The sequence below is a fragment of the Arachis stenosperma genome, chromosome 9 (assembly GCF_014773155.1).
Source record: "Arachis stenosperma cultivar V10309 chromosome 9, arast.V10309.gnm1.PFL2, whole genome shotgun sequence".
Lineage (NCBI taxonomy): Eukaryota > Viridiplantae > Streptophyta > Magnoliopsida > Fabales > Fabaceae > Arachis > Arachis stenosperma.
Window position 1 is genome coordinate 157,401,315 of NC_080385.1, and position 72,089 is coordinate 157,473,403.

The following is a 72,089-nucleotide window of genomic DNA, read 5'->3' on the forward strand; positions in this document are numbered from 1 at the left end:
TATTAGGTCAAAGTAAAATGCTGATTCCCCTAGTAAAAGAGTCTAACTCCACTAGCCTTTACAATAGATAAACTTTTAAAACGACTCTTTCTCGTCCCTTTCTCGTGTTTTTTTTAGCTTTCAAAGATCTCCATATATGTTTTCAGATATTATGATTTGTGTTATTTTTTAATTATCTGTGACCATTAAAATGTTAATTAAGTTGTAGATTTTAAAGAAAAAGAGTATTCAGTTTTAACTTCCGAGAGAGAGAGAGAGAGAGAGAGAGAGAGAGAGAGAGAGAGAGAGAGAGAGAGAGAGAATGAATAATGGGAGAAGTGATCTAAGCCTAAGGTTGGCAATAGTGAGATATGTGGTCAGTGAAATAGTAGAGTTTTAAGTTTTAACTGTGCAGGCACTGAAAGTCACGACGCTGTGCTATGTCTAATCACATATATATTTAATTGGAAATGACGGATCCTATTCAGCCATGGCCATGCTCAACTATTCCCTTCGATACAATCAAGTCATATATCAATGCATCATTCTCATCTACTTTGATTTAAACCACGCATCCAATCTGCCAGTGGACGATGTTTCATGGAATGGAATCAGTGCCCAAATATAAAGACCTTTCTAGGTACAATTCTTATGAGAAACAAACTACTATAGTTTGTTCTATGGATATCACAAAACAAAACGTTAAAACTCAGGTGAAGTCATTTTTTCATGTGAAGTTGATATTTGAGAGTCATTAAATAATTTAATTAATTTGATTAAATTTTTATCTAATGATTTTCAAATATCAATTTCACCTGTGAATTTTCACTGCTACAAAATATTTGAAAAAAAAATATGATAATGGTAATTTATTATGATCTAAAAATTGGGCCCACGCAACATACTGCATTCATGTCTTCTATGTATTATTTTAGGTATTAAAAATAATAAATATAAAAAATATAAAAAAATTAATTTTAATATATTATTAATATAAATTTTACACATGCATACTATTTTAAAAAATAGATGTGATTATACAATTATTATTAAACTAAAAAAATAATGGTGTTATTATTACCCGAATTGCAAGGACATGCAATTTAATTGATTCGAAGTGGAAAAGCAAGAGCAAAGTGTTATGTAATGAGTTATGGGTGCGTGATGTATGTATCTTGTTACGTACGTCAAAGGTCGACACCAACACTACACTACACAAGACAGTGACACAGTGCCGCGAATCGCGCCCCACCCCCGTTTTCCCTCTCTTCAATTCCTTCTTCTTTTTGTTTTTCTTCCTTTATTTCCAATCTTCTCCTTTCTTTACTAATTATATATATCTACATACATACCACTAATTTAATTTAATTTTTATATATATATAGTCCACCTTTTCAACTACTACTCTTCCTCGCTCGCAAACAAAAAGAATCTATCCTTTGTTTACCAAATCCAGTCAATCACTACTAGCTATGTTCAAACCTACCCAATTCCAAACTATCTTGCTAGCTACTACATCCAACATGTTATTATCATTGTTTCCTATGTTTCCAGCTTTTCATAGAATAATATCAACCAGCATTCATGCATGTACTATGCCACCGTATGGATTCAACTGCTTCTCACACAAGACAGTTTTTCAGTTGGTTTTCAACTAAATCAATTGTAAAATTTTATGGTTTGAACACACTAGACATTCTATATGTATATCTTAGCTTTTTCTTTAAGAAAAAAGAGAGTTAAAATTAGAAATTGACAAGCACGAAAACAGTTTCTTCATTTACATATATATACTAGCTACTAGTATCTTTTAAATGGTTAAGATCCTCTATTAATTGATGAATTGATTGAGGAGGTTCTCTTTTCATTTTATTTAAAATGTACTACTGTTGTCATACGTAGGATCGGAGCATTTTATCGTGTGTTGACTACTTCATACTTCTTTAAAGAAATAACATTACAAGGAGAAGTATTTTGTAATATTTATCATTTTGGAATCAGAAATAATTTCATGCATCTATAGTCTATTATACATGTAGTACGTAGCAGTATTAATGCTACACCTTTAATTTTAAATTGGAGGCCATATCCCCATTATTGATATCAATCGTATATATATATAATAATTAAAATGCTACAAAAGTCGGTGTATAAGATCGACATTATGTTTGATATTAAAATTAGCTATATTTTATGTCCACTAAAATCAGTTATTAAAATTAGTTATCAATATAAAATATATGTTAAAATATAAATATATTAGTAGTTGATTTTAGTAATTAATTTTAATATACAAATAATGTTTTTATATTAAAATTACTTTATAGAACAATATTAGTCCAGTTATAGATTGTGTAATTGAGCTAATATTATGAACCAGTGAATTAATACAGATCGCATATTGTGACCCATATTTTATTTTCTTAGCTTGTTTATTATAATAGTAATAAGTTGACTGTTGGCATGTGGATGTGATACGCCTAAGCTACAACTTAGATTTGATTTGTAAAATATAGTACTACTACTTATATATATCAATTACTATAAATAAATTTGAATTGACAATAAGGTGTCCTTTTATCATAAGTTGGTCAGTATTAAAACAACCAGTCACGGATTTCACAAATTCAATGCACACTCTGCAGAGTCGCGTCCTCCCTCCCTAAGTAACTGTCTCTCACCGACATGCACATTCCAAAATCAAATTGAGATTTACAATTAATTTAAAATTATTAGATAAAAATTTAGTTAAATATATCAAATTATTTAAAAAAAATTTAACTAATAACTACACGTAAAGTTACCTTTAAGTAATAGTTTAGTCTTCTGTAGACATTACAATTTATGGTAACTAAGGTTATTAGATCTCTATAAATCTTTCGCTCATCACATTATTCTTTATTGTACTTAAAAATTAAATTATATAATGGGAAATTATATTTAAGAAGATTTATTAAAAAACTTCAATTCTTTCGCAACATCTTATTATCCCTATAATAAGTTGCATATTTTCTAAGGGGTCAGATCTAATTGATGAGTTATGGGGAAATTATCATTGTCGCGTCCTGACACACATATAAATGCTAGTTAAATTGTGTTCCATACTATAATATGGTGAAGAAAAATCAAGGGGACCCAAAAACTACCGAAGATCTGCCTTTAATTTATAAATATAAATAGAAGTATAGAACAAATATGTCAACATCCCATCTTCTTTTTTATTTTCTTTTATTTTTTTTCCTTGGTGAACCAACATCCCATTCCCATCTCACTTTTTTCTAATGTTTACTACAATATACTCTATTTTCTAATGGAAATAAAAGTCAAACGTTGAATTGTGAATACAGTAGAAGACGAGGTCTTTGTATGTGTATACATCTAATGAGTTTGAACCCTAATGAAGATTGTAAGAATAATGTAGTGATAGACAGAGTAGTTAACGTATAAATAAAATGCTAATAATTGGGAGATGAATTATTTATAAGTGAAGAGATGAATGAAACAAAGGGCGTTGGAGCATGTGGCGAAGTAGTACAAGTAATGAGGAAAACGAATAATATAAGTGGGGATTAGCGGGCAGTGCGGGTTTATGTTTCACGTGGGACTGGCCAAGACGTGACATGGACTTATTATTCTATTTCATTTTCATTTTCTCTATTAAACAAATTCAACCCCATTTGGAGGACCAAAATATATACATTTTACTAACATTGCTTTTACTATATATAATGTAAATGTAAAAAAATATTATTTTTATATCAAAATCAATTATCATCTATTTATATAAATATATATTATTTAATTAATTTTAAATATATATTTTATATTTTAATATATATTTTAAAAAATTATTAAAAATTTATTAAAATTTAAAAATATTATTAATATACTAAAATTATTTACTAAGATCAATTATTATAAATACATGTATTATTTTATTTATTTTTTTTTGTGTATTTATATTCTAACAAATATTTTATATTAATTACTAATTTTAGTATATATATAATATAGTCAATTATAATTTATTATTTTTTGTTATTAATTAATCATTAATATTTAAAAATATGAGATAAAATATATTATTTAATTATTAGACTAAAAAATTAAATTAATAACTAAATGATAATAAAAAATAATAAATTTTAATAAATTTTTAATATTTTTTATATTCCATGTTCAAGACCTATAAAGCATTGACATTTTGTTGAATTGCTGTGTCTACGTGTTAGACATATTTTGGACACACGTTTTAATAAAACACACTTAAATACTATCACGTGTAGTGTATTAGGTCTTATTCTTAATATATATTTTTGAAATAAATTTAGATATAATATATATTATTATTTATTAAAATAAAAAATATTTTAAATATTTAATATAATTAAAATAAAATATTAAAAATAAATAAAAATTTAATTTTTATTTTAATATTAATAAAAATATTAAAATATTATTACGATTTATTTAAAAAATATTATATATATATATATTTCTGTATTTTATAAAGTTTTAAAATTTATTTGTCTTATATTATATCGTATCCTATATTCTTATTAGTATTTATGCATCATGGGTCATCAAGACTCATTTTAATTTTAGAAGGAAGAGGAATTAAAGATAGAGATAAGATGTGATTTCCGTAAAATAAGAGGATGAAATCTCCCGTCCAAAAAAAAAAAAAAAAGAGGATGAAATCTTAAATATAGGTAGAGCCGTCAATTGACTACACTCCATTGATTTTTGGTCTGAATTAAGTCACAGTCTTACGTGAAATCCCATCACATATATATACACACACACACAGTCTCAGACACGCCCCACTGCCAACATAACCAAACTCCAAGTTCCATTATTTTTCTCTCTCTTCTATTTTTTGTCCTCCATTCTCAACACGGCAATTTCATTCATTATGGTTTGAGTCTTTAATTTATCATAGCAGTGTATGCTTTGGGGGGTTGGAGATCACAAAGGCTCAAAATTTATGTGGCCATCGATATGTGGTTGCTAGGAATCAGAAGCAACAAGAGACTCCTCTGTGTTCCCATGGTGGTAGTGATTCTTGTCACCCTTTTCTTGCACATGTGGCAGTGCCGCCAGGTTGCTGCTATTCGAGTATTCCCCCGAGGAGATGCCCCGCCCAACGTCGAATTCAGCAGCCACCGCATTACGGCGGTGGCTACCAAGATCGCCAACAGAGATCTAATCAATAAGTACTTCAATGGAAGAACAGCAGCAGCAGCAGCAACAACTCAAAAGGGCTTTGATGAAAGCAAAAGAAGAGTGCCCAGTTGCCCAGATCCTCTTCACAATTAACAAGTAGACAATTCCCATCCAAAATTTTTCATCTTCTCTCTTTTTCTATTTTTGTTCCAGTTTATTTATCCAAAATACCCACGTTTTTCTCATCATTTTCTCTATGGTATAACAATATGTATGTTTCTTTCTTGTAGAATATGAGGGAAAACCGGGGGTATTTTGGTATTATTATTAAATTTAGAACAACAAAGGTATTTTCTTCTTGATTAATTTCTCTCTCGTTCCCTTCCTCCTCCATATGAAATGATTAATTATCAATGGTATTATGCTTGTATATAGAATTATTTGCTGAGGGACAATGTTCAATTTCACAGTAGCTACCTAGTCTTTCTTTTTGTTCCATATACTTTGTTAATGGTGCCTAGAATTTCTGTAATTGTGGTACTTGAAAGTTGGAGCCTTTCTTTTACTATTTAGCCGTTTCCACCGAGTGTCTGAGAAGATATGTATATACCTATATATGTGTATAGCTAGAAGTCTAGATCAATAAGAAAGCAATTATGTTCTCCCAATGAAGAAACATTAGTACTGCTTTCCCCCACTGTCAAGTGTCAAGGACAAAAAGAAAAAAAAAAAGTGTTGGATTGTTCGGTAAAAGTAGTAAAAGCTAATCTCCTTTATGGTAGAAGATTTGATCGAATGCACAGTAGTGTATATATATATATATATATATATATATATATATATATTATTCTGGGTCTATGATCCATTTAGCTGCATTTGGTAAGCTTTTCACACTTTCCTGTTGTTTCTCTCTCACTTCCTTAGCAGTTAGCACATTGGGGTATCCTTCATTTCTCTTCTCACCTTTCGAAATATTTTGACAAAAGATCTGATCCGGAACTAACTTGCATCAGAAAATCATAGCCGTTGGTTTTCACGGACTTATACAACTAGCTAGCCATATTTATTCGCATTTATACCGAACGTGTTGTCCATTTATATTGGCAGCTTGGTCTGGAAAATTAGGCCTTCTTTTATTTCTTCATAGTTGGTTGGAAAAGTAGTAAAGAGCTGGCATAAAATAAACTTGAAAATTAAAATTCAATCCATCCACCCCAGCAACTGTCTCCAAGCTAAGTCAGGTGAATTATTACTTTTGTTTCGTATGGAATTGAACCACCGATATTAGAATAGAAGGGTTCAATAATTTAGTCTTAGCAGATGGAAGGAGTTAACTAAATACTTTTAAAGGATATCTAAATTTTGTTTCTAGCTATGATTTAAGAATACATCACCACTTTGATTCTATTTTTGTTATTTAACATTTGAAAATACAGCTTGTAAAATTATTGGATATATATGTACCTAATTAATAATGGTCCCATAACAATGATGGAGTAAACTCTAAGACCCACATATTTAATAAAATGAGTCAATCCTATCTCAATGAAAAAACCAAAATTTGAAGTTTGAGTCTAATATTTTTAGTGAATCGGAAGATCCATTTTAGATTGAGCGTTACAATTTACAGCTATGCTCTTTGCAATTGCATAGGTTTCCTATATTGGAATTGCTTGCACTCATGTGCATGTGCATGTGCTTCTGTGCATGCATTAGGTTCAAAGCTAGTGTTCATTTTTGGTATTATTTGAGGGGCATTCCATATGCGGTATTGTGATTTTTAGGATTCGGCATTCCTTTGATTTTGATATATCAAAATTCTAATCTCCCGGACCCCCCCCTTTTTTTTTTCTATTTCTGCTGAAATATTCTTTCTTCTCATTTCTTTTTAGTAAGAAGTTTTTGTATATATCTATTTTTTCTTCATTGTCTTGAATATAAAATGATGTGGAAAATATATAGAGGGTATTATACAACTAACAATTGACCTAAAGGTAAGTGAGAAATAAAAACGCCGTACATCTATATACAAACAAATATATGAACATCACGCTTGAATAAATTATTATGAGAAATTTAACACAAGCTAAGTGAATTATTGTTGGCGAGCATCTTTTCTCATGTTGAATTATTGGTGATGTGTGGGTTCTGGTATTGCTTAATATGTGCATACACGATAGCAACATTATTTGGATAGAGTATTGATTAATTTGGTAACATGATTAATAATTTAATCAACTCATGGTCGTCTTGTGCCCGATCAAGAAAATGACCCAAATGAAAACAAAGAAACATAATCCCCATATATGTTTAGACAAGTAAAATTCATTGACAAGAGGAAAAGAGGAAAAAGAGCACACAATAAAGGATAATATAGTAATTTTCTTAGGTTGAAAATGTGGAGTTTAGCATCGATACTTAATTACATATATTGTTTGGTGAAAACTCAGGTGCTTCTGACTTTATGTAAAGTTGATAGTTGAGAGCCGTTAGATGAAAATTTAGTCAAATTAGTCAAATCATTTAACGACCTTCAATTATCAACTTCACGTGAACTGCACTGAATTTCCACCATATTGTTTAGAATAATTATTTATTTAACTAATATAAAAAGTAGTTATTTTTATTAGTAATTAATTGTTTAATTGAATACACATATAAAATTATTGTTAATAACTGTGCATTAAGATTGAATTATAAAAAATTGACTTTTCGTTGTAAATAAGAAGGGGTTTGAAACGTGGAGTTCGTGTAAAAAGATAATTAATTAAAGTTGGCATAATAGGATTGCAAATAAAAAATTGGAATTAGGTGGAGTTGTTGTCCTTAGAAAGCTTGGTTTGTTTTTTGTAATTGCCTTAGTGTCTGGTTGTAGGAAAATAGATGGATGCATTATTGAAAAGGCCAACATAGAGAGAAAAAGTGTGATTTGGTTGAATTCAAGGGAATTGATTAGTTTTTTGCTCTATGGTGTGAAGTTTTGATTTATGTGTTGGAGGGTACGTTAGAGAAAAGGCAAAGGGCAGAGAAGAGAACAAAGGGGGTCTCGTCTCGTATTCTGGTATTTTGGGTGCTTATGAGAGGGACTAGAGCAAGAAACTGAATTGGCAGGGAAACCGATGTAGCAAACCGCCACGTATTATGCGGCGAAGAAGATGTTTTAGTTTTAATAAAAAAGCTGCCACTGATTCGTAGTCTGCTAATTTGTCTTCTTGTATTTTGGATCTGGAATCAAATTCACTCTCTCTCTCTCGTATATGCATGCTATTTATCTCTTCGATGCATTCCTTGCCCAGTTGCATTTCTCTCAATCTTATACTTCTTTTTAATTTCCATCATTTTGTGTTGGCGTTTACCATTTGCTTCTCTAGTCATTAATTATTGTGAGACCAATATTCCCATATAGATACGGACCCTTGCCATTAATTTCTATGTCATGCTATTTTTAACCACTTTTCAGTTTTCAACATTCACATGGGTTCCTGCCTGGATATGCAAATATGCATACCCTAGCTAGTAGATGTGTAGATTTGGGCTACCAAAGAGACAATAACATGATTTTGATGTATGTATGTATGGGGTAAGCCTTTCATATACATTTATACTTCCATACGTATAATGTGTTGTGTGATAGAGTAGTTGTGACCACTATCACCAAAATCTACCATGTGTGTATGTGTAGTTGCCAGCCAAGGGACACATATTTATGTGCCAAAACCAAATCTGCAGCCTTTTATATATCCTTTTGGAGATTGTCATTTTTTTTTATATTTATTGTTTTATAAAAATATTACCCATACACTAAATTCAGTCACCATTGTATTTGTACGTGTAATTTAATTTATTTTTAATATGTATTTATATTTCAAACATGTATTTTATACGTTGATTTCGGGATAAATATAACATAATTTATTGTTTTAATTCATTCTTACTGCAAGCTATAAATAAAGAAGTTCAACAATGAGGTATCTCTTCTTCAGATTTTGGAGTGCAAACTACCAATGAAAAACACCAGTAAATTTTAGCTTACAAAATTAAATTAAAACAGCTTAGTCTAAATATAATTTGACTCGATCAATTATACTTTAGTATAAATCTAACAATAATCTTATTATCAAACATTAATTAGTAGATACACTTCATGAAATATATAATATCAGAATTAAAGAGAATATAAGAAAAATCTGAAGAAGAGAACACAAATTTTGATATATGGTGGATCAACTTTGAAAATCAGCCATAAATTTAATTGCTGTAAGTTTTCATGTCTTTTAGGTAGCAACAAACAGAAAAAAACAGAAGTAGAGAACGTAAACCATCCTAGCAAGGTACCAAAGGCCGCTTATTGTTCTATACTTAGTTAAAGACTTAAAAGGAGGTTTAGCGAATCCCCAGAACTACCTACGCCAACATATCATTCTAGCAGTTTAAGAATAAAGATTCTTCACACAAAAAACAAGAGGCCGCTGTAACATAACGCTAGATCTACCACTACCAGTGCCTCACCTCTTAGAAGTTTTACAGCTTTTTTTGTTTAGTTAATTTTGATTCTACTATATTCTAGTACCATACTTTGCAAATTAAAGGATTTATAAGAGGCAGGAGAATAAATAATCCAGATTCCAAACAGAATGAAAGGTGCCCAAAATGTTTGGATTCACCTAAAGTGGGCTAACTGTTCATAACAATCCCAAAAGCTAAGGCCTACATTCAAACAATTTACTTATCCAAGTCCGAAAAAAAACTTTTCCAAAAAAACTTTTCCCAAAAAACAAAACCAATGTTTTTTAAATTCAATTTTGATATCTGATAAAACTATTTTACATGTGCATCTAATTATAAAATTTTATATTAGCAAAAATAATTATCTTTTATCTTGACTGCATGAATAATTATCTAAGAGAATAATTGTGATTGCATGATTGTGTAAAATATTTTACACTGTCAATATATTAAAATTAAACTTAAATTTTTTATTCTTTTACTTTTTATATAACAAACAAGCTTACATGGCCAAGCTTAATAATTAATTTTTCTGATTCATTCTTTTAATTCTTCTATTAATATTTAAATGAGTAAATTTAAATATATATATATATATTATTTTTAAAACATAAAAAATAAAAAAGTATTTATTTATAACTTAAAAAAATTAAAACTCTTAATATTTCTCTTATTTAAAAGGGTAATAATTGATCTTTTTTATTCGTCATTTTAATATTTACATAATAAAAATTTAACTATATATGGTTGATATTTCTATACAATTAATTAAAAAAATTTTTCAATGATCGGTATAATTTATTATTTTTTATCAGCAATTTTAGTCATTAATCTAAATTTTTTAGTTTAATAATTCAACAATATATTTTTAATTTATATTTTAAATGTTATTCACTAACTGCTAACAAAAAATAATAAATTTTGTTGGTCCTCTAAATTTCTTGTTAATTTATGTTACTTATATAAAGTGTAAGCATAAACCGATGTTATTAGAGGAGATAATGGGTAGGATAGAGTAGGGTTTATAGTCAATCCTAACCCTACTCGCGAGTTTAAATTTTTATATAAATCCAACCATATTCTATCCGCGGGTTGAGAATATCCCAACCCTAACTCTACCCACTTTTAATCCGTGGGTACCCAAGTCTACCTGCAAGTTACAAAAAAGATACAACATTATGATATAACATGATGATAATTTAAAATAAAACTAACTTTTATGTAATATATATATATATATATATATATATATATATATATATTAAATTATCAATTTATGATCTTTTTTTAATGACTAGAGATCTTTTGCATTTAGTGAAAGGTCTTTGATTCAACATCCACTTGAAACATATTTTTATATACAAAAGTACTATTTGTACACCAAAGTTAGCCACTAAAATCAGCCACCATTGTATTTGTGCATAAATACATATATAGTTTAATTTATTTTCAATGTGTATTTATACACCAGTATGTATTTTATACTGATAGCTGATTTTAGTGTATACATAACATAACTCTTTTATATAAGTATATAATATATACATATATAAGGTACGTATTAGTCGAGTAGGTTGAAGTTCAGCTTGTACCCTATCCGATTCGTACGAAAATTCTATCCACACCCTATCCTACTCGTTGTAAATCGAATTGACAACTCTACCCGATCGAATGAAGTCGGATTAGATATCCACGGATAAAGTGCGTATTACCATTTCTAGATGCATGTTATGTATGATTTTCTACCCTTTGTCAATGTGTTGTCATGCACGTTGGTTGAAATTTAAAAAGATGAATTTGATGGGATATTAAAGTTGGGATTTTATTATTTTAACATGGTTCCCACCAATTTATTGGTCAATGTTATTTTTTTTTTCAATTTAGAGTTATGGTTAGAAGCATTCTAAAAGACTAAAAGTATTATTTTTTATAATATTTTTTAAGTTCGACAAATTAAAAATTAATTATTAGTTTGATTTTCATTTAAAGATTTGTTATTGATTAATAAATTGTTACAAACACAAAACAACATTTAATTAAATAGACGAGTGAGTTAACCATTTGATTAACTTAAATTAATTACTAAATATACTATTTAAATATGTGAATTTAGTTAACAAGTACTTTTAAAATCTCAAGATAATCACATGTAGAAAATTTTAATAAAAAATATTTTGATTTCAATATCCCTTAATTAATGCCCTTAAGATTACATATTTGCACTAGTAGCTATTGTAGACTAATAAAAACATTAATTACCTCAAGATAGTCGCAATTTCCAAAGAATAGCCTAGAAAGATATACTGCCTAATACCTTGGGCATTCATTCCAAATACGTCGAGGACGGAGATTCCATGTTATTTTTAAACCATGGGCGAATATACTTCACACCCACAGTCTCTTCTGCATGCATACATACATAGTAACTAAATCACTCTCCAAGGAAAGCGATCGCAAAAAGTTTGATTTGCAATTAATTAATTGGGATAACTGAGAGCTATGATGAATCTAAGAAGTTGATCGAAATCCAAAAAATAAAAAAGGAGTACGTGAGCTTCCCTTTTATAATTTTCACCTAACCAAAGCTAAAGAGAGACATGTATATATAGATAGATACAAAATGAAAGGAGTTGACCAAGCAGACGATATATGATGAAAATAAGCTGCAACGGGTGCCGCATACTCCGCAAAGGTTGCAATGATGATTGCGTAATAAGGCCATGCCTGCAGTGGATAAACTCGCCGGAGTCCCAAGCCAATGCCACACTCTTCCTTGCCAAATTCTACGGTCGCACTGGCTTGCTCAACCTCATCACTGCTGCTCCCAAAAACCTTGCTCCGGGTTTGTGAAACCAGAAATGACAGAAAACCATCAAAATTTATTGTTTTTAATTATTAGTTAGTTATTAATATTTAAAAATATAAAATAAATATATTGTTGGATTATTAAATTAAAAGAACTAAAATTTAACGAATTAACTGTGATCCCTAGCATTTCTCACGTAGAATTCATTGCATTTGCTCCTTCCTTGATTTATATCTTTTTCTGCTTTTGCAGCTGTGTTTAGGTCTCTCTTGTATGAGGCTTGTGGGAGAATAGTGAATCCCGCATATGGCTCCATGGGCCTCTTCTGGACGGGACAATGGGCCCGATGCGAGGCTGCTGTCCGTGCTGTCTTGATGGGGTCCAAGCCCAATGACGACGTGGCACCTTTTCATTCCCCAAGCTGGGGGTCTTGTGACATACGCCACGTGCCAAGACTCAACACCGGTCTGGTCGACGTCAGAGACAGAACCGGCAAAATCTTCAAGCCCCAACCGCGAGTGGCTTTGCTGGACTCGGATGTGTTGAGCCAGATTCAGCCCAACCGAGCTACCAGGGAAACCGAGATCAACTTGGAACTCTCTCTTGGCTTCCATTGATAATTCAGCACAGTATACCATTGTCCATTGGACACGTAGGAAGGAGATAGGAGATATTAATTTCTTAAACTAAAGTTTGTTTGCTTAGAGATAACAGCATATTATTAGGCTTTTAATTAGTATGTGTCTTCTTTATTTTAGCCAGATGAAAGAGCTTCAACATTTATGATTTACTAATACTTTCATGGTCTCACAAATCACAAATTCACAGTCTATGTTTCAAGTTTGAAAGTGAGCTGTTTGGGTACAGGAAGAGTGACCCACCTTTCATACATCAAATAACTTTTAGTGGCCATTAAAAGCTAATCATTCTCTTGGACTTGGACATTGAAGGATCTGCACACTCTACATACACCGTTTACACTTCCATGGTTTTAAAACTGGAGAAATCTAACTCTCCACAATCTATCCGAAATCTTTTGTGACAAGGGGTTGCAGTTCCGTACAATTTCCCTTTTTATTTTTTAATTTTTATCAATTTTTTTAATATTAAAAATAAAAATATATAAAAAAATAAAAAAATGCATATAATATTTCTCTTTCAAGAATATTTTTATTTAAAATAAGTTTGGAGATAACAATATCATTGTGTCAAAATGATAAAAAAAATATTTTACTTATTGGAGATTCATATTTTAGATATTATTGTTTTAATAGAATATACTAGCAAAATATCAAACATATAATAATATATATAGACAACAAAAAAAATATAATAATGTTTTCTCCGTTTGTCTTTTATATTCGATATAATAAAAGTGAATTACAATAATACTTATAATCACGCAACTTAGATCAATAAAATATACCCTTAAGTTCAATAAAATATCAAAATGCACAAATTAGATCCTGCAAATTAAATATCCACACAGGCGAACTACTTCTGTTTAAAATAAGTGTTTGGATTTCACGTAGCACGAATGGCAGAGAGGGGCGATCTAGTTAAACAAATAATAATAGCATGGCTTGTTAAAGAGATACAGTAGGATTTAATTATTGGCCTGTAGTGGCAAAATTGTTATATACAAAGAAGCATGAAAAGGAAACAAGTTGATGAGTGATAATGTATCAAGTAGCAAAAGACTAGCTAGTAGCTACCATCATTCATGTCAATTATCAACGTCGCAAACAAAACATAAAACTTAAGGGTACATGGACGAATTTCATTATTTAGCAATCAACGGAAATGGTGCGGCAAATGAAGCCCTCTTGACGAATCTACCTTTCATTCTGGGCCTCTTCTCTGCATTCAATTTCCTAACCTCGTACCTTATTTTCTTGGAGAACAACCTTGTTCGGCGCTTCTCTCTGTACCTTGACACTCTTGCCTCTCTACCCCCGTCTCCCAATATTACCGATGATGGGTTACACCCCAATCCAATCATCAATTCACCATAACCATGATGAAACTCTGTTCCCCCTGTTGCCTGTTTATAAGTGCCACAAATTAATTAATTAATTAAACCTAACTATTGCACATAGACAAATTAAAGAAGATAATTAATAGTAGCATATATACCATGGTATGAGGCCAGCAATCATGGAGGTCCAAGTTTGGTTTGTGACCTGTAGTCCATGGAGATTTATGGCTACCACCCCACGCATTGATTACTCCCTCGTAATCTAGCTGCAGCAATATCTTCCTCTTCTTATTAATTGCATCTTCATAATCGTTTTCTCTTTCTTTGACCTTCTCCTTATCTATCTCTTCAGTTTCATGAGATTCGTCGTAGTCAAAGCTCAACTGAAACGCCGTTTCTCTTCCAATCTCCATCATCATCATGTCATTATCTCCCTCCTCGAGCTTGCAACTACTACAGGTAGCATCCATGTGTTCCTGTTCCTGTTCCATTTCCACCTTCACTACCTTATTATTATTATCAATAAGACCAAGGTGTTCCATCCCAACGCACTCGTTCTCCATTCCCCTACCCAACAAGCTCTCCACATCAGCCGCAAACTCAGCAAGCTCAGCTTCCGATGGAAGAAAGCCATGCAAGTGAGAACCAAAGGAGCTCTTGCTCTCTTCGCTCTCCTTCTTGGTATTATTCTCAGCAGGACTGCATAGGTCGGCTACAAAGGGATCGAATACAGGAACCCTATAAAGAAGCTGCTCCTCGTTCTCTTCATGGGAATTCACTTCATCGGATCCCTCGCCCTCTTCCGGCACCAGATGAAAAGGCTGCTGGTTGTTGATGCGGCTGCTCCAACAAGACTTGGATGTTGGACGAGTTGAAGAAGACGAATGATTGGTCTTACCACCGTTTCGGGGCGTGCGAGCTTTCTTTGTGAAGCCATGGTGCCACGTAGGTGCACAGGTAGAGGTAGTGTTGAGAGGGTCCAAAGTTGCGGCTTTCAAGCGCAGCCTCTGATGCCTGCGAGCGAGTGGGTTAGCGGAGTGAACAGAAGAGTCACATGCTTGGCAGAGGAAAGCATCATCGGCAGCACAGTACCACCGTGCTCGCTTCGTTATGCAGCTATCGCACGCTCTTGCCGTTTTGCCACCGACGGCGTTTGCCACGTTCTTACCCGACGGACTCATCAAGTTGTTGTTGTTGTTGGTTTCAAAACTTGAAATTCAATTTAACCTTGTTTGATGCTTTTGTTAGTGAACACCTGGCACTAAAAAAGGAAAGGGAATGCAGGACAATTATTTTAGTGAGGAGCGGAAAAGAAAGAGGAGTGTGTGTGACCCACTTGGATGCGCTTTTGCAGTGCATTTAACAGCGAGAGATCGTTCCGCTTTGCACTTTTGGGACCTGTTGCTGGGTCCCACTTCAATTGGTGGGAGGTGAGGGCCTTATCTGCTTTTTCATTGGTGGAGATAAAAAAGTTAATCCAAATCCCTGCCTTCTCATTGGCTCCCTTTCTCATCAGACGGATTTCGGGTGCCCATTTCGATCATTCTCCCATCTCTCCAACTAATATTTACTATTTTTAATTTTTTATTAACACTTAAAACGCCGGAAATAGAAAAGTACATGCCCAACTCCTATTCAAGCCATGAAGCCAACTAAATCAATTTTTTTTTAATTTAATTTTAAGATTCAACAAATTAAGTTCTATACTCTTTACATATTAGCATTGTACATCCTCAAACCATTAAAGAGTCGCTTAAATAAAAATGTCAAAAAGTCTTTTTTTAGATATTTTTAATAATTGAAATTTAATATATATAACTAATTATTAAAAAATATTTTTTAAAAAAATATTTTAAATGTTTTTATTTGAGTGATTCTCAATAATAAATTACTCAATATACGCACTCTCATCTTCTCTTTTTCACTCCTCCTTTATTCATCGTGTCATTAACGTTTGCCGCCGTTGATATCCGCCTCCCATCTCCTATTACATCGTCGTCGCCCATCGCATCGCGCCCCATCATCGTGTCGCACTCCTTCATCTCCCTCTTGCACTGTCGTTGCCCATCGCGCCGTGCTTCCGTCCTTTCATCGCACTCCTCCATCACGCCACAGTGAGCGCGTTCTCCCTCGCGTCGTCGTCCTTCATTGCTGTTGGAATATAATTAGAATCAATTATGATTAATTAGAATTATTTAGTATATCTGAATATTTATTATAAAATATTATGTCTTTATTATTACGATTCTCTTAACACTTATAAATACCCTTCTATATTGTATCATTTCAGACAACTTAATTACACCCAGTAATACACAAATCCTTCCTCCAGTTTAGTCTCTTATTTCTAACATAGTATCAGAGCCATGGTATCCTCTTTAAGGAGGATAAGTTGATTTTCTTCAGGTAAAATCACCATATTTTTCATACTTTTCTTCTGTGTCATTTTTTTCCTTCTCTTTTGTTAATGCTTTGATGCTTTTCTGACCTCACCGATTAGCTCATCCACTACTTACTTATTCTCATGAAGAAACCATATATTTTTTGTCACCTTCTAATAGTTTGTCATCTTTTCGCACTTTGTCACTTTTCAATCGTTTTCTGACCGTTTATCATCTTTTCAGCAGTTTTTTGGCAGTTGACCACTCTTGCAACAGTTTTGTATGCGTTCTCTTCGGGCAGTTCCGTCTACCCTTCCTTCCGGTAGTTCCGTCTGTGTTTCTTTGTGGCAGTTCTGTCTGAGTTTTCTAGCGGCAGTTCCGTCTCCTTTTTCGTCCTGTTCCGTCTGCTTTCCCGTTCGATAGTTTTGTTTGTGTTCTCTTCCGACAGTTCCGTTTGCGTTCTCTTGTGGCAGTTCTGTCTGCGCTCCCTTCTGGCAGTTCCGTCTGCACTTGCGGTAGTTTCATCTGCGCTTTCTTTCGACAGTTTCGTCTGCATCCGTTCTATTAGTTTATGCATTTTTTATTTGTTGTTTTAAATATGTTTCAAACTATAGTTGTCACTTGAGTTTAAGGGAGGATGTTAGAATATAATTAGGATCAATTATGATTAATTAGAATTATTTAGTATATCTGAATATTTATTATAAAATATTACGTCATTCTCTTAACACTTATAAATATTCTTTTATATTGTATTATTTCAAACAACTTAATTACACTCAATAATACACAAATCTTTCCTCCAGTTTAGTCTTTTGTTTCTAACAATTGCGTTGCACTCCCACCCTCACATCTTTGTCCTCCATCGCGTCGTGCCCTCCGCTGCTCTTCTTTTTCTTTCGATGTGATTTGAATTTTTTTTATGTGATTTAGATGTTTTTTTCTATTTGAATGTTTTTGTATATTGTTACTATTTTTTCGTCTTCCAATAAAAAATGTATTGAATGTAGAATGCGAATATTACAAATAAACATATAATTACTAAGAAAGAAACATTCACAACTCATCGAGAATAAATTTTCAACTCATAAATTGTAATAAATAAAAAATAATAATCTTTATAAAATGAAATATTCAATTACTAAAACATAAATATTCACAACTTATTTTTTTCCAGGGTCTTGGAGTGTAGCTTAGATAACAATTAATTGAGATTTGCTGTACCCTTGTTGATTACTTAGTCGAGTTGGCCAAAAATACATATCATTGCTCTTACAGATGACAATTGTTTCAAAACTTTATTACATGAATTACATTTCTTTTTTTTTCAATCTTATTAGCGAAAGATAAAACAGGCTGATAAAAAAAAATACAATAACTTATTTATTCATTATATATTTATTATTTGTAAAATAGAGTATGCTCCTGGCAAATATTATAAAACTTTTTTGAATACTATAAGCTGGTGAGCGAAGAATAGTATTATAGTAACTCATTATGACTAGTTATTTCAAATCAAATATTGATAACCCACTAATTGCAATAACCATAATTTATTACTTAGAAAAGAACATCATAATTTGAGAAGATGTATTTTTTTGAAATCCATTTAAGACTGATTTGAGTGTTGGAATATTTGCTGCAAGTACTCATATTTTAAGTTCTTCACTGTCAAAATATATGACATTAAGAGTAAAGCAATTCAAGAGAAAAATCACACAAGAACAAAGTCAATATGAGATTGTTTTGATAAGTTGATCTCTTAACTAAATATATTGAGTTCAAATCCTAAAAATGGAAAAAGAATTCTTATAAAAGAGACGTTTATGAATTCACACTACTACCATTAATCAAGTTGGATCAAATTAATGAAACTTAGCACATAAAAAAAATTATAAAATGAAATGATAATTACATAACGAGGAAGGAAGGAAGAAGAAAGGATGAGTGAGTGGATCTAAAATTTCTTTTATCAGCATTCGAATTGCTTGAAAAATTAGAGTGAGACCGTTTTGTAAGGTTGTCTAGGTCCCTCGTTATACCATTGCCATACCAGGTTTGGGTTGTGCGGTCCCCTAATGCAACATTTCCCTTTCCCTTCCTTCTCATACTTCCTTGGCATTTCCCAATTATTTCTGCTTCGACTTTGTGTGACCGTGTTGCCATTGCCCAATCCAACCCTGCCACCTCATCTTAGCCCCCTTCGTCTTATGCTACTACACAGCGTGTTATTTAATTTGGAAAGCCAAATGGTCACATCCATGTTGCTATTTATCCTAATTTTCTTGAAGCATCCAATATTATATTAGATTGTCTTAGATCCGGTCACTCATCAGGGTATTCTATCAACTAGTAATCCAGTGCTCCTGTTGCAGATACAACAGTAACCCAATGACATCATACGCACATAATCATTGATTAATTCCATGATAGATGGAGTGCCATTTATGTATGTGCTCTTTAATTAGAAATAATAGTAAATGTAAAAGTTTTTAAAATTAGTGGCTCGGGAAATACGGAAATTTAGTAGGGAAGGAAGGAAATTCTAAACGGATAAACAAGAAATTGAGGTCTACGTATCCAAAAGACGCATTGATTAGGAGGTTGACAAGTCATCCTACGTTGATTAGTACTCTATGAATTTGGTTATCATTATCGCTAGAATAGAAATGAATGGACATAGTTAATTATAAAATGATGACAAGTTAAGATAAGAATTTGGCTCTAGTTACATCCAGCAAAAGGGATATTTATAGTGATGGGGAGACTTGTGAAAATTGGTACAAAAGGCTCCAAAGTCCGAATCGGAGCCATATGGGAAATGCAAGTGAGGATATAATGCGATGGGGAAATATGTCGATAAATTCCTCAACGTGATAAGGACACCCTATTGCAATCCATTTCCTCTCTCTTCCCACTGCACATGTCCAAGTGGAATCTTATAAATCTCATTTCTGCTTAGTTAGCTTCTTTTTTTTCTATGTGAGATGGATTGGATAACTCCAGTCTTGGGTACCACAAGATACCTACATTGCACACAATATTAAAGGACTCATATCCAACACTTGGCGCATTCGCCTGCAGCTGAGGCTTAGTTAGCTTAGCTTGAAATCTGACGCCATTTATCTTTTTTTTTTGTTTTCCACGGTGGGTTGCTGTATGCACAAGGCGGGATTCGAACCCCCGACACTTGTTTAAGCGGACTAGTGAGCTAACCACTAGACCAACTCAACTTGGTTGACGCCATTTATCTTTTATTTTATTCTGATTTCTTAACTATGATTGGGCCTTCTTTATGGGCCATTATCTATTAATGGGTCTACAGACCAATGGAGATTTGTTGCCTTCTTTTTGGTCTTGATGGTATCTATCTAACTGATTAGGATTAGCACTTAGCAGAACCACTTGGGCTGTTCTTCTAAATACAGGCGCTTTGTCACTTAAATTTGGGCTTCGCTTAGATCCCATTAAGAGTGTCCATTTTTGGATTTTTGGTCAGGGTTAAAATATAGGCTTTTGGGCTTTTGGCCGCTTCATGTACCAGAAAAAGCCTACGATAAATTTTTTTTGGCATTTTCATTTTTTTCTGTTTTTAAGATTTAATAAAAAAATAAAAATAATAAAATTTTATTTTCTGGTTTTATAAATTTTTTAAAACAAAAATATTTTAAAAAAAATTTTCAGCCAAACAAACTCATATGTTCTAGAGACATTAAAATTGTATTTGAATGAGAAATTGTGACTATTAAGTTTTTATATTGTGTTTGAGACTAAATTGAGACTGAATTATGTGTCAGTATTTTATTTAATTTAAGATAAAAATAAAAATATTTAAAATTATAAAAATACTCCTAATTAAAATTAAATATAAAATTTTAATCCATTTAAACTAAGAAGATACCCCATTTTCACAAGATGTGAAGAAAAACGACTATTACCTATAACTACAGTTAGATTATTATTATTATTCATCATAGAAGAAGAAGAAGCGAAGGGATGTATGGTTCTGATGGAAAATGGTCAAGAATAGAAGGAAAAATTGGAAATAGTGGAACCAGGTCCATATAGAAAGACTTGAACTTTGAGAGGTTGTATAAGGCAGGGAAGTGTTGAGCAATAGAGTGAGAAAAAAAGAGAAGTTCTAACGCCTAAACTGAAACGACAAATCACTTTTATCCTTTGTGACATGAAGGTTTAGGAGAATGCAAGCCTTTTCATGCTGTTAAAGTTGTTGCTGCTGCTGTTCTTGTGCATGGTGGAGATCAATAAGAAGAAGAAGCAACGAAGAAACATGCATAACAACATAACCAATGTGACTTAGTTCTTCTTCAATCTAGATTCAGAGTGAGAGATATGAAGGTGTGTGAAACTGTGTAGAAATTCAGTGAGGATAAAGTTAGAAAATTAAAAAAAAAAAAAAGAATGAGGGCTATTAGCTTATATAATGTCATTTAATCTAGTGTTAGCCTAGATATTTATACGAGAGTTAGTTAGAACTGTTAACTGACTATAGTTACTAATTAACTAGAGTTAGATTTTAGTTAGCACTTGTATATATCTTCAACTAGGAGGTAGTTAACATTTTTGTGATTCTTATTATTTCTTCAATAAAAAAGTTCATATTTCCATATACTCTTTCTGTTTGTTTCTCTTATTTCGCACTCATCATCAACCTGCTTATCATGATACGGTGAGCGTGGATGTTGCAATCGTGACGAGAATCTGAGTTGAGCTAAGAGAAAGAAGTAGATTGTTACTAAAGGTTCCCGATTCGGCCCATCTATGGCGAATGAGGAACATCTAGAGAGTCCAGGCTCAAATATGGAGGATGAATTCTCTCCAAATGACATCCGTAACTTCACAAAACTCCTTAATCGACTCACCAATTTCCAGAACTCTCAGAGCAGAATGAATGGCTATGCATCTTCGAACGGTGCAAACTCTCGCAATCCCTCAACCAATTCGACCTTGGATCTGCACAACCCCTATTATTTTCATCCAGGTGAGAATCTTGAAATTTCGATAATGAATGTGACTTTAACTGGTTCGAATTATCATTCTTGGTCAAGAAATATGTGACTTGCGTTAAAATCAAAGAACAAGTTACACTTTATTGATGGAACTCTAATGAAACCTGAAGAAACTGATCCTAATTTTTTAGCTTGGAAAAAATGTAATACTTATGTATTAGCTTGGCTGAATCTATCCCTGAGTAGTGAAATCTCTCAGAGCAATATTTGGAACAAAAATGCATAAGACATGTGGAATAATCTCAAACACAAATATCATCAGGGAGGCCTGTTTTGAATTGCCGACCTTGAGGAAGAAATGTACACAGGTAAATAGAAAGATCTCAGTATAACTACCTATTTCACTAAACTGAAAACCATTTGGGAGGAATCAAAAACTTTTTTACCTATTCCGAGTTGCTTTTATGGTGTAAAATGCACATGTAGTTTAGGAGTGATGAAAAAATACAGAAAGTAGCAACAATTAGTGAGATTGCTGAGAGGTTTAAATGAAGATTATGGTACTATCAGGTCTCAAATCATGCTCATGATGCCTTTACCTGATGTGAATGCAGCCTTTAGCATGTTAACTCAACAAGAGAGGTAGTTCCACTCCTTAGATAATGGAGAACCGAGGACTTTCATAAGATCTTCTAATCTGATTGAGAATGAGAAGCAATTTCAGCATCAAAATACAAATGGCTATAGGAGCAGAGGTTGTTCTAGCCAAGAAAATGGTGGTAAAGGAGGTAGAGGGCCTCCCAAACTATGTTCTTTCTGTCACAAGACGGAGAACTTGGTAGACACGTGCTATAAAAAATATGGACCATCTCCACACATGAGACAACCACAAAAGGCCATCAACTATGTAGCAACCTCACTTGGCACGGAAATTGATGAGTCAAGTAAGGCATCGGTACAGCTTTCAAATAAAAAAGGGGACTGCAAGACATCCACAATTTTCTTATCTCAAGAACAAAAGACACTTTAATTGTTTTTCTCCAATAGAATAATTCTTCACAGCCTGGTCATGTCATCAACCAAATCACAATACAGTCAGGTATACCAAGCTATATTTTATCCACGAGTGCACATATATCTCAAATTTTGTTTACAATGTCTTTTTTTTGCACATACCTGGGTCGTGGATAGTGGTGCCACTGATCATGTCACCTTTTCTTTAGCCAATTTTCATAGCTATCATATTATGAAACCAATTTTAGTAAAACTTCAAAATGGCCACCAAACAATAACTCACATTGCTGGAACTACAATATTTTCAAACAATCTGTATCTCATTGATGTGTTATACATACCATGTTTTATTTTCAATTTATTATCAGTTTCTAAAGCTGCTAAATAGTTAAGTTGTTATTTTTTCATCTCTGACACTACTTGTGAGATACAGGACATAAATACTTGGAAGATGATTGGGTATGCTAGTGTGGTTGGCAGTCTTTATACATTGATAATCACACCACCAAATTCACAGGTGGCACATAAAACTACACTCACATTTCACATTACTCACATCTCACAATACAGATGCATCATCTCATATGGCACACAACGTAGTGTAAAAAATAGTACAAAATATGACATTTTAGGCTTGGACATATACCTGCAGATAGGATGCTTGTAATAAAAAGGAAATATCCTCTCTTTGATAACATAGATTGTATGAAGCCTTATGATTTTTATCATTATGCCAAACAAAAGAAACTTCTTTTTGTACAAAGTGTCACAAAATCTAATGAAATTTTTGACTTAGTACATGTTGATGTTTGGGATCCTTATGCTACTCCCTCAATTGATGGACAAAAATATTTTTTAACTGTGATTGATGACAAGAGTCATTTCTGCTGACTCTATTTTATGAAAATGAAATCCGAAGTTTAGTTGTTGATTAAAGAATTTGTAGCATATATTCAAAAATATTTTGGAAAAACTATAAAATGCTTTAGATCGGACAATGGATATGAATTTTAATTAGACAATTTTCTGCTGAAAAAGGTATTATGCACCAAATATCATGTTTGAAAATATCCCAACAAAATGGGGTGATGGAGCGAAAGCATTAACACTTATTAAGCATGGCTAGAGCAGTAACTTTTCATTCTTCAATTCCTAAATGTTACTGGACTTATGCAGTTGGGCATGTTGCCTACTTCATCAATCGATTATCAAATTCAGTTTTAAAAAAAGATAAATCCCTTATATAATGTTGTTTTCTAAAATTTCCAATTTTATGGAATTAAAGACTTTCGGCTGCTTAGCTTATGCTTGCACTCTTGCAGCCCATAGAAAAAAAAATTGATAAACATGCAAGAAAATGTATTTTTTTAGGATATAGACACAATGTAAAAAGTTTTATCCTAATTGACATAAAAATAAGAGAAATACTCCTCTCTAGACATGTTCAGTTCTAGGAGGAAGTATTTTCTTATCAACACAAGGCTTTAATCAATTTTGACCAGCTATTAGTTCTTGATAACTCTCACAAAAATCCAGCATCCCTACCTTAGGTCATTGATCTTCTTAGATTTGAGTCACTTGACACACTCCATGAACATATTTCACCTAGCATACACAATGCATCTATTCTTGATGAAACTCCAACTCTTATGGAGTCTGGCACCTTTTCCATCATTCCACATGCATCTTTTGACATTGTACATCATTCGGATTTTGCCATTACCCCTGATAGTGAAGCTACAGCCGCTCCCAGTGGTTTTGCATCTTTTCCACCTCCTACCCCTCTAGTCCGAAAATCCAGCTGGACTAAGAAACCACTTACATACTTACATGATTATCATTGTCCTACGATTTTGCTTACAGTAGAATCATCAACTTCAAATAGGTACCCTTTTCAAAATTTGTCTCATACAACCATTTCTCTCTAAAATTTAAAGCCTTTTTTCTAGCTGTTGCTGCCATTTCGGAACCAAACTCTTATGCTGAAGCTGTGAGATTGAAGTGTTAGAAGGATGTTATTGATGCTGAGCTTTGTGCTCTTGAAAATAATCAAACGTGGACAATTATTCGTCTACCACCTGGAAAGAATGTTGTGGGTTCCAAATGGAGTTTTAAAGTGAAATTTAATGCGGATGGCACTGTAGAAAGACACAAGGCAAGGTTGGTAGCTAAGGGCTTCACCCAACAAACGGGTTTTGACTACTTTGACACTTTTAGTCCAGTAGTTTGAATGACTACACTGCGAATTCTTCTTTCCAATGTTGTCCTGAAGCAGTGGATCATCCAACAATTGGATGTGACTATGATTTTTCTGCATGGTGAATGATTGGAAGAGGTTTACATGAAGATCACTGAAGGCTTGACGGCTCCTGCTGGTTCTGTGTGTAAGTTGAATAAGTTCCATTACAGCCTCAAGCAAGTAAGTCAGCAGTGGAACACTAAACTTGTGTCTATCCTATCTGAATCTGGCTACATGTAATCCAAATTCGATTATACTCTCTACACTAAGTGCATAGAGTCAGGGTTCATAACCATTCTAGTGTATGTGGATGATCTCATCTTAGCAGGAGATGATGGTTTCGAGATTGACCGAATTAAATTCATTTTGGATGCTCGATTCAGCATCAAAGATCTTAGAAAGTTGAAATACTTTCTCGAAATAGAGGTATCTTACAACACTAGAGGGCTTGCCTTGTATCAAAAGTACACCACTAATATATATCTTGGAGGAATTCGGTTTATTAGAGTTGAAACCAGCATCTACACCTATGAATTACTCGATTTAGCTCTCGAAAACTTATGGGGACCCGTTCCATGATACTTCGGTCTATAGAAGGCTCATTGGTAAGCTTCAATACCTTACCAACACCAAATTGGGCATTACTTTTATAGTTGGTAAACTAAGCCAATATATATCTGAATTCTCCGACTGTTGAACACCACAAAGCAGCTCTATGAATACTCTGTTACTTGAAGAATGCTCCAGTCACTGGGTTGTTCTTTCCTCTCACCATCGAGTTCAAGTTCACGGGGTTTGCTGATTCTGATCGGTCAACATGTCTCGACACTAGGCGGTCTGCTTTGGGATATTATTTTTTTTCTTGGCACTATTTTGGTATCTTGGAAGAGCAGCAAGCAACAGACAGTATCTCGGTCGTTCTCTGAGGCTGAGTACTGTGCTTTGGTGAACGCCACCTGTGAAGAGTTGTGACTCCTTCGACTGCTGGAGGTGTTTGGAGTCTCTTTCAAAGACCTTTTTATTTTTTACAGCGATAGCCAATCTGCTCTACATATGGCTGTCAATCCTGTCCTACATAAGCACACAAAGCATATTGAAGTGGATTGCCATATCGTTCAAGATAAAGTTCATGAAGGTGTTCTTAAGCTATTGCCATTAACTTCAACCAACCAAACAACCGACCTTCTCACTAAGATTCTAGCACTAGGACCTTTTAATTCATGTTTCTCCAAACTAGACTTGTTAGATATTCATACTCCTAATTTGAGGAAGAATGTTAGCTGATATAATATCACTTAATATAGTATTAGCCTAGATATTTATACCAGATTTAGTTGAAACTATTAACTGACCATAATTACCAATTAACTAGAGTTAGTTTTTAGTTAGTATTTAATTTGTATATATCTTTAGTTAAGTAGTTAATATTTTTGTGATTCTCCTTATTTTTTCAGTAAGAAATTTCACATTTTTATATGCTCTTTCTTTCTACTTCTTTTCTCTTGCACCCATCGTTAATATGCAAGTCTGTAACCTCTTTACAGCTCTAGATATTATTAAGGGCATTTGATAAGAAAAGAAATATTATTAAAATTTTAGTTTTTTGTCCCAAAAAGTTTTAATTCTCTATATTCCTGTGTTTTCATTTTTTTTAAGTTATTTTGTGTCATGAATTAAAATTTATGAAACATAATATTAAATCTCAATATTTCAATCCCGATTATAGTATCTCTAAACAAGCACATCTTAAATGCACTAGAAACATTAAGATGCTCGTTAGTAAAACTCTAAGACTATGTTTGGTTGGAAGGAAAGAAATAGAGAGAAAGGAAATAGAAAGGAACGAAAAGAAATTGAGTGTATTTTTATTTTCTTAAGATGTATTTGGATAGAAGGAAAATAAGAAGGAAAGAAATGTTATAAAAAGATAATTTCACCCTTATATTATAAAATATATTAAAAAAATAAAGAGAGAATATTAGAAGTAGAGAGAAAGAATTAGTTTTCTCTCCATTTTCTTTTCAATGTTTGGGAGAAAAAAAATTGGTAGGTTCTACCATTTTTTTTATCTCTTTTTCTTTTTATGTCATTTCTCTACTCAACCAAACAATAAAAAATAATAATTTTTTTCTCATTTTCTTTTTTCTCTTTTCTTTCCTTTTATTTTTCTTTTAAACAAATATAGCCTAAGAGGATTGCACATGACTACATATATTATATTCAGGCATTTAAAAATATATTAAACAAGTTTTAAATACACTACAAGAATTTAACAGATTAGCGACAGATTTTTGCGAGAAAATTTTTTTGTCACTAATTCATCACTAACTAGCGAGAAATTAGCGATGCACTAACGATAAACTTAATAAATGGTCACAAAATATCCAAACTTGAGAATAACGACTAATTAGCGAGAGATTTACGAGTAAGTTTGTTTCTCGCAAATTGAGTTCTGAAGCTAAAATAAGAGCGAGAAAAATTTTCTCACTAATTTGTCACAAAATAATTAGCGAGTGATAATGTTCTAGCAAATCAGTCACTTGGGGGTTTGAATCGAATAAAAGTAAAGTAGCGAGAGATATTATTGTCACTATTCCATCACAAGTGTTTGATATACAATTAGCGAGAAACAATTCACACACTAGTTCATCGCTAAATAAACTTTGTGGGAAAAGGCTAATTAGTGAGGAACAATGTTACTAGCTAATCTGTCACAAAAACTTGAAATGAATTTTGCGATTGACAATTTCTTAGCTAATTTGTCACAAAAGTTTTTATTTTTAGCGAACAACTAGTTTCTCGCTAATTTGTCGCATAATATTGTAAAATTCAAAATTAGGGTAGCGACAGAAAATAGTCGTCGCTAACTCGTCACAACGGATAAATCATTCAGCTAGGGAAGTGTTCCTTGCTAATTAGTCGCTAAAGTAAAAATACGGATATTGGGCGACTAGGACCTAAGTAGCGAGAAATTTGCGACCGTTTAACAACTGACATACTTCTTTCGCTGATTTCAAGTCGCTGATTAGCGGGCGAAATGCATTTGTCGCTAAGTTGTCGCAAGTTTAATATAGCGAGTAAATTGGCAACTGCAATCTTGTCGCAATGCAAAAGCTATATCCTACCTATTTTGTTGCAAATTACTCGCTAATCTCGTTGGAAATCTGTCGCAGAGTTATAACAAATCCAAAGCTAACCGAGAAAATGTTAGAAGTAACTGGTCGCAATTGAGTCACTAATCAAAAGCTTATTTAGTGAAGAATTAGTGATAGACTTTCCTCACTTATTTTATGTTGCTACTAATTTGTGAGGACAAATGTTAGTCCTTATTCTGTCCTTATTTCATGTTGCTATTAATTGTTAACTTCTATATAAATCCATAGAAAATTTACGAAAATTTTGAAGCAAATTTGCCAAGCACGATAATATAATTTGTCACAATTTTGTCACTAATCTAAAGCTATTTTAAACGAGAGAATAATTAAAGTTCCAAAGTCGTGTGTATTTGATTCTAAAATCAAACTCGTAAAAATGCAAGTTTAAGCGACTTAGCTCAATTAACTAAAAAAAATAACGAATTAAGCTCGTTGACTTCCGAGCCAAATGGATGCCCTTTTTTTAAAAAAATAAGTTAGTATATATATTTTTTATTTTGTGCACCAAACTTAAAAGCCGACCAACCCCTAAAAAAAAGTAACACATACTACAAGAAAATCACCCGTTCAACAATACTTTCTTTGTGTTACCGTTTTATAAGAGAATAGAAAACACAATTATGGTATCACTTGAAAAGTGTCTCCTTAGATATTAAAAATATCACTTATAAAGCGTATCCTTATCTTAATATTTATGGATACACTTTTCTGACAAAAAAGAATGCTTTTAAAGAGTAACCTAGGCTGCATTTATTTATAGGCACGATATATTGAGACAGGGACATTGAGACACAAAGTCGTGTTAGATAGATGAGACATAGACAAAGACATTGTGCCTAAAGACACTAAATTAGTGTATTTTGTGTCCATCTTAACAGGAAAAACACAGAGACACTAATAAGAGACACAACTTATTTTTTATTTTTTATTATTCTTATTAATTTTTTTTAATTATATTTTTTATTGTTCTATTTTTCTTTCCAGTTTTTTAAATGAAAAAATAGAATAAATTAGATTTTTATAATTTATTCTAATTTATCACCAAATAAAATATAAAAACATTAATTTTTGTATCTTTGTCCTTCGTGTTTTGTTTTCATTATCTTATCTTGTCTAATTCTTAGAACTAAATACAGTTCTAGAGTCAGTTTGGATTGACTTTTGAAAAAAAAAATACTTATTTTTTCATCTTTTTTAAAAAGATTTTTTTTAAAAGACAAAAATCTATTTCACATTTAGCTAAGTTTTTTTAATAAAAATTCAAATGTTAAAAATGTCTTTTTATTTTTTTTAAGTAAGGTATTGTTTTTATTTTCAAAGTTAAGGGTAAAATTCGAACTTGCAACCTCTAAATGTATATCAAGTAGGTAAGTAGCATATGAAGCTCTATATTTAAGATTAATAAATATAGTTTGTTTCCCTTTTATATGGTATTGATAGTTGGATTGTCACAATGATGATGCCCTTCTTGAAGCAAGGTTGATTCATAATCAGCTCTTTGTTTTAATAATTAAAGTTGCTTCTTGTTTTATGGTTAAAATTAATTTTTCGTGATATAATTTTGTTAGTTATTATTGTTATTATTATTACTATTTTTGTTTGTCAAAAAAAAAAAAATAATTCAGTTTCATGTCAACTGACATTGCTAATCATCATCCTGCAAATTGTGATGTAGCCAAGGTATATCCAAAATCTGACTAAAAAGGCAAAAAAGCAGAAACAGTATTGCGATATTGTTTATGAGAAAAAGATTGCCAAAGAGAGAAGCAAAGATGACCACCTCTGTGCTGACAAAGACAAATTTATTACTGAAGCTTACAGAAAGAAGCTTGTTGAACGTGAGAGACAGATGGAGTTAGAACGACTGTGCGAACTTAAAGAGGAGAGAGATGATGTAGGTTTTAACATTTTTAAAATTTTTCATATTCATTATCATGTTTTGGTTATGAGCTTGATTGGTAATGGAAGAATAGTCTTGCTTTTCGTTTTCTTCCATATCTCCTAATTGAATTGATGTATTTCTTTATGGTTCAATTCTTATATTTCCAATTTTCTGTTTCTTTCATAATGTTGACATACAATGAATAAATAAAAAATAACGAGGTTTATTTTAGTATAGCGACAAAATTGGTATTTTTAATATTCTAGGAAATATTAACGACATTTGATGTTGATGATGGTGATAAATTAAAGACTCAATTGCAATTGAAATATTTGTGAGATTTCTATCGATTTGTTACTAATTTAAAAGGAATCTGCGATAACATTTGTGATGATATTTGCGATAGTATTGCAACTAATGGACTACATATTATTTTCTAGCAAATTAGCGACTATTTTGTAACTTTACTTTTTTATTTAGAATAGCTTTGGTCTAGCGACAGAATTCCTACAAATTTGATTAAAAATTTTCAAAGATTAGCTATAGATTTGCTATAAAATGTGACAGATTTGTGATTATATTAGCGGACAACTTGCGACGAGTTAGGTTAAAAAAAATTCCTCGCTAATTAGCGTCAACTAAGCATTTCATTTTGTCTACGAAATTAGCTTGAATTTAGCGACGAGTTTGCTGCGGTAGAGTTTCTCACTAGTCAGCGACTACCTTTTAGTCTATTTCTTCTACGGAATTAGCTTTTACTTTAGTTATAGATTTGCGACTATCTATTCGGTAGCTAAAAATTTTTCCGATGAATTAGCGACTATTGTGTTTGCCTCACTAATCTGCGACTTGTAATTAGCGAGGAAAGCATTGGTTGCTAGGTGGTAGCTAATCCGTCACAAATGATATTTTGTGTCAAATTAGCGATGAGTTTTCGACTATTTTTGTGGTAGCTAATCGGCCATATTCTTGTAGTGATAATTCAATAATTTAAGTATTAAGATTATGGTAATTTTGAATAAAAATATTATAAGTCTTCTCTTCTTACTTTTATTATTATTATTGTTATTGTTTGAGTAGTTTAACTCAAACTTTAAAAATAATTAATATGAAAGTGTTGTTTAAGACTCAAGACACTACAGAAATTTGTTCAACTTTAATTTTAAATTATGAATCTTGTTAAGAAGTTAATAGAGTATTTGTACAATGTGTACAATAGACTATTTATTTGGCTCAATATGAGTTAAAAAATAAACATTCAAGGATAAAATACTATTAATTTCTCAAACATAATCCACCCATACTATTCAGAATATATAACCATCCGAATACCAAAAATAATAAACATCCGATATTTTATTGAATCGAACACATCCTTAAACCCCTATTATACGTATTGTACAAATCCTCCATTAACTCCCTATACTTTCTCTTAAACTATAGACCAGGGTAGGACTCTTATAACAATTACAATACGAGAGTAGCATGGCCTAGATGTAAATTAATTGAACTTGCAAGCATACGACATACGAGTAGGTGGTCAAGCATAATTCTCTCTCGTTTTTTTTTTCCCGACTTATCATTTTGACCAAAGTTGCAACAATAATGCATTTTGACGTAACTATTAAGCGGGTTAGGTCTTTTCAAGTTCAACAACCTTAGTAGCTGAATGCTGATGAACCTTTAATTTCTTTTTCTGGTAGTCCGTTCCGAAAATATATATAAATTCAATTCGCAGCTTCCAGAAGAGTATAACTAAATGTACTCATTCATTAACATTATTACACGTCATCTTAGCTGCACTATATATTTTTATCAATTTAATTAACAATGTAGCATACAACAAGGATCATCATATTAATGATGGAGCACCTTACTGGGCTCTTAAAGAATAATATATATAATTTTGATTGGCTGAAAATGACTTGAGGACACGGTCTGCCATGCTTGTTATTAAAGGGTTTAGTAGCCACAGCCAATGCCTGAGAGAAAAGTTGCAATCTGTATATATGCATGATTGATTGCTCAGTAGACATACGATAATGTTGTCCACGCCACTATATATATGCTCTTACATTACAATGCTGACAAACTAAAATTAAAAAAAAAAAAAGAGTGTATCTAATCTAAACATATATAAATAGTAAACCCTAATTGAAGTAAACCATATTGAATTGAATTTAATTTCAAAATTCAACAACCAAATCCAACATGCACAAGAAAAGCCAACTGGCGTTGCACCCAGAAATTCGCCATAAAATTAAATGATCTGCTGCTATACCCACATGCATATTAAAATCACATGAATGATCAGAGAGAGAGTATGTGTCATTTCCTTTCGAGTTGTAAACAACCATTCTGAGTCATGATTTGATAAGTTACTTTTATATTTCCATTAATTCCTGCATATAGCAAACCCTACAGCTCCCAGCACGTTGGGTCGGTAGTCGGTATATACACTGCGCAGCTACTTATTATTAATTTATTATGTACAGTCAAACATTGGCTTTAACCATGTTCCCTTATGAGTTATGAGTTATGACCTCATAATACTTGTTGTGGAGTTGGTGACACTGGTAGAGGTATAACTCGCTCCTATTAATGCTGGAATGATCTTCTGTTTCTTTTTCAGAATAGTAAGATAAACAGTCATAAAGGACACTCAAAATCTTATGTCAATATGAAAAGTGTATATTAAAATACTAAAAAAATACTATGTGAACGTCAAAAATCAATCAAAAAATATATATATATATATATATTTTAATTTATTTTTAATATATATTTTATATTTTTAATGTGTATTTTATATTAAAAACTAATTTCAATGGTTGATTTTGATGAACACATGTTACTTTAATTTATTTGTATTATGCATTTTTGATGATTTTATTTAGATTTAATTAGGCACTTATATATATTTTTTTAATTGAGTTCCTATAATACTTTTAATTTTATAATTTAGTTTTTTTTAATATAAAAAATACTAGATTTAACTAAATATTTTTCTATAAATAAAAGACATTCACAATTAAAAATCTAATTAAATTTTTGACTACATATTTTTTAAAAGAATTATTTTATTAATTTTTAAAATATTTTTAACATAAAAAATTTAATTATAAAATTAAAAATAATATAAAAACTCAATTAAAAAAATATAAGAATCTAATTATAAATTTAGTAAAACTATAAATTAAACCTTTAATTTATTGTCTATTATCACTTTCATTTCATATTATTACTGTCATATACTCTACCTAAACGATAAACGATTGGTTGCGGTCATTTTCCTTATTCATGAATCAGATATATTTTCAAATTCTAGCTTTGATTTTGAGGCATCCATATATAATGATTCACCTAAGAGTCATTTTCTACCCAAAGATTAATTAAACACAAACTTGTTTTACCATCCCACGTAAAATTAAATAATACTTTTAATATTATCTACATTATTGTTGATGATTCATAATGGAGACATATAAGTTGGTGAAATCAAGCTTAAATTTCCATGAAGGAAAGTACATCTTGCATTGGATCAATATCTTACCAAAGTTGATTACTTCACTCTTCTTAATAATTACGATCACAACCTACTTACTTCTAATAATAAGAGGACATACATAGGAGCCTAGTTTAGTAGCTAGGGTTGCAAGTTCTAAGGAAATTAAATTGATAAAGATGGAAAGCCGTAATGATGGAAGCTAATTTGTCTCTCAATATAATGATGAAGAGATGCAATACAAAATTTGGAGGCTACTAATGAGTGATGAAACTGGGCCACGCACACTATGATATACATACAAATTAACATGATAACAAAGAAGCGGAAGAATATATTTAATTACCTCGTGCTACATACAACTCATAGTTTTCTTGATCAAACAAGTCATGGAATTAACATTAGAAGTGATCCTACCTACCCATATTTATTTGGGATGGTGGATCTGATGATCATATATATGCAGAGTAGAGCAGGCAGATCCACTCCCTAATACTGGATTTTAACCAAAAATATCGATTTGTTCCTTGGAATTCAAAGAAATTAAAAAAGTAATGTGTATCACCAGATTGGGAACTATACTTTAGAAAATAATGAAACTTAAAAAAAAAAAAGAAACAAGATAGTAGCAGATGAATAATGCCTTTAGAAAGCATTATTAGGATGTGGCAGCTAATTTTTGGGTAGCAATTGGCATCCATAAATGTTGGACGCGAACGAAAGAGAATAACGATCAATAAGATATTAGGCTAGAGAGACAATGAAATATGTATACAATGGGCTGTTTATTAGGTCCAATTAATATTAATAGAAAGAATTAATCAATTAATAATCATAATCCTGTTTTGACTGTTTAGTAACTTACCACCTAATTTTTCATATTTACAATTTTTTCCCAAATCACTCAACCCCTTTGTTTCGGCGTCTTTTTCCCACCCCTCACACCCAAACTCTCCCAATCTTTGAACACACCACTAACGGCGCAGAACCCAAATCCTCCCAATCTTTGCACATACTCAAACCCTTTTGCAACCGAGGAAGGTCACCCATCAGCCAAGTAATCCTCATCGTTGGCATCAAGGACGGCGCTCTTTTGGTCCTGAACATCCCGCCGTCTTTGCACCGGAGCCGCTGTGTGCGACGTCGCCAACCAGGAACGCAATCAAGGAGCGCTCATCCACGAAGCGAGCAGCATCAGAGTTACCATCGCGTGGGTGCTTTCCTCTCATATCAACGGAGCAGCCGACCCGGGAAAAAATACCCACCTGCTCGTCAACACACTTCACCGAAAACAGAAAGAACATCATCTCTAGAAGAATCATAACCATCGAATGTAAGTGGGTTTTGTTGTTCATTTTTGGATTGGTAATTGCTGTTGCATGTTTGAAAGTAAATATATTTTGCTGATTAAATCACTGATGACCCATGGTGAAAAAGCAGTTGTTGCTGTTTATTATCGCAGAGACTGTCGAGTATGTAGCTAGTTTATGATCTTGATATGCTTGTTTTTTTAATTTTGGCGTGAGAGAGGTCGGAAGTGTGTGGGATCGTGTTTATATGGCAGTCAAATTTAAATCTTTTTTGTCCCTTTCCGTGTGGACCATGTGCATGCAACGTGACGTATCCAGACTGATCATTGTTGAAAATAGGTTGATATTTGTTGGATGGTTACTTTAATAGTATGTTGGATGGTCACTTTAATAGTATATTGGATGATCACTTTAAGTTTGCAAGTAGCAATTTATATATACTAATATTGCAAAAGAACTTTAAAAATTAATAGACCATATATCAGCAGATTTTTTATAAATGTGTATTCCATACATAATTTCTAACAATCTTATGCAATAGTTCATAGTTCCTGCAAATGCATGCATTTACATAAAAGTGATCTATTTTGAATTGATAAAAACATGATTTAAAATTTTGAGTTCTTTAAATCTGTTGCACATTGAACTAAGTGAAGGCAAGAATTCCAAGTTTTGGAAAGAATGTATCAATTAGTTTTGGATGAATATTTGATCACCCTGTTGAATTACTAAGTTATGATGCATTCAATAGAAGTTTTTTTTTAAATTCTGTTATCTTATTTTTTTAAGTAACATGTTATTTTCCTCTCCTTTTAATTAGAAAATATCATACTTTTTGGCTCTGTCCAAATTAAAGAAGATACAGGATTTTATCTATTTCTCTTTTGTGATTATTTGGCTAGAACCTAGAAACTCAAATAAGCATTTCATTTATGCATGTAGAATCATTAGCTCCCTTAAAAGGGAAGGGAATGATATAATTGACATACTGAAAAATAAAGAGGTCTACATAAAGAAAAATAAATTTCTTATTAAATCATATAAAGCTGTCTACCAAAAATATTTTAATAAATGAGCAAAAAATAATTATACACTAATAGACCTGACAGCCATGTATTATTATGTAAGTTGTGCTTGTCTATAAATTCATACCAGTTATCCTTAAATGACTTTTCGGTCCGAGAGTTCTACACAATATCATTGAACTCATCATACAACTCTCTGTACCGACAATAACTTCCAATCTTGTGCGGTAACTTCTTCGTAATGTGCTAGATGCACCAACGGTGACGTGTATCGGGTAACACATTTTTTATTGCACGAAAAATGGATTTACATTGATCGGTGGTGATCCGCTGTGGAGCAGTTCCCATGCACTTGACCCATTGGCGGAAAACCCACTCATAACTTGGAATTTTCTCATTTTCAAGAAGAGCACAACCAAGGATGGTCGACTTACCATGGTGGTTGACACCGACGAACGACGCAAACGGTAATCCATGCCTACATGCAAAAACAGCAACATAAAACAAATATCAGTCACGACCAAACTAGGAAAAAAAAAAGAAGAAAACTAACCCCATAGTAATTGCTCCATACTTGTTTGTGCTGTATGTGCTATCAAGTGACACAACATCTCCATATTATTCGTACGACGCCCTACACCTTGCATCAATCCATACTACACTCCGAAATTTACACTCATCGTCCAAATTCACCGCGTAGAAGAAGTTTGGATTGATGTCCTTCATTCTCATGAAATAGTTCATCATCTCTCTGCCACCCACGTTGACTCAGCTGGTTCGAAGCCTAGCTGTAATATAGTTTTGTAAATCCTTTTTCGAGTATCCCAGGTTAGATGGGCCTCCAGACTCATTTGCCAAAGTTAGGAAAGTCTTGTTTGGTCGAATCCCAGCCTCATCATTATCCTCGATCACGCACTTCGCATGCATGGTCAGCTTCCTATACTCATGGTAGTGCACCATCTTTCTCGCTGAACATGGGTGCGAGTGACTCAACTCTACCTTGAAGAAAAACCAGTCTTGTGTCTCCTTGTCAAACTTCACGTATATCCTTGCCTTACACCCAGCGGTTGAGATCCTGTTCTTCCGCGTTGACACTTTGACACGAGACACACGAAACCCATCCCTATTACAGTGAATAGCTTGGTTAATGGGTTGATTTGTGATCTTATCACAGATTGTCGTCCGTATCTTAGTAGCAAACCTGACTTTCTTTGCATATGTCACATAGAATTCATGAGCCATTTGCAATTGCTCAAACCGCATTCCAACACATGGTATTTCATCTTTCCGAAGGCCATCGTGATCCGGTACCTAAGTATCAATTTTATTAAAAAAAAAAAGAAAAAAAAACAAAACAAAACCGTTAAAGTTCAAAATAACCATGCGGTTCAGGACTACCAAAAATTAAACTTGAGACCAAACCCGGTGACCATGATCCATCTCTTCACTTCCAACCTGTGAAAGATCCAAAAGCGGCATGTCCTATAATCGCAAAATAAATGAACAAAATGTAAAATCACGATGGTTATTGTCTCAAGCATTATAATGCATGATGAAACTAGAATCCAAACCTCGTAACAAATATCCATCTCTTCACTTCCAACCTCAGTAACATCCAATCTTGGCATGGCCTATAATCACGAAAACAAACAGCGAAAATCAGATTCATGAACACTACTTATATAATCCACTAGTAAATGAGATGCACAAAAATCCTTTCCAAACTCCATATATAAGGATACAAAAATATAACTGAACTACATCATCCTACCCATATTAATTTGGAAAAAAATGCATCGGTATCACCTATTGATATAAACTATTATATTTAACCTCTTAGTTAAGCATTTTAACTACTAATATTCTCTGTGCTACATCACACTGTGTACCACCGATATCAAAAAGCAGCACATAATCCCAACATGCACTTATTTCATTACTGAGTTTGTGAATCCAATGTCACTAAAGTGGAATTTTTAATACATATGCCATCTATCATGTATACTCATATATATAATATGTATCTAACCATGCATGACTCTTATTATTCTATTTAGCTTACATTTTCAAAAAAAGTCTTAACAATAACAATGCAGTTATTTTTATCTTATTATATTTAACAATATAATAATATCCTCATCGTTTTATTCTCTAGACATCAAACACATCATGGGTGATTACTTCTAAACTAGCCACTTGTCCAATGTACCAATTAAATTGCTTATACATGCTGGTTTAAATTTGTATATTAATATTCCATGACTCATTAACACACTCATAATGCAAAGATGAACATCTAAGTCTTATATAGATAAGCATCAATGGTGTGTTAATCTTTGTGTCCAAAATTTTTCTAAATGAACTCATTTTCTGTTCTTTGTTTTAATTAAAGCAACATATTAACCCATAATTCAACTGATTATCATGATTATATGTTGGAAGAGAACCTGCTATTTAACCATTTGTATATGCTTCTTTGGCCATTTGTGGCCTTGTTTTTACATTATAAAAGATGATATTTTTTACATAAAATAAACTATTTTGCATAGATACCTAACTCACTCTTTATTAATAGGAATTTTCTAGTTTCATACAGAAGAACTAGTGCTTCTTTATGCTAGTACATGCACCTACATGCATAGATACCTAACTCACTCTTCATTAAGACTAATAGAATTTTGCACTATTTTGTTAACTACTTTACTCTAATCTCTGAAGATATTATACCTCCATGTAAATATGAACATCTAACTCTTATATAAATAAGCATCCATGGTGAACAATTCAACGAACCATTCTCACCTTATTAGGCTGCTGACCGTCAGCAACAAAATGTTCTGGAGCTTCTTCCGATGGTTTCGATAGATTGTAGTCAGGAATGGATGATGGAACATGACACAGAGACTGCATGGCCTTACACGCCATTTACGAACTACCACGCGGTGATGGACGTATCAAAGGAGAGACAATATTAACTCCTTAATCTTGCACGATGAATAAACCGAATAGACCACTGGCTGGCTGGGCAGGTGGACTTGATGCGGTGCCGCCGGAAGGAGCCACACGCTGGGAATGTGCTTCTGAGTGTTCACCAGTGCGGACCTCGACGTCTCCGGGAGTGACTTCCGGTGATAACACACGAGTGAGTGAAAAGATGAGATAGTAACGTCGGCGAGAGGGGTTGCGTTCTTGCTAATGTGTCGGCGCCATTCATAGAGAATAGATCTTGGTTTGTTTTGGTTTAACTGAATCCTAATTTTTTGAACCATTCAAATTAGCAAATCTTCATAATTAATGATTGTAACTATAATTCAGTATTAATTTCAATTAAACCCCCAGTACCTATAATCTAATTTTAATTTCAATTAAACCCCATTGTATGCATTGTATAATAAGAGCATTGGTTCCTCATACTTTTCCTATTAGATATATAATTAAATTAACTTGCACACGCAGTTTTAATTAGAGATTATTGGATTAGTCAACCTTAGCTTGTTCATGAGTAGTTTTGTAAAGTTTTGAGAAAACCTAATAATCTTTAGTAGATTATACCAAACCAAATAGAGTTAAATCAGGAAATTAATTAATAATCTGTAGGTGTTTCTGAAAGTTTAGTATTAATATGGAATAATATGTTTTTAAAGTAAGTAATTGATGTTATAAAGAAGAACGGTGTCTGTGTATGGAGAGAATAATGACTAATAATAATTTTAATTATGCGTTTTGCTTGGTGTATAGAGCACATAGAAGAGCAGACAAATTTGGGATGTGGAAGAAGTTGAGTTCTATTGTGGGTTGTGACAGGTACTTTTTTACTTCATGGGAGGCTTCAATAAAATAATGCAAGTGAAAGAAAGGAAAAGAATGAATAAGCTATCGGTGTATGCGGAATATTTTAAGTTTTGGGTACAGGATATGCAGCTGATGGACTTTTCTCTTAATGATCGTAAGTTTATATGGTTCTTGGATCGACAATGTAGTCGCATTGATAGAGTCTTGGTCAGTGTAGATTGGATTGAAGCATTTCCGGATACTCGCCTGAGAGATGGATCTCGAGTGCTATCGGATCACTGTCCGTTGATTGTGGAAGATATAAGTCAAGGGTGAGGGAAGGCCTAAGACTGTTTAGAAGTTTAGATGCATGGTTCACACATGAGAGTTTTTTAAGTATGATGAAAGAGGAATGGAAAAACTTAGGAAATGTTCAATTCACTAGCAAGCTGAAGGTGCTGACGATACCTTTAAAAAGATGGCATAAAGACAACTTCAGTGACATGGATAATAGAATAAAGAGATTTGAGGATGAGATAAAGAAAGATTGATGATATGATAAGTGATGACACATATGACAGTACGATGGAGGCTAGACGTAAGGCCTTGGTGAGATGCTGTGAGAAATGGTATATTTGAAAAAAATTCATTGGAAGCAGATCTCGATCTCAGCGTGCAAAGGATATGGATGAGAATACTAGATATTTTCATCAAGCAGCATCAGCTAGAAGAAGGAACAACAGAATTGATGCGCTTTTACTGCATGGGAAGTTGGTACGGAATCACTCTAGAATAAAAGGCTACTATTAGAGAGTTTTATAAATATTTGTATCACCAAAAATATGCTTCATTAATTGGATTTCGGGAAGGAGTAGTGATGAAGATAGATGGAGAAGAGGCTACATCATTGGAAGTAATGCCCTCTACTGAGAAAATTAAAGATGCTGTTTGGGATTGTGAGTCAATTAAAACTTTAGGTAATGACGGGTATAACAGGAACTTTATTAAGAAGTGTTAGGATGAGATTGGTTATGAATTCACTACAGTTGTATTAGGATTTTTCCAAAGTCCCAAATTACCAACGGATGTGAATGTAACTTGGGTGGCGCTAACTCCAAAGTTTGTGGGTGTTAATGAGGTCAAGAACCTTGGGCCTATTAGTATGGTTGAATGTGTGTATAAGGTGATATCGAAGGTATTAGTTAGAAGAATGAGTTCAGTGATGCCAAGATTAGTGGGAGAGACACATAGTACATTTATGAAGAGATGAAAAATATACGACGAAGCTCTCGTTGCATGTGAAACAGTTCAGTGGCTGAGGATGAGCAAGAAGAAGGCGGCGATTATAAGTTAGATTTTCAAAAGACATATGATAGGGTCAGGTGGAGTTTTATGGATATTATGTTACAAAAGATAGGGTTCGATCATAGATGGAGGACATGGGTAAAGGAATGTGTAAGTACAACCTCTATGTCGATTCTGATTAATGGGTCACCGTCCAAGCCGTTCAAGATCGAGAGAGGTCTAAGATAAGGAGATTCTCTATCTCCATTTTTGTTTGTTCTTATGGTTGATGTATTGCATAGGATGGTGGGAGAAGCAGTCAGGAATAGACGTATATCTCCATTGCTGGGAGAAGGATAACATAGAACTGTCACACCTATAGTTTGCAGATGACACTATTTTGTTTTGTCCACCATAAAATGTGACAATCTTGAATTATAAGAGGCTCCTATGATGTTTTGAGCTCATGTATGCCCTAAGTATCAACTTTGACAAATCAAATTTAATTTCGGTCAATTGTGAGTCGGAGTGGGTGACGAATATATGTGGGTTATTAGGATGTACAAAAGCGGTTCTACCTGTTAGATACTTGAAAATCTCCTTAGGAACAAATCCTCGACTGGGGAAGACATGAAAATCAATTATAGATAAGGTGGAAGAGAAGTTCAGTCTTTCAAAAGCGAAGGTACTTAACAAAGTTGAAAAGTTAGTTCTTATCAAGTCTATGGTTAATAGTTTGTCAATCTACTATCTTAGCTTATATAAGATGCCAAAAGGGGTGACAGAGAAACTGATTGCATTATAAATGAGTTTTTTATGGAGTAAAGAGGATAGAAATAATGGTATGCCTCTCATAAAATGGAAATTGGTGCAGGCGTCGAAAAAATTAGGGAGTATGGGAGTGGGAAATGCGGTGATTAGGAATACAACGCTCCTGTTTAAGTGGTGGTAGCATTTTTTAAATGAGGTCCATTGTGAAAGAAGATTGTATGTTCTTGTCATGGTTTAAATCCAAATATAATGTTATCAAATCAGTCACTATCTTCAAGAGGTGGTCTGTGAAAAGATATCTGTTAATTGAATTTTAAGGAGCAACACGTGAAAGACAAGATGATTAGTGGGCTATCTATGAAAATAGGAGATGGGAGAAGAACTCATTTTTTGGAAGATAATTGGTTGCAAGGTGGACTCTTGAAAGAAAATTTTCTGAGGCTTTTCTCTGTTTAAAACCAATAAGGATCTATTATAGGGAATTGTGGATTTTGAGATGGGTTAGAGTAGATATGGAATTTTTATTAGATGAGAGAATTGTTTCGATGGGAGTTGCCACTTGTCAACTAGATCCATAAAAGGTTAAGGCCAGTTAAATTATCACATGGTAGAGAGGATAAAGTGGTGCGAAAAATTGATAAAAAAATGTATTTTTTCTACTAACTACTCTTTTGTACAGGTGTTGCAAACAGAAACTACTTCGGAAAAAGTCACAAGTTACAGTTTCACTAGTTCAATTTGGAGAGGCTTGGTTCCACCAAGAATTGAGCTCTTTGCATGGTTTGTTTTAGTGGGAAGAGTGAATACCAAAAAAAGATTAAGTAGATTAGGTGTCATTCATCAAAGTGATAATATCTGTGTTCTGTGTAAAAAGATGTAGAATTTGTTCATCACTTGTTTTTTTTCTGTGAGTTTACTTGGCAGATGTGATGCGCTTGGTTGACATACTTTGATAGAACTTAGACTATTTCAGGTATAGTCAAATAACTGTTTGAGAGTTGAATAGGAGAATTTGACAGAAAAGCTGAGCAGGATAAGTAGTTGGTTGAATTATTTACAGTAATTTAGAATATTTGGATGGAACGAAATACAAGAATATTTAAAAATAAAAAACGTAGCACTAAAGACATTAAATTAAAGTCGTTGTTGAGCTATAAAGAGTGATCTGGTGCTAATCCATATGGTTGTAGCAATGTCGGAGATGACAATAAATTAGTAGCTTTTGTGTTTCTTTTGCTTTTGCTTTGTTATTTTAAATTTTAAATCAGAACTCTTCCATAAAAATAAGATTAAAAAGTTAATTTAACAATACAAAAATTAAATAATATTAAATAATTAAAAAATAGCTCTCTGTATTTAACTAATTAAAACATTGTTCTTGTTCACTTTAAACCCATCAACAATAACATCCAGACATAATGAAAAGTTGTCTAGGGAAAATCACATGACGTGTTTTCAGTATTTTTTTCTTTTGTTTTTCTAGAAGTTATTAACACTTTTAAATAATAAAATTATTTGCATTAATTACTAGATAAAAGTTATATGATACAAACATATTTCAATTCTTGCAGAGTAAAAAGATAATAAATATTTTCTTAATTAGTTACTAAGTTCTATTATATATTGGTCAAACAATAATTACGAGATCAAAATACTAGGCAATTTACAACAATTTCTCTTTCAATAGTATGACACCAACATAAGATGTAGATAGGTATTATATAGTCTTATACATTAAAACTTTGAATTTTCATAAGCCTTATTAAAATTAATATTTAAAAATATAACTTTATAAAATTCGTAAAAATTATGTTTAACAAATTAAAATAAAAGCAACTATTAATTAGCACGAATGATAAAATTGACTTTTTTTTAAACGTTAGTTAAACCCCGTTATTCATAAAAAAATGACGAAATTGTGTTTGATATATAATTGTTTTTAACATTTAAAATGATTTTGATGTACATAAATATAATAAAGAGTATGAGCAAATATAAATATTCATAAATATAAGATTACATTAGATTTTTGGATTTTTGAAAATACAACCAAATTTTAAAAAGTATCTTCATATGAATTTTAATTTCAAAAGCACTTTTAATTTTTCAAATTAAAAACACAAATACATAATAATCCGATTTACTTACCAAATATAAAATAAGAATTTAAGCTATGTAAAACAAAGTTATTTACATTTGAAAGAATTTTTATCTACCCCTAATGATGAATCAACTAAACAAATTTCAAATAATATTCAAAAATACTATTTATATACTAAAATCAGTCACTAAAATCAATCACTAATATATAATTGTGACTTAATTATTTTCAATATGTATTTATATTCTAACATATATTTTATACTAATAACGGACTTTGTCTACACGTGGCATAATCCAATAGAATATGATTCTCATTTATGTCCTGAACTAATAACTGCACCAAAGGCGATGGGCATGGTTTCGGGTTAAATACACCTATTTTCTGATGAATCATAAATCAAAATAAACTAGTAAGTCAAATAAGTGTTGATCATGGAGCTAGCTAGTTAAATAATTGATGATGCATAGAATAGTATTGCTGTTCAATCAATCACATTCTGAAATAAATAGGTAGATTATCGTTGCTTAGTCACATAAAAATAATAATATTCCAGAAAAAGGAAAATAAAGGGAAAATGCGTAACCTACTAAAGCGGCATTAATGTAGATGAAGCAAAAACAATACATATCTACGTGATTTCAAAAGGGGTTTGCTTTGTATAGATATTGATATTGATTCGTTACGTTCCCCCTCATTGTGAGAGTTGGCAGTTCACACTACTCATGGTCATGGCCTCTCAGTCACAATCTAGAACGAACTAACAAGTTGTATTAATTTCGATCATGTTCGTTTTCGCTTTCTTCTATTGTTTCTCTTGTTAGCCGACTTAGTAGCCCGCGTTTGCCATAATCTTTTATGAGTCTTGAAAAGTTTGGTACTCACTTTCACCATCCCCCTACTACTACTACTCTTTTTTGGCACATTACTTACCCATGTTTATTTTATCTTCATCATATATAGTTATTTACCTTAGCTTCTGTCAAAAACAGAGGGACATGGTGTAAAACAGGGGATATAGTATTGTTCAATGTCCATCCAACTCTAATTAAAGTCATGCATTCTTTTTTGCTTCCTTAAATAGTGTTTCTATAAAAAACAGTGATAGCTTATGCCTTATTGTACATCAAAACCCAAAGACTTAGAGGCTCTTAACTTTTCAAAGTTGTTTTTTTTTTCTTTTAAGAATTATTTCTTAAAAATCAGTAGCTTGGTAAATAATAATAATAATAATAATAATAATAATAATAATAATAATAATAATAATAATAATAATAATAATACAGGAATATTAGATAACTAACTTTTTTTTTAAATCAAATACAACCAAGTCAAATTTATATCACGCGTTTAAATTATCATTTTCGTTCTTCTTCCTCTTTCATTATCATCATTATCATCTCCTCCTCTTCCTTTTTCTTCTCTCAATTTATTTTTCTTCTTCTCCTTCTTCATTCTTCTCCTCCTCCTCTTTTATTATCATCATTACCATCATCATCATCATCATCTTTTTTTCTTCGTTCCATATCACACAATTAGTTTAACAATAAAAAAATGACACATAGATTTTCAATTAATGACACAAAAAGTCTGTTAAAAATGACATTAAATTTTTTGTTAAATGACATGAAAAATCTTTAAAAAAAAATATCAGAGATTCAAAATCTTAACTCACTCAGCCAACAAAATATATTCAAATATGTTTTAAAACAAAAAATACAATAATTTATTACAAATGATACAGGATAGTTAGACCTCATATATATGAATTTAATACTACTCAATTAATTCAATGATAAAAAAAATTGGCTAAAAAATTTTTTTATATTGCGGTTAAAAAATTTTAGTATCAAAATTAAAAACTTCTTATGCCACAATTAAAAAATTTCAATGTTAACTTTTTAATAAATTCTACAAAATTCAAAACTTTTTTTCTTGTTCTTCTCCTTCATCATCATCATATTCTTCTTCTTTTTCTTCTTGTTTCACTCTCTTAACAAGAACTTGTTTCATGATTAAGAAATTTTGATGTCAAAATTAAAAAATTTTTGTGTCATGGTTAAAAGTTTCGATGCTATTTCTAATAAATTATGTACAATTCAAAATTCTTCCTCTTCTTATTTCATCTTCTTCTTATATCATCTTCTTAATAAGAATCTAAAACTTCATATGCTACCGTTAAAAAATTTTGATGCTACTTTTTTAGATAAATACTGCAGAATTCAAAACTTTTATCATCCTTTTCTTTTTTATCATCATCTTTTTTTTTCTTTTTATTTTACCTACTTATAATTTTTCTTATTCTATTCTCTTAAAAAATGAAAATAAGAAAAAGAGAAAAAAATCAAACAAAAAAAATTACAATAACCAAAAAGAGGAGGATGAGAAGAAAAAATAAAAAATATATAGTAGCAACAAAAGAACGACGATGAGAAAAAAACACAAAAAAAAGAATGAATGCAAAGAAAAAAGTGCGTGATTTATGCGAATTTTTTTATTTAAATTAAATAAATATAAAATTTATTAAAATAAATAAAGGGTGAGATATTAATAAAAATATACCATGGGACACATCTCAGATGCTGAGGGGTAACTCAAAAACGAGCATATCTCGGGGTCTAATACCCCGTACTATGATTGAGTGACGCTGAGTCACATCTTGGGTGCACCCAGGATATGTATAAGTATAGAAATCGGATACGAGTATTCAAGATATGAGCATTACGTGAAGGAGATCTCAACACCCAAGATATGTGTTGGGAATAAGACACTATTCCTCCTTGAGAAAACACCTTTGACAGAGAAATAAAGTAGACACAATCACAATACAAGAATTTAACGTGAAAACTCTAATTACCGGAGAAAAAACCACGGCCGTTGTCAAATGACAACCAAAGAATATCACTATATGAAAATTGTTACAACACATAGACTTCTTTCTCTCTAACACCGACACCCCAGTACACCCACACTCTCAAAGAAAATATTTAACTACACCTCACAACACTCTCTGATCAAAGAGTATAGAGGAAAAAAAAGTCAGATACAAGCTTTAAGTGTTTCGACTGGTGCAAAAATTATGGAGAACTTAGCCTCATATTTATAGCCTAGGCCACCCACTCCATTTGCTATCCTAAGCAATGTGAGACTAATTCAACCAAATCCTAACAATCTCCACCTTGATTGAAATAGTCACACATCTTCAGCTTCCATTGTCAACACCGACAATTCTTTGTTGTCATTGTCTATACCGACAATCATAGTTCAGAGAACTATCCTACTCCACCATGAAAGTATACTCACTTGGAATTAGACCACTCCAAGCATTTTGCCTTAGTACAGATCGAAACCTTGCTGAAAATTCATGGTGCAACTTCCAAATTGGCTTTTCCTGAAAGTTCTTCAGCCATCGACATAACTCCGCCACACACCTTACATCTCAACGCCAACCAATGCCCGTGTGCAATTGTGGACCCGATTGCCACAACTTATCCTTATCCATGGCAGTGCGGCAATACCATGAGGATACTTCTTGTCTTCTAGAGAACATCATCTTTCATACTAGAGATCCTCTCCTTCAACGCCTTGTGCAAACCTGATTGTATCAACACATCCTTGACTTGTATTTGCCACAAGCCAAAATTGATTCTTCCATCAAATTTCTCTATTTCAAGCTTCACAGCACTTGAATATCTTGACATTGTTGCAACCGTATACTGGAATAGTATAACTCAACTGTAGACCGTGCACTAGGAAGGGTCCCCAGGAAAGAGAGGTGGGTCACAATGGACACAGTTAAATACCAAGTCTTTCCTTAGCCAGAACCTTTCCAAACTGCACTCTCACAGTGTCACACTGCCTTCCAGCAACAACAACAGCAACCAAAGATCAACCTCAAACCACAGGACAAAATTCTTTTCTGATGTGGAAGGTCAGACTAAGCTACAACCACAAAGCATACTAAGAATAAATCCTACCAAACTGAAGCTCTGATACCACTTGTTGGGAATAAGACATCATTCCCCCTTGAGAAAATACCTTTGACAGAGAAATAAAATAGACACAATCACAACACAAGAATTTAACATGGAAACTCCAATTACCAGAGAATAAACCACGGCCATTGTCAAATGACAACCAGAGAATATCACTATGTGAAAATTGTTACAACACATAGACTTCTTTCTCTCTAACACCGGCACCCCAATACACCCACACTCTCAAAGCAAATATTTAACTACACCTCACAACACTCTCTAATCAAAGAGTATAGAGGAAAAAAAAGTCAGATACAAGCTTTAAGTGTTTCGACTGGTGCAAAAATTATGGAGAACTTAGCCTCATATTTATAGCCTAGGCCACCCACTCCATTTGCTATCCTAAGCAATGTGGGACTAATTCAACCAAATCCTAACAATATGTACAATCGTCGTGATTGTGGTCTCAGCATCCAAGATAAACTCGCATGCGTATATGATGTCACAGTATCTGAGATTGTTGTGTATAACCACCTTTTTTTTTCACTTTTATAACCTTCTAAACGCTTGAGTTTGGGTTCCTTCAAGAAATATGGCCTCCCAACAATATGTTCGCGAAGGGAGACATCAACAGACTAAATGCTACTTGGCACGTAGCTGGAACTTTAGACTTTGAAGTTAGTAGTTTAACATTTTCTATTGTTAGAAAATAATAAGTTTAGATGTTTACTTTTTCGTAACTTAGTTAATTGGGTAGGTATAGTGACTAGACTAAGTTAGAAGATCTATATTAATTTCGTTGGTATACCTAGTATGGTTTTATACTTTGTATAATTAATTGTAATTACTTAAGATAAGTAAATAAAATAGATAACTAATTATGAGTTAAGTTAAATAAATAAAATAATTAACTCTCATTTAATATGTTAGTCCAATAAAGAGGTATCTATTGCATTTAATATAAATAATTATCTAGGTGGTTTATAAGTTTTAGCAATGTTTAGCAACAAGTAATGGATCGTTTAGACGAGATTAATATGCGCGAGTAAATGTTTTGGGAATTACAGAGACCACGGATACTATTGCCACGCCATGTGACCCTGGGTCTCCCGCCGCCGGTCAATCTGTTGCCTTATATTAGGGAGGTTGGATTTGGACATGTAGTAGAGTTGAGGGATTTTATTTTTGACAATTCTTTGATCTCTATATTTGTCGAGCAGTGGAGGCTCGAGATCCACACGTTCCACCTTCTATGGGGGTGGCCAGCATTACACTCTAGGATGTTGCCTACCACATTAGTCTACGCACTATTGGAGAGCCCATTGAAAGTTGTACCAAAGACTTCCAGCGATGGCATAGACACCCCACGTGGGAGTAGTTGAGGATTTATTTGACGTCAGGCCGCCACCACAGCCGGAGGGAGGGAAGCAAGTTTTCAGGGTAAGGATGACCTGGCTCAAGGACAGAGTTGCATACATTCCTATTGAGACAGCCTCGAATACACTCCGTCAGTATGCCCAGTGCTACTTGATGATGCTTATTGGAGAATTTCTGTTCATAGACAAATCGGCTACACTTGTCCCTTTGAGATGGTTGCCGCTGTTGGAGGATTTTGATCGTTGCAGTCAGTTGTCATGAGAGTCTGCACTGCTCTGTCATATGTATCACTCATTGTGCACCGCGGTAGGCGTGATGTGACTGACATTGCGGGGTGTATGTCACTTCTTGTCTCGTGGATCTACCATAGCTTTTCGTGTTTTAGTCCGGTGGAATACGACGTCATCAGGTCCCCACTAGCTTCTAGGTACATACATATTGTAAATAATTTTTAACTTACCAAGTAGTAGACATTGAACACGTATTATGTTATAGAATATAATTTATTAAATTATGTTCAACTATCTTTATTCTACGTAGGTTGGCAAGACTAGGGTAGTAAAATAAAGATCATCATGATGGCAGGATCCACCAACAACCACGTCACGGACCGTAGCATACAACTCCATCACATGTTGTGGCATTAGCTGTGCATGTACGTCAAACATTACCTTCACATGCTGATCCACATCAATCCAAAATAATCGGTTGGCAAATCCACCATTCGAAAACGCCTGTAGAAATCTATATGCAACCTGCCCAACCTCCTTCGTATCTAGTATCTACTCTCCCTATATTGCTCAGCATGAACGCCTTTACCGCATCCAGGCAACATGACAGTCTTATCAGACTCGAAAATCACTCCTTCATCACTATGTCTGACTATCCCATTGGGATAAACCACAACAAAGAAGAATTGATTATTCTCCATCAGAACAAAATGGAAAGAAGAGAAAGAAAAATTATTTTGTGAACCGTACAAGAGGAAGTATTGGGATGGGCTCTATAAATAGACTTATTTTCCAACATATCTTGGGTGTAGAGACATCTAAACCATAATACACATATCCCGAGTGTTGAGACCCTAGTTAAATTCTTGACTATATCTCGAATGCTGAGGAGGAAATTAGGGAGTTGTACATATCTCGGGTGCTGAGACCCCCTTCACGTAATGCACATATTTCGGGTGCTCAGTATTCGATTTCTATACTTATAAATATCTCGGGTGCATTTTTATAAATATCTCACTCTTTATTTATTTTTGTAATTTTTATATTTATTTATTTTAAATAAAAAAATCTGATTTATGCGCACATTGTGTGAGTGATTTTGTTGTATTTAGGTCAATTGGTTGGATTTAGTTGATGAAAATATTGAAATGTGTAGCGGAACAGATAATAATAATAATATTATTATTTTAATCAAAATAAAAATATTTTGCATGCCACTTTTAAATGAATATAATTTTCATTTCGCTATGGAGACAATGAGAAATCTAAACAATATGAACAATGGGTTTCGAATTTGGCCCAATACAAGGAAAAAAAATCCCCAAATTACCTAAACCGAAAAATTCAAACAGTTATTTCAAAAAAAATAACCACCCCAACCCTACTTTACCAAAGGAATTCTCCCAAACACCCACTTCCCCCCAAACCGTCTGTCACCCCATCGTCACCAATCATCTCACCTCTCCGACATTAGAAGCTCTCTCACCAGCTATCATCGTCCACTCCTGTAGCCCCTCCCCCATCACCGTTGCGGGATCGTCATCAAACAATCATCCACGTAGTTATTAAAATAATCATCTGGTTACCTAGTGAAATGAACATCCAACATTTGTTAATTGTATATATTTAAATGGAATCGAACAAAATAACCATCCAATTAAGAATTAAAATAACCATCTACATACCTAATGAATTGAACATCCAGCGCATTTGCAGGGTGGAGAGAATCGACGGTGACGCATGGAGGTAGGGGAGAATATCCGGCGACGGAGCAGCCACGCAACGATAATTTTGGCTAGGCGAGATTGAAAATCTGCTCCGTGGGTTTCGAACACGAACGCGCAGTGGCCAGAAATGGAAGAGGAGGAGGAGTCGAATCCGTGGGAGGAAGGACGACATCGATGAGGTGCGGCATAGCAGCAACAACGGCGCGACGGGGAGGTCAGATGACAGGGATAACGTGCGACTCGAACTGGACGATGAGAGGCGGTGGCCTGCGGTGGGGCCTACACTGCCGGCAGCGGGTGGGCAGCAGTAACGAGGATGCATGGAGCTATTGCGGCACGATCTTCCGTTGCTAGCGAAATGCAAAGAGGCTGGGCGGCTTCAGTTGGGCAGTGTCGGACCGGATAGAATGGAAGTGCAATGACGCCGGGGTGACTTTGCGGACCGGAGATCGCAAATGGAGAATGGAAGGTTAGCGTAATATTGGGAGTAACTATGCCAATTGTGATTTGGCTTAATTATAAATTCTTATTTTTTAAATTTCAAATTCTGAAATTAAAACTAATTAATTAATAATTTGATTTATGATTTTAATTTTAATTTTAATTTCTTTTTTTATTTCATTGTTCACATTATTTAATATTCTTGTTATTTCCTTATACTTTTCCATATAATGTATATCAGAAATTTTCCTTGTTAGTTTAAAGGATTCAGTCACAATTGTTTTAATATTTTAAATTTTTGGATAGGTAAATTTTTAAATTTGATTTACACTAAAATATTATAAAAAAAATTAAGAATTAGTACCTCCGCTTGATAGTTGGCCAACACACAAATTTTGAATTATGCAAATTTCCCGAGTCATTATTAAGAATAATATTAGATACTGATGAAGGTGGGAGTATATATGTCATGTCTCCTTGTCTAATTCCTAACATTGTTCGTCGGTTCAAGGATTTGAATAGCAGCAGAAATATATCTACTTGTATACACTTAAAATGCTAAAAAACACCTTTTGATTGTTGAAAAAATACAGAGGTCTATAGTAGTGACAAAACGTAAGAGTAAAATATAGACGATTAAGTTGGTCCAAATTTCCAATGATTTAAGGATGTATACACTTTTGGATGTCATAGATATATAATTGGTGGCCTGGAGGGGCCGGGTAGCTAGCTAGCTGCCGATGATCACATATCTTGGCATTTTCTACTACTTAGTGTATATTAATCCTAAATATATATACATATATGTGAATGTGTCAATTTTGTAGTCCCATCACTTGTATTCTGAAATTCACGTTAAAGCATAAATAAATGTTCATGTGATTTTCCCCAATTTTAACCTTTCTCTGGTCCAAAGTATTAATTGGATGATCATGTTCAAATAATCCCCCACGCCCCAATGAAAAAGCTCCAATGATGCATGGACCATGTCAACAAAACCCCATTGGCAACATTGACAAAACCCAGAGTGTAAAACAAAAAAGAACCTTTCAATTTAATGCATACACACAGCACCAAGGCGACAGTGCAATTGAAAACCACCATATCATAAGAAAAGGATAACTTGCCAACTGCATATCTGAATATATATTAGATATTTTATTACGGGTAGGTATTTCTAATTAAAGCAAGTCATGATTACTTTAGTGCACAAACAGGCAATTACTAATTTATTATCACCGGTTTAATAATGTTACACTGATTCGATCTGACGACTAAATTAATTACATACATACATACACTTGAATTACTTCTGACACTTGATGATCAAGTCCTAATTACAAGCTTAGGAAATTGGAGTTGTATTTTGAATCCACAAAGAAGTTGCATGCAAAGTGTCTTGTAAGTTGATTGAAAAATAATACAGCAGTAACAATAATACAAATATGAAAGATAACAAGTATGACAGACAAATCACGGGGCTTACAACATGACTAATTTAATCATCATCTTGATCTTCATCGAAAGAAAGCAAGAAAGCCTGTACGTGTGTAAGAGTCTCTAGAGCTTAACGATCTCAGGAATGTGAACAGGGTAACGATCAATGCAATCAGTCCAAGGTCCATCAATGGGGGTCTTAATGGTCTTGTTACACTTCCACACGGCGCTGTTGCATTTGAACCCACTCCCGAAAGCAATCTGCCACACCCTATCCCCTTTCTTCATCCTCCCTTTCGATTCAATGTAGTTCAGTTCATACCACAGAGAAGAAGACGAAGTGTTGCCGAACCTGTGAAGGGTCATTCTGGAAGCTTCCACGTGCTCCGTCGACAGTTGGAGATTCTTCTGCAACTCGTCGATCACAGCGCGTCCACCCGCGTGGATGCAGAAGTGCTCGAAAGCTTGCTTGAAGTCAGGGATGTATGGCTTCCACTTAGGGTTGAAGATTTTCCTCCCAATCAGTGTCAGAAGGAAGAGAAGCTGCTCCGATGCCGGAAGAACAAGCGGACCCATGGTTGTGATGTTGGACTTCAAAGCTTCCCCTGCAATGGCCATGAGGTCTTTGGACAGCGAAATCCCAACCTTTCCTTCTTTGTCTTCTTCCTCGAACACACAACGGTACGCTTTGTCATCGGCACCCTTGTGAGTTCTAACCACGTGGACCAATCTGTACTTGGCTCTTCTCCGTTCCGATCTCCGGTTCGACAAGAGGATGGCGGCGCCGCCCATCCTGAACAAGCAGTTCGGAAGAAGCATGGCTCTCTCGTTGCCTTGGTAGTAGTTAGGCGTGATAATCTCGGTGCTGACAACCACGGCGTTGGAATTGGGATGAACCTGAAGAAGATCGCGTGCTAGGTCTATGGAGATGAGACCCGCACTGCAACCCATCCCCGAAAGGTTGAAGCTCTTGATGTTGCTCCTGAGCTTGTACTTGTTGATAACCATGGCGGACAAGGAAGGAGTTGGAGAGAAGAGGCTGCAATTCACTATGAGAATGTCGATATCCTTAGGCTTGAGGCCGGTTTTCTGAAACAAAGAGTCCATGGCTGAGAAGATGACAAGCTCGGCCTCGCCGCGAGCGGCCTCCATGGTAGGCTTGGGAGGGATGTAGTGAATGGCAGGAGGAAGACAGGTCTCTTCCCCGAGGCCGGAGCGCTCAAGGATCCTCATCTGGAACTCCACACTCTTGGGGTTGTTCTTGAGGATGAGCCTTGAGTGCTCCATGAAGGTGGCGAAGGGGACCCGGCATGTTACCGGTGGCTTGAAGCAAGCATAGTCAACGAGGTAAATTGTGCGTGGCTTTGACATGAAGTAGACGGTGGCAACGAAGATGATGAGGAAAGCGGAGCAGAGGATCTGAACGAGGTTGAAGTGCAGGGAATTCCAGAGATTAAGGATCTCTTGGGGGCCTAAGCGTAGAATCTCAATGGAGACTCCCAGCATGATTGGAACGAGGGTGAGTGTGATAATGTGGTTAACAAGGTACTGGTATCCAAGCTTGACATACTTGAGCTTCACGGAGTTGGAGAAATCCGGCAACATGGGAGGCATGTTGATTATTTGAGAAGATGGAAGACAATGTGAGTTGTGAATTGTGATTGATGGAGAGCGTGTAGGAGTGGGAGGTGAGGTTATAAAGGCAAAGGGGGTCTCCATGGGGTGGCAGATGAGTCGATTTAATGTCACACTTCACGTCACTCAACGCTCACTTAACTTGCTATTAATTTTCATAACTGCCCTCTCTTCCTATCTAACCATCGCTAACCTGTACCCTCTTTTATTATTTCCTTACGCTTCTTTCTTTCTAAATTATTACCTCCAAATCAAACGTCACAATGTTAAAACAAAATCATTACATACTACTCCGATCCTATTGAAATAAAGCATAAATCAAAGTAAAAGGGATCAGACATTGTACTGTATTTCTTTTTATTGATTGAAATATCTCCCACATATGGAAATATAATGATTCTCATCTGTATATGAGTTCTAAATCAGATGAAGACCAAGTCGCTAAAGTCCATGTCAACACTAGCATTGACTATTCAGAGTTTGTCAACAATCCATATAGATAGCATTGACTAAATTCATTTATCTATTTAGGCATTGTTCCAGGGGCTGGAAATGAGGCTATTTTAGAAAGAGTAGGCGCAAATGTTGATGCTGTATCATGCTATCTGGGAGCAATATAATAATATATGTGTGTTTGTGAACGAATGGAAGGGCATTGATGTGGTGACTTTGTGGAATGTGGATGCCACGCTAAACATTTTTCAGTAATAGATACCTCATTGCAGTTTTCTTCTTAAGAGCTTCAGGTTCAAGGTCTCTCTATTCAAATTTAAAAGTTCGCTCCTACATTTGATTTGTTTGGAACAAATGGTAAATTATGTTATACATATATGATGAAATTATATAAAGTACAAAATTTTATGTTATTAATACGTACCCTATATCTCGGCTAAATTAAACGAAAAAACAGTAATATACTAATAATTCGACAACAGAAAAGATAAGGTCGGCTATACAGAGCATCAGTCAACAATTATCAGCAAACCTACCCTAACAACAACATTCTCAAATTAAACGAGGATCTCGGCCAAACTATAAAACCAACTATCGAACTATTCATCTATAAAAAATGAGCAAATAATAAGGATATACACACAGCTTTATTGCTTATTTTGATTATATTATTATTATATCATTAAGATTCACTTTTGACTTGAGTGTCTAAATATCTTTTGTAAGTATTTTTGCTGTGGTGTTCTAACCAAACTGACATATATCTCTTCCAACTAAGCAACACACTGTTCTAAGGAGTCGCTATAACCCGATTAGATCTTCACGAACATAACATTTGGCGTCACCGTAGGACCGATTATTAACACGTTTTTATTTTCTTCATTTAAGCTCCTTTTTCAGGGACTCAATAATGGTAGATAACGGATTACAATAGCTGACGCAAGCTGAATTGTTAGCACAAAATGAGGAACTTTAAGCGGAACTCCAAAGGGTGAACGACCTACTTGTACAAAACCAGAGTGGAAAGAAAGACAAGGGCAACCCCGAACGCAATGACGAGCCGGTGTTGGAAACTCACATAGAGGAAACAGTTCTTCTGAAAGAAAAGAAGACGATATCCAGCCCTTTTTTAGAAGACATTATGCAATTTCAGATGCCAAAGAATTTCATTTTGTCTACCACTCTCAAGCCATATGAAGGGCTCGAAGATCCACGCACATATTCACATTACTAAATTTCAGACAATGATATTCTTTAATGGTGCTCCTGACTCTATATTATGCCGATCTTTTCCTACATGTTTAGATGGTGCTACTTTACTTTGGTTTTCTAAGTTGGCTACAGGATCTATTTCCAATTTTGAGATTTGATGGAAGCATTCACTAACCACTTCGTTGCATCAAAAATATATGTTCATGGATCAGACCATCTTAACACCAGGGACAACACGAAAGCCTCAAGAATTACGTGATTCGATTCGCAAAAGCAACTATGGAGATTCCATACCTCAGTTCGGATGTCCACTTGCATGCAATCAAGAGTTGACTTCGTTCTGGCAAATTTGTAAAAACAATTGCAGTAGCAAAACCAAAAACACTAGTTGAGTTCAAAGAAAAAGCCATCAGACAAATAGAGATTGATGAGCTCCGTGAAGCACGAAGGGTTGACCAACAACTACCTCGGCATGAGGAGGAAAAGACCCTCAAGAATCCACAAAACAGGAATGCCAAGAAACCGTTCAAGCTCACCCCAAAATTCGATACCTATACATGATTCAACGCCAAAAGAGAAGATATCATAAAGGAGATATCCTCCATGCCAAGATAATAAAGCCTCCAAAAAGAGCAGGAAGTTATCAAGATTAGAGATTCGTTGACAAAACTAAGCATTACGCTTTTTATCAGGAGTTTTGCCATATAATGGACGAGTGCATAATAGTTAGAGATTTACTTGAAAGATTAGCCCAGCAAATTTTCTTGGACAAATACATAAAAGGGCGGATAAATAAGGAAAATAACCTGGTTCGAGAAGATCGCCTCCAAACCTCAAAGTAAAAAGACAAAGACAGTTATTGTATATACATACAGCAATCATGTTAAATATATAAAAAAATAACTACCAAATAAATTATTCATATCAAATAAATATTAAAATATAAAATATAAATTTAAAATAAATTAAATAACATATATAGTAATTAATTTAGTGATTGATTTTTTATTATCTGTGTATAATTTTTGTGAATACAGTAGATATCATTTGTTATAACAATTTGCATATTTGCCAGGAAAAGTTGATGAGCTATGTAAGTACTGAGTAAAATCTACTGCCATAAATATTTATAGTACATCTACTAAAGGCAGTGAAGGCTGCTGTTCTGCTGTTGGGTTGTATATGTTCTTATGTTCTTATGTTAACTTATCTAATATAAAAAATAAATATTCATCTATCTATTACAGATTATATAATTAATTGTAATATTTTATTATTCAATACTGACATTTAAAAGTGTTCCAACACATTATTTATTGCACTGAAAATGTATGTATGTATTCTCAATTTAACATAACTTCCTAGGAGGATTATTGATCAAGAAGGATTGTAAGGAGGACCATAAAATTTGGGTAGTCATAATATTTATGAGTGAATGTTTTACTTGATAACAGCTTACTTACGACTTTTTTACGTGTCAACTATGTAACGTATATATATACGATACGATGGTACAGTTAGTTGGCTGGCCAACAAGTATTAAATGGCCTTTGTATTTAGATGATTGTTGACTATCATTTTCTTTATTAATTTTCATTACTGCTCTAATTAAAGCCTTTTTATTTTGTTATGCATGCTAAGTGATATTATTAGTTAAAATACAGTGTAGAAACTCAAATATACAAAAGATTTTTTTCACTAATAACAAAATTATCTCCTGAAGAGTAATTTATTTTCATAATCAATTATGAAATTTATTTTTTCCTAATATCCATGGAAAAATATATTTTGGCATAAAAAATTTGTTTACTGCCATTTAACATATTTTTCACAAGTAAAAAAAAAGAATAATGAGAAAACTAATATGTCAACCCAACAAGTGACACTCTCAAATGTTGATAATTAAGAGTGGAGCCATGTGACTTTATATCTTATAGTTGGGCACTACAACGAAACTCCAAGACAACGTTATTAATATTGTCGTAGAGAGTTTGCTTTCCACAGCCTATATATATGTTGGCTGTGTTAATAACAGTGTTCATCAATAATAATATTGTTTGGGATCGGAATAACATGAATCGGTTTTTATAATATTCAAAAAAAAAATCGACATTGCTTGGATCATATTAGGATAAATTATATAATATAACCAGAAGTTTATAATTTTAATTTAAGCGATCAAGTAATCATACGGTCAACGCGAGGATGTGGACGATCGGATTAGTTTGACCGTGGTAGCATTGACCAATTTTGTGTAGAAGTACGTGCATATGATTATATCAGTGTGGCTCATCAGCTATGGAGTAAAGTGTCTTTTCACATGCCTAAATTTTCACTTATTTGACATAAATATAAAGGGACTATTTAGATAGAGACGTCTAAAATGTTTTTTTTTAATATTTTTTAAAAATTAAAATTTAACACATATAATCGATTAAATCGTGTGTTGTTTTGGTCAAAATTAGTTCAGATAAATTAATTTAACCGAAAAAAATAGTGAATTAAATTTTGAACAGTCTAAATTAATATTATTTTTTATAAAAGATTACTACAATATTCTTATTATAAAAAAAATAACTAAAATATTCCTATTATATATATCGAAAACTCTAAATCTTAACCCTACGATGATAGAGAAATAAAGTGCTAGAATTTAAGATTATTAAAATTAATATATATAATAGGAGTATTTTAGTCATTTTTTATAATAAGGATATTGTAGTCATATTTTATGAAAAATAATATTAATTTAGACCAGTTTAAGAGTTGATTCATTATATTTTTGGTCAATTAATTTGTCTGGCCTAATTATAATAAAAATAACACCGTCTAATCGATTATATGTGTTAAATTTTTATTATTAAAAATATTTAAAAAAAAAGATATTTTAGGTGTCTTTATCTGAATGACTCCTAAATATAAATGGTTGGTCTATTCTTTCACCTCTCATTTTTTAGATAAATTAATCACAAATTGTGTAGGCAGTGTAAAATTTTTCATGGAAGAATGTGTACAATGGTGATGGCGGAAAAGCATCGAGTTTGACTTGAAACACCATATGTATTGGAAGTATACTAGCTATTAGAGTCTATTAAAATTAGTTACATTTCCCTTCTTGGTTTCTTGAGTCTCATTCCACTATATTTATCATTGTGCAAAGAACTCTTATAATTCATGTGTTCTAATCATAATCAAGGAGAATTATTTATCATTGTATCTTCGATTTCTACTACCTTTTAAAGCAAGATTATTCATCTTTAACAATTTCATATGGTCTAGACTCACATTATAAATATTTCACAAATTCTTCAGCCACGTGCATCCAGAGTCTCAAGTCTCAACTTCAATAAGGAAAACATGTTCTGTGCATAAATACCTCTCTAAATTTGTGGATGATTTCTTTGGTCTTGGCTATTCAATACAAGATGATAATCATATACAATCTATACTTGATGGTTTGACTGAGGAATATTCAGGATACATTATTTTTGTGATGTCTAATAGGTTAGGATCAATCAAAGTTGCTGAAGCTGAATCTTTTTTATTGGCATATGAAGATATGTTAGAAAGATTAAAGAAAACCTGGAACTGGTATGCCTATTACCAATCTTGTTCAATTTTCTTTTTAATTTGGCCTTGTTCCTCGTGGATTTAATCCTCGAAGAGGAAGAGGGGGTCGCAATGGTAGAGGTGGTGGCAGATTCTACACTAAACTAGACCACAGTGCCAATTATATGGAAGGCAATTGTCATGTGGTGCAAACATGCTATGACAGATTCGATCCATCTTTTCAGGATGTGAACTCAGCACCAAATTTGGCTAATTCTCAACAACAAATTCCTTTTTGCATCACCTCATCCACCCCCATCCTCCTCTTCTTTCATCAATCTAAAACATTTCTTTTTATATCATCTGAGTGAATACTATAAGAAAAATATTGAATACTTTTAGATTTACCGTCAAATTTAGCATTGGATATTAGCAGCAGATTTACAGATTTGACAATGAATACATTGGATAAAAAAGTTACTGTTGGATTTAATTTTTCGACGATAAATTTGTCGGTAATAATTAAAGGAAAAAAAATTGATACCGGGATTACCATCAGATTTATCATACAGTAATTTCTTATTAGTATAATGTTGCGTTTTGATCACTTTCAAAGTGTTACCATCGGAATTTTTTACCGATAAATCCTTTTTCTGTCGTTTTCAAACTACTCTCTCTCTCTAACCTTCTCTTCTCTCACTCTTTCTCTCTCTCTCTCTCCCCCAAACCACCTCCAATAGTCCCTCCACCAACGTCGGCTACCACCAACAGCGTTCGAAGACTGCGTGAGCTCGGCTAGTCGCTCCTTGCGACGCGTTGGTCGCTCTGTCGTCGGTGCCATTTTTGTCATTCCCGCCACTGCTGCTGCCATCGTTGCTACCTTAATCGCCGACATGCGTCTCTTCTCGCCCCCCTCCAAGTAGGTTGTCCTCATCCCTCTTTCAATTCCATCCCCATTTTTACTTTATTTTAAATAGAAAAACCCTAACCTTATTTTACTGCTTCTTCAATAACTGTGGTCTATGGTTTAGACGTTCTCGCCACCTCACATTCTCGTTGCCAGTCGTTCCTACCACATTACCGTCTTCTGCTTTCTCTTTTCATGATTCTTTCATCCCTATGTTTTTTGTTATACTTCTGCAGTGTGAATGGATTCATTGATATTATTTTTTACTGAGTTTTTTTAGTTTTTGTTCCATAAATTTTTTATATTGAATTTTTTCAATTTTTAATTTTAAATTTTGATATAGGTTTAGATAATTTGATGTAATTAGTTATTATTAAGTTGCATCTAACTCTCTTGCTAATTGGATTTTCTTAATATCAAAAATGGATTTAAACAATTAGAAGATACAACATGAAAGTCAAAGCTTGTAAAAAATTTTCTCTCGAAAAACTTAAAGTAAAATGGGTAGAAGTAGTGTCTTTTACTTGTAAGTTATGATTGCTAATTGGTTTATTGAAAATATTGAAGTAGTGAAGAGGAAGACAATCGATGTTTTTATAATGTTGTAATTTGATATATGATAGTGTTCATAGTCACTTATTTGTATGTTTATGATTTATTGAACATCAATAATTGGATTTATGGTAGAATTAAAACATCTTCTGAGAAGATTGGATATGAAATTTGAGTGAAACCGAAACTTTAACAAACTTAATACATAAATTTTGAAATTAGATTTGTTTGTGAGTTATAGACAAATTATTGTTATTATAGTAACTTGTAAAACTTTAAATTTTGTTAGTTTAGAAATTATTAAATTTGAAAATTTAAAATTATATATTAAATTTTTAAACAATTTTTTAAAAAAATTAAAATTAAAATTTATCGTTAGATTTACCGAAAAATAACTCCAACAGTAACAAGCTCTAGAATTATAAGTTTATATCTGCCACAAAATTTGTCAATAATTAGGAGCGAAGAAAAAAATTTGCCAATAAATAATTACCGGCAAAATTTATATCGTCAAATTTATTCTACTGCTAAATCTAATGATAAATAAATTACCAATAAATTTACTTAATAAATTCGTTGATAAATCTAACGGTATCTAATAACTTTCTTATAATGAAAATATCATAGTACCCAAACAGTCACCACATACATCACTTCTGATTACTCAAATATTCTCAATTCAACTCAACCCACCACATGATCAAAAGCAATTGTTTGTGGATAATGGTCAACGTACCTCTATATCTAAGCTCATGGTTCGTCAATTTTATATGATAAAAGAAATAAAATCAACTTTCTATTAGCTAATCTTTTACATGTTCCAGCTATAACTCATCCTTTTAAGTGTTTCTAAATTTGCACATGATAATCATGTTTACTTTAAATTTTGTCTTGCCTTTTGTGTTGTGCGTGATCAGAATTTTTAAGAAATACTTCTCCAGGGCATTACTAAAAATGGTATTTATGTATTTCATGATCTCATTGTTCTTAAAGATACTATTTCTCTATCTTCATCTAACTTGTAATAAGGATTTTTTCAGAAATAAAATAAAAAAATATTTATTTTTTTATATTTGATTTTTCTAACTTTAATTTTTTAAATACGATTTTTTTTTTATTTAGAGCGAGTTCGCCGCACTCTCCGGCGAACTCTATATTTTTTTATAGAGTTTATAGAGTTCGTCGGGGTGTGGCGAACTTGCTCTAGATAAAAAAAAATCGTATTTGAGAAATTAAAATTAAAAAATAAAATTTTAAAAAATAATAAAAATTTTTATTTTATTTCAGTAAAAAATCCCCAATAAAGATTGAAGTACAATCTAAAACTGCTTTGACAATTAATTTTAATAAAAATGATGTTGTTGAAATGTGGCATATGAGATTGGGCATTGTGCTATTCCTAGTGCTCTGCAAGTTTTAAATAAATGTGCCATCTCAGTTGTATACCAAGTTTAAAGACTAAGGGTGGTTCAAAACTCCTCCTAAGTTTGAGGGGTATCGAAAGTATACTAGCCGTTAGATTCTGTTAAAGTTAGTTACACTTTCCTTTCTTGGTTTCTCGAGTCTCACTGCACTATATATATCGTTGTGCATAAAACTCTTATGACTCATGTATTCTAATCAATAATCAATGAGAATTACTTTCTGTACAAGCTTTCTACTGTTCTCTTCTCTATTTTTTTGCTTTCTCAGTATTATATTCAATTACTTGTGCTTGCTGCTCTATTTGCTTATCAATATGAAAGAATTTTAAGTTTAAGAAGTTGTCTTTTTTTTTTAGATTTTACTATAATTTATTGTTGGCTAATAAATTTAAAACAAAATTTAAATTTTTGACATTTATTTTATCGAATAAATAAGTTTACTATTCAACTAACTTAAGTGGTTAATATAACTTTTATTTCATTTAAACTGTAATTTGTAAACATTTTATTTTCTATATTAATCGATCGAATTAATTGTTTTACTTTTTAAGTGTTCAAATATTATTGTCTACTTGAATGTATTATTATACATATTAAAGATTGGATCCATAAATATTAATGTTCTTATTCAGTCGTTTTTTTATTGTTTACAAGAGGTTAACATTTATATTTTTATTTTAAAATTATAAATTTAATGAAATATTTTAAAAATTAAGAATAAAAAAAGTTTAATAATAAATATAAAAAATTGTAAGTTTTTTAATTTTTAAAATATATAAAATTTATAAATTTAAATTAAATAAGATATTAAAAAAATTATGCGTAAGAAAATCAAATATTTTTTTTATATTATAAAAAAATTATACAAATAAAGTGTATAGAAAAAATCGAACAAACATTCTTTTTTCCTTCTAAGTCACCTTGTCCAAGATATCAAGGGATGGTGATGGATAGCAACAAAATGAGTAAGCTTGTATAATTCAACTTGAGAGTTTTTTTTTTTAATTTAGTATATGTCTGTCTCGTTAAATCTCAAAGCTATCTAGCTTTCCTATGGCCTGTCCTATATTTTGAGGTAAAATGTCGGATCAAAATAAACTTGCATTGCTTTAATTTGCTGTCATTTGATTTACTTAGATGTTAGTTTTTTTTTTATATCTTTTAATCGAACAGGTCAAGGACTAGTATGTCACAATACTGAGTTTTATTTAAAGATTTATTACTGACCAATAGATTGTTACATAAATAAAGTAGAATTCGAACTCTCAACATTTAACTTACTTAAATGGACTAGTGAACTAACTATTAGATCAATCCAACTTAATTTTTTAAAAGTTAGTAATTAATTAGTGGTAATTACTATAATATCTAAAAGATGATATCTAACTTATTAAAAAAGATTAAAATTAATATTTAATTTAAAAAATATATAATAATAAATATTTTTTAAAATATAAAATTTATTATAAAAAAATTAGATAAATTTTAGATATCAATTCATAGACACTATAAAATGACATTAATTAATGTCCAGGCAGTAAAATTCAGACAAATTACGAGGCAATAGGTCTTATACGCAGTACGTACACGAGTTTGATTTTGTCATAATCAGAGAATTAAAGCAGTTTGGAATTAGTAAACGCAGCAAAGTTAATGAGAAAGGGTGGGCGTTGGTAGTAGAATGTCACTTGCAGCTGGCAATTCATTTTAAATTCTGTTTCATTATGTTCACACCTGTATTTAACTATTTATTGATATGGATTGTTATTGTGATATTGTCATCAAATGTTTTGCCTTCTAACCACTTCGGCTTTTCATTTTCATTATTATTATTATTATTTTCTCTGTATGGTAATCCCATGCATATGGATACGTCCAAACACATATTAACTTAGTAAGCAGTGTAAAGTTAAAATTACTTTTACACAGTGTTTGGTTCAAACGAAAATAAGGAGAAGAAAAATACAGGGAAAGAAAACGGGTGAAAAGTTAAGTTTTCCATTGTTTGGTTTATCAAAGAAAATAAAGAGGAAAAGAAAAAAGTGGAGCGGGGTCCATGAAAAAATTTTCTCTTCGGCTGGGAAATGAAAACTAACAAAAAAAAGAAAATAGTGATATAATTACAAATTTACCCTCTATTTAATAAAAAGATTAAAATATTTTTTTTTTTTTTTTTACATTTGAAAATCATCTCTTGTGCTCTTCTTAATTTTACAGCACTATCAAACTTCATTTTTTCTTAAATATAATTTAAGAGATTAATAATATAATTTATGAATAATTATTTACTTGTAAAATTATTTACTTGTAAAATTAATATATTATAATTTATATATAATATAAGTAAGGATATTAATGTAATTTTATTCTAACATAATTTTTTTTTCTCACTTTTCTTTCAATGCAAACAAAAGAAAATTTTCTCTCTATTTTCTTTTCATCCATTTTCTCTTAATCCAAACAATATACAAATAACTCTACTTTTCTTTCAATTTTCTTTCCTTTCATTTTCTTTTCTCTTATTTTCTTTCCTTCCATTTTCTTTCTTATATCCAAACAAAACCTAGAAAATATTTAAAAGAAGACGAGAGTTTTAAATAAGTTTTTATTCCTATAAAATATTTCTTTTTGTCTTTATAATTTTTTTATTTTGATTTTAGTCCAACGTACAAATTTTAGAAGTTGTCATTAAGTGCTTAGGTAATATAATTAAGTTAAACACTGATATAATATATATATCTTGTCATGTAAATCAGTAAATATTTAATTTGCTACGTAAATATATACTAAGTAGAATAAACTAATTGCATAGATTAAAATAGACAATTTTTCATGAAAAAAAAAGACAATTTTTAAATTTTAGTAAATTAAAATTCAACGTAAATTTTTATAAGGTTCAAAATATAAAATATATTTTTTTTTATAAGAACCAACAACTTATTTACACTGATAATTTTTTATGGAATCAAATTAAATACTATAAAATAAAAAATTAATAAAATAATAAAGTGAAAAATTAATTATTATTCATTTTATAATTTTCATAAAATATATGTCTCACTATCTTATTTTAAAAATAATTAATTTTTTATTCTATTATTTTATTAACTTTTTGCTTGATCCTCTTCTATTTACACTAATAATCTTCTAACTTTTTATTGTTCAAATTAGGAGAAGCTTTTAAATGTCTCTTATAAAATTAAAAAAGGTTTAATTATTTTGTTAGTTTTTATAATTTAATTAGGTTTTTATATATATTTTTTTAATTGAGTCGTTGTACCAAATTTTTTTTAATTGAGTCCTTACATTTTATTTTCCTTTTATTTGAGTTTGTACACCAATTTTTTTTAGTTAGATTTCTATATAATTAAGTCAATTATTGTCAAGAGAGATCTAATTTAAAAAAAATTGGTACATAGACTCAATTAAAAAAAAAAAGTATAAAGACTTAATTAAAAATTTTGCAAAACTATAGAGACCAATAGAATAATTAAACCTAAAAAAAATTATTGTAAAAGTACTTATTAATTAACTATTTAATTTTTCTTGTGTATGATTAACATTATTGTACGAGGGAATGGGCCGGGGTTGTTTGAACACTGCACGTGGTGCATCTCAAACGATTACTGATCGATAAATGAATGACGATCATTAATAAGTAGTTTGATCAATATGACTGATGACAAGTTTCTTTCAGTAATCAGTACGTACACGCGTTCTTCGGCTCAAGTTTGTTAGTTCTACCATCTTTTTCATTCTCTTTAATTAACTTTCTGTACATCGTTGAAACTGTATTTTGCCAAAAGATATTAATGTATTTTTAGCAACGGAAGATTGCTAAGTTGCGATTAATTAGCCGACCAACGAGAAAAAAAAAAAAAAAACACCCTTGAGTTAATGTTGTATTTGATGATGATTTTGTAATAATCTACACTTAATTTCTAAAAATATAATTACATAGGTGGCACATCTGAACTATCCATGTCATCCAATTTATGTTAGTTTATGGAAGTTCAGCTATAAATACTGCGTGCACTATTTCTCATAATTAAAGCTTATCCAGAACAACAAATTTGAAGTACATGGAATTAATTTGTTTATCTTCCAATTAATCTTAAAAAGCGCCACAATCCTTCCTCAGCAATCCTTTTTCCTTTAATTCATGCTCATCTGCGATTACCATCTCAAGAATAAATTCGAGTTCTAATTCTGTTATAGAAGGAATAAAACATATCTACAAAAAAAATGTTTAGTAACAAAAAAAAAATTAACTAACATTAGTTAAAATTGATATTATTTAATATTTATTAATTATTATAACAATTAATAAATATTAAATAAGACAAGTTCTAACTGTTTATTTTATTTCTCTAACATTTCTAATCTATAAGAGATATATAGAGATTTTTTTTAATTCAAAAGTATCAAAAATACTATTTAGAATTCATGACAACTTGAATAATGTTAAAAGAAAAATACTAGAGAAATATAGAATAATATGTAAGTGTTTGTGTCAAAGTGAGGTTACGATTTGAAGAGATAGAAATAAGAGATTCCAACTTTGTCAAATATAGAATCACACCAAAAGGGTAACCTGCAAGATATTCTGATGCTAAAGTCAGATAGTAAAGTGAATTTTTCGTGTGTTTATCTATTGGTTGTTTCTCCCTTTTAGTCTTTGTCTTTTGGGATTGCCGTTGTTCCGGTATTTAGTACTCATTATAACGCATTATTTGTCGGGATTCAGTGATTATGAAATGTGGTGATATATTCGTTGTGGTATCTAGCTATTATCCTGTGAGGTCTGTTACAGTTTTAATCACATGGTTAAATATGTTTTTTTTTGTCCAAAACAGTACAAAATTTGTAAAAGTTAAGACAAAGAGAAATAAATTTAGAAAAAAATTATAGTAAAAATTTTACTATTATTATGGTGGATAAAAATTTTACCATTATTATAATAGAAAATAGATATAAGTCATTAATAACTTTCATTTATTATAATATATAAATATAAATTGTACATGCATTGTTAAAAATTATGGAGTTGTGTGATTAACTTGTATAATGGGGCAAAGTCTCCAATGTCCCACATATAGGATAATATATATATATATATATATTCCTAGCTAAGCTTGATTTACTACTTCTCATTAAAATCTTACTGCCTTAATGGCTTCAACTATTAGGTGAAAAAAGGGAGGTTCATTCATTTGTGCAAATCTTGAAAATAACTACCAGCAATCACTATGGAAGATGCTTTATATAAATATAAAAAATATGATATAATAAAAAAATTGCAGTTTATGTATTATAGTAATAGTTTCAGTTGGTTTGATCATAACTTCCCTACAGATAGTTATGGAAAAATTTTAAGTGTATTAAAGATATCGGTGTTCTAATTTTATAATTTAAATTTAAAATAACTGAAATACTAATATTTTTGTCGGTTATTACTTGAACTTTTGCCCTTTCTTTCTTCATACATATGTATGGTTGATCTCTTTGCCACTTGGAGCTTTTTCCCTGGGTTGGATCAAATACTATTCCATATAGAGCATCATAGCAAGCACAATGGAAGGGAACATCCTCATTAAAGCACTAGTATACATATAGTATAATACGGTATATATGATATGTTTTATTTTATCTTGAATAGAGTATTTAAGATGCATACTTTCATGTTCTTGTTATACTTGTCACGTTTCTCCATTCAGCATGAGACAACTGGTATGCTCCAAAAAAAATAAAGTTACCTAAATTATGAAACTTCTATATTCCCATAAGATCAGATCCCTCAATCCACGTTTTGCAATTTCCTTTTTATTTACGTTATTTAATATTTTTTGGCCCATTCCTTATCATCTTTTTACTACTATTATTTATTATAATATATAGTATGCAGTGATTGATGATGCCTATTAATTTGGAGAAGTTGAACCAACAAATAAAGCCTAAAGTAAAACCATATATCCCAACTATTATTAAAATGGATGTTCCAGCAGGAGAATCAGTAGTTGAGAACCTCCAACTTAGTTACACCTATGTATATGATATATACGGAATTTAATAAGCAAGAGGAGACAGTGACTTAATGAGAGGGAAAAGGGAGAAAAAGTAGTGTGTGTTATGTTGTTTTCTATGATTGGAGGTCAATCATATCCAGCTCCTATTTTTGTATACGATAACAACGGAAACACTACTGTTTTGTCTCATTCGTATTTAACCAATTAATCTACTTAAGGCTCACTGAGTTGAAGGATTAAATTATCCAACCATATATAATAAGTATATATGGACACCTGAGTGGGATACTAGAAAAGTCAATGAGATGTTAAACCTAAACATATGTTTCGTTGATATTTTCAATATTTTCCAACTAAGCTTTACTGACTTTGGTCATTAACTTTCATTTTGGAAGACTCTATATATACTCATAAAAACTACATAAACCTAACGATCTCAGATGAAGAACTTATAATAGTTCTACCAATATTAATTAACATTAACATGCCCTTGGAAAAGTCTTTCATCCAAAAATTGCAACAATACAAAAAAGGTGACGCAAGATACTTTTTATTTGTTTTTATTTTTGGATGGGTAATGCAAGATTATGGTTGAAGATTAAAAACATATTTTATTTTTTTAAATTAGATGAGCCTTCAAGAATAAGGCGTTGAGCTAATATATGGTAGCCCGCTAACTGGTTGAGCCCACATAACATGGGGATAATTATAGGATTGGGTCTTGTACCCCATGTATTGAAGTTGTATTGTAACTGAACTTAATTTACTAGGCCGAATGAAATGGTCTTATTACTTAACTCTACCTCACTAAATTGCTCATGTTGGCACTACCCGAGGCCTCCCGAAGAGCACCATTAGCAACAAATTCACCTTTTGAGTAAGCCATATATTGAACCCAAATTAAGGAAACTTATCTATTAGGTAGCGTTTGTTTTGAGTTACTGGAACAGAGACTGAGAGATTGAGACATAGTATCATGTTTGTTGACTTAGAGACTAGTACTAAAATTTCTGTCTCTGTCCTTAAAATTTTAATATTTCAGTACCTCCAAAAAGTAGGGACACAGGGGACTAAAATTTTTAGAAACGAAGACTGAAATTTTAATAACATTTTATACTTAAAATACCCTCATTTCAATTAATTAATTTCAATTTTATTCTTTGTACAAATTAAATTAGAGTTTTACTCTTATTTCAATTTATGTCTCTCACTTTGCACCAAACAGAATACTGAAATTTATTTCGGTCGCTGTCTCTTAGTCTCAGTCTCTCAGTCACAGTCTTTCAGTTTTTGTCTCTCTACCAAACGCTATCTTAGGGTGCGGTTGGAAAAGAGACTGAGACTGGGAAATTGAAATTGAAAAATTGAGACCGAATTGAATTAAGTTTTCTATATTGTGTTTAGTATAAAATATATTGAATTGAATTATGTTTCGATATTATATTTAATTTAAAATAAATATAAAAATTGAAGTGTAGATTTAGAATTTAAAAAGTTAAATGAAGATATTTTTTATAAAAAAAATATTATTAAAGTTTCAATTTCCATCTCTAAAATAGTAAAATTTCAATCCTTGTATGTCACTTTCTGGAAGTATTGAAGGGACTGAAATTTTGGAGACAAAAATTAAAATTTTAGTTAAACTATCAAATATAATATTGAATCTCAGTTTTCCTAACCAATTGCTACCTTAGTCTATTTCTTTTATAATCAAGAAAGGAAAAAAAAAAGTATAGGTAGACAATGAGAATACTAAACAATATGAACAATGGATATGTTGGATGTTTAATTCAATAGGTATGCAGATGATTATGTTCATTATTTTTAATTAGATGGTTATTTCTTTTGATTCGATTACTCATGCACAGTTAACAATGGCCGGATGTTTAATTCACTAAGTGTGCATATGGTTATCTTAATGTTAATGTTTAGGAAGTAATTTAGAAATGGAGTTTTTTTTATTTTATTAGATCAATTTTAAAATTTATTGTTCACATTGTTTATAACAATTATTGTCTACGGAAAAAATAAAATAAAATAGAAGGGAAGAATTTAAACAAACCTAAATGGCTAGGCCCACTGATTCACCCCGCCTAACCAGCCCGGTGAGCTAAAGGTAGTGTAGCATTTTTGTGAATTTGAGTATTATAAGTGTTTGGATACATGTTACAAAAACCTAAAAGGGACAACCCATGTTCCTTTAGATTTTGGGGGCGTTTTAGGCTTTTAAACTATTAAAAATATTTAAAAAACTATGCAAGCAGTAGTTTGTTGATTAGTGAGTAAATTTTTAAATAGAATTTCATTTGCAAAATTAATCCTTAATCCATAAGGATAAGAGGATACTGTAAAAAACAAGAAGAAAAAAAAAAACCAAAATAAACTAGTCTATCAATGCGTGCCAAAAAAACGATGAACTAAAATTTAAAATTTTAAATTTATATAACAAAATGAGGTTTGACCGGCCTAGTTTTATGGGAGACTTTAGCCCTAGGTTTGTCGGTAATTTTTTGTCCATGGCGCGATGTATTTCATATTGAAGAGGACAATTTTATTTACAAGTAGCAAAAAAATATTAGTTAAAAATAGTTAACATTTATGTTATTTAATATTTATTAATTAATTATTATAATTAATAAATACTATAAACATTAAATAAAATAAATTTTGGTTGTTTATTTTTCTTTTTCTAGTATTATCGTTTTATTTATTTATGTTATAAGTATACATATTTTAATTTAGATTTCTTATTTATCGAGAAAAAATGAAGAAATTTTGTGATGAATGAACCATGAGTGCCGAACCTATTTTTGAAGTTGAAAGGAGGAAGATGAGATTTCTATTTTTTACTTATTTTAATGTTGTTTTTTCTTGGGTATTATTGAAGATGTTTTTTCAGTTGTTTATGCTCTTTAATTTGTTATTATAAAAAAATAAGTGTCTTCTGTTAGTGGGCTTTCGATCTTTCCAATGTTGTAGAAGAAGTGAATGTTCTTTTAATATATATTTTTAATTAAATTATTGTAGACCACTAAAACATCAAAACATCCTTGGAGCACCATGACATTCACCTCATAAAGTTGACTATTGTTCTATTATTAGTGCGGGCTCTTCCAATAGAAATATATAAATAGTATTTGTTTCGCCCTTGCTTATATAGTGTAGTTGATGCTCCCTATCAGCTACTAAACGTGACACTCACTACTCACTAGTTCATGTTTTTATGTAACATAATTTAAGGATTATTGTTGAATATTTTGCCATCCCTTGATTCATTGTCACCCATGTCGTGATGAATA

General features: G+C 32.2%; 4 protein-coding genes across 4 annotated transcripts; 1 reads left to right on the forward strand and 3 right to left on the reverse strand.

Annotated features, from left to right (window-relative positions):
- Positions 1-12,172: 12,172 nt before the first annotated feature.
- On the forward strand, positions 12,173-13,401 carry LOC130948115 (LOB domain-containing protein 40-like). Its single transcript, XM_057876827.1, has 2 exons — positions 12,173-12,493; positions 12,710-13,401. Exons 1-2 carry the CDS (start codon positions 12,301-12,303, stop codon positions 13,072-13,074), a joined length of 558 nt encoding a protein of 185 aa, XP_057732810.1. The 5' UTR covers positions 12,173-12,300; the 3' UTR covers positions 13,075-13,401.
- A 661-nt stretch (positions 13,402-14,062) lies between these two features.
- On the reverse strand, positions 14,063-15,755 carry LOC130948114 (zinc finger protein CONSTANS-LIKE 16-like). Its single transcript, XM_057876826.1, has 2 exons — positions 14,594-15,755; positions 14,063-14,501 (listed from the first exon to the last, which is right to left on the reverse strand). Exons 1-2 carry the CDS (start codon positions 15,614-15,616, stop codon positions 14,241-14,243), a joined length of 1,284 nt encoding a protein of 427 aa, XP_057732809.1. The 5' UTR covers positions 15,617-15,755; the 3' UTR covers positions 14,063-14,240.
- A 20,929-nt stretch (positions 15,756-36,684) lies between these two features.
- Positions 36,685-38,841, reverse strand: LOC130950253 (protein FAR1-RELATED SEQUENCE 5-like). Its single transcript, XM_057878772.1, has 4 exons — positions 38,719-38,841; positions 37,488-37,547; positions 37,339-37,398; positions 36,685-37,227 (listed from the first exon to the last, which is right to left on the reverse strand). The coding sequence occupies exons 1-4, from the start codon at positions 38,839-38,841 to the stop codon at positions 36,685-36,687; spliced, it is 786 nt and encodes a 261-aa protein (XP_057734755.1).
- A 13,955-nt stretch (positions 38,842-52,796) lies between these two features.
- On the reverse strand, positions 52,797-54,740 carry LOC130948763 (3-ketoacyl-CoA synthase 6). The gene has a single exon (XM_057877625.1). The coding sequence runs from the start codon at positions 54,644-54,646 to the stop codon at positions 53,156-53,158; it is 1,491 nt and encodes a 496-aa protein (XP_057733608.1). The 5' UTR covers positions 54,647-54,740; the 3' UTR covers positions 52,797-53,155.
- Between the last annotated feature and the right edge of the window lie 17,349 nt (positions 54,741-72,089).

Coding starts and splice junctions, on each gene's coding strand:
- LOC130948115 (XM_057876827.1), top strand. CDS start 12,301: ATGATGAAAATAAGCTGCAACGGGTGCCGCATACTCCGCAAAGGTTGC. Junction 12,494..12,709: donor TCCCAAAAACCTTGCTCCGG/GTTTGTGAAACC, acceptor CTGCTTTTGCAG/CTGTGTTTAGGTCTCTCTTG.
- LOC130948114 (XM_057876826.1), bottom strand. CDS start 15,616: ATGAGTCCGTCGGGTAAGAACGTGGCAAACGCCGTCGGTGGCAAAACG. Junction 14,502..14,593: donor ATTGCTGGCCTCATACCATG/GTATATATGCTA, acceptor ACTTATAAACAG/GCAACAGGGGGAACAGAGTT.
- LOC130950253 (XM_057878772.1), bottom strand. CDS start 38,841: ATGGCGTGTAAGGCCATGCAGTCTCTGTGTCATGTTCCATCATCCATT. Junction 37,548..38,718: donor ACGGTCAGCAGCCTAATAAG/GTGAGAATGGTT, acceptor TCGTGATTATAG/GCCATGCCAAGATTGGATGT. Junction 37,399..37,487: donor AGATGGATATTTGTTACGAG/GTTTGGATTCTA, acceptor TTGCGATTATAG/GACATGCCGCTTTTGGATCT.
- LOC130948763 (XM_057877625.1), bottom strand. CDS start 54,646: ATGCCTCCCATGTTGCCGGATTTCTCCAACTCCGTGAAGCTCAAGTAT.